Source organism: Gorilla gorilla, chromosome 21, assembly GCF_029281585.2.
Source record: "Gorilla gorilla gorilla isolate KB3781 chromosome 21, NHGRI_mGorGor1-v2.1_pri, whole genome shotgun sequence".
In the NCBI taxonomy this organism is placed as follows: domain Eukaryota; kingdom Metazoa; phylum Chordata; class Mammalia; order Primates; family Hominidae; genus Gorilla; species Gorilla gorilla.
The window spans coordinates 60,765,947-60,837,504 of record NC_073245.2 but is presented as its reverse complement, the minus strand read 5'-3'; the positions used below and the strand labels follow the sequence as shown (position 1 = coordinate 60,837,504).

Sequence of the window (71,558 nt, the reverse complement as noted above, 5' to 3'; positions counted from 1 at the left end):
GGAGAGGCACTCTGCTTTTTAGAGTTTCCAGTTCTTCTGCTCTGTTTTTTCCCCATCTTTGTGGTTTTATCTACTTTTGGTCTTTGATGATGGTGATGTACAGAAGGGTTTTTGGTGTAGATGTCCTTTCTGTTTGTTAGTTTTCCTTCTAACAGACAGGACCCTCAGCTGCAGGTCTGTTGGAGTTGGCTAGAGGTCCACTCCAGACCCTGTTTGCCTGGGTATCAGCAGCAGTGGCTGCAGAACAGTGGTGGCTGTAGGACAGCGGATCTTGGTGAACCGCAAATGCTGCTGCCTGATCATTCCTCTGGAAGTTTTGTCTCAGAGGAGTACCCGGCCGTGTGAGGTGTCAGTCTGCCCCTACTGGGGGTGCCTCCCAGTTAGGCTGCTCGGGGGTCAGGGGTCAGGGACCCACTTGAGGAGGCAGTCTGCCCATTCTCAGATCTCCAGCTGCGTGCTGGGAGAACCACTACTCTCTTCAAAGCTGTCAGACAGGGACATTTAAGTCTGTAGAGGTTACTGCTGTCTTTTTGTTTGTCTGTGCCCTGCCCCCAGAGGTGGAGCCTACAGAGGCAGGCAGGCCTCCTTGAGCTGTGGTGGGCTCCACCCAGTTCGAGCTTCCCGGCTGCTTTGTTTACCTAATCAAGCCTGGGCAATGGCAGGCACCCCTCCCCGAGCCTCGCTGCCGCCTTGCAGTTTGATCTCAGACTGCTATGTTAGCAATCAGCGAGACTCTGGGGGCGTAGGACCCTCCGAGCCAGGGGCAGGATATAATCTCCTGGTGCGCCGTTTTTTAAGCCCATTGGAAAAGCGCAGTATTAGGGTGGGAGTGACCTGATTTTCCAGGTGCCGTCTGTCACCCCTTTCTTTGACTAGGAAAGGGAACTCCCTGACCCCTTGCGCTTCCCAAGTGAGGCAATGCCTCGCCCTGCTTCGGCTCGCGCACGGTGCGCTGCACCCACTGTCCTGCACCCACTGTCTGGCACTCCCTAGTGAGATGAACCCGGTACCTCAGATGGAAATGCAGAAATCACCCATCTTCTGTGTCACTCACGCTGGGAGCTGTAGACTGGAGCTGTTCCTATTCAGCCATCTTGGCTCCACCCCTCTGTAATATGTTTTGTAGTTTCCTATGAGTCTATACTTGCTTTAAAATGGAAAGTTAAAAAATTCCAATGAAATATGGCCACTTCTCTAATTGGCTCAAGTCCAGCTGCTCCCTGTTCAGAGGCAGAAAATGTGAGAAGCGGTAGCGAGGTGTGGTGGAAGGAAGGCAATTTTATTGATCCAGTGCAAGCAGCTGGAAGACGGCCAGGCTTCTGCTTCAAAGAAGTCATCTCTGCCTTTTGGGCTGAATGAGGAGTTTAAGAAGGAAAACTTGGGCCCGTCGCGGTGGCTCATATCTGTAATCCCAACACTTTGGGAGGCCGAGGTGGGTGGATCACCTGAGGTCAGGAGTTTGAGACCAGCCTGGCCAACACGGTGAACCCCCTTCTCTACTAAAAAATACAAAAATTAGCTGGGCATAGTGGCACGTGCCTGTAATCTCAGCTACTCAGGAGGCTGAAGCAGGAGAATTGCTTGAACCTGGGAGGCAGATGTTGCAGTGAGCTAAGATTGCACCATTGCACTCCAGCCTGGGCAACAGAGCGAGACTCTGTCTCAAAAAAAAAAAAAAATACTTAGTGCAGGAAGCCTGCAGGGGTGGAGCAGGAGTGGAGCAGGGGTGGAGCAGGAGGGTGCGGGGCTGTGGGTTTTGTCCTGATGGTCATCTCGAACAATCACCCATCCCGAGATCTGATTTGTGCCGCCCTGGCTCCTGCCTGGTAGTGGTGGGCTAACGGTTCATAACTCCGCCTAAGCGGGATGATTCTACAGCTTGGTCTCTCTGCCCAGTTTGTTTCGAAATGAGCCCCTGGAATTTCTTAGCAAGCACACAGTTAGATAAGTGAGCCCTGTGCCTGGGAGCGCCTGGTGGGAAAGGGATACCAGAGCATTTCAAAGAATGTTTCAAGGCTGAAAACAAGAAAGGAAAAAAGTTTCCAAATGCATTTTGAGGCTGGGATACTCAGTTACAGCCCCATTCCTCAAGCATACCCTTTCCTTTCCCAGGTTCTTGTCCCTCTGTGTGAGTTTACACCACCTGGGAAAACCTCACCACTGCCTTCTATGCTTTCCCACCAAAGGGTAACCGTGTGGTTCAAAGCATGGATCTTGCATAGGGTCAACAACAGTTCCTCTTAGCCTGGGATCTTCACAGGTTTCCAGGTTGTGGGACTGTACGTTTTCAAACAGAGACGGTCCTAGACAAACCAGGGGGAGTTGGGCACCCTAGCTTTTGATCAGTCAGGGTGGACCTGGGTTTAAGTCTTTTTTTTTTTTTTTGATACAGAGTTTCGCTTTTGTTGCCCAGGCTGGAGTGCAATGGCGCGATCTCAGTTCACTGCAACCTCCACCTCCAGGTTCATGTGATTCTCCTGCCTCAGCCTCCCGAGTAGCTGGAATTACAGGCATGTGCCACCACATGCCTAGCTAATTTTGTATTTTTAGCAGAGACGGGGTTTTTTCATGTTGATCAGGCTGGTGTCGAACTCCCAACCTCAGTTGATCCACCCGCCTTGGCCTCCCAAAGTGCTGGGATTACGGGCGTGAGCCACTGCACCCAGCTGGATTTAAGTCTTTACTCTGCAACTCGAGAACTGTGTGACCTTGGGAAAAACACTAGACCCCTCTGTTCTGCAGTGCTGTCATCTGTAAAATGGAATTAGTCCAGGACCGTCCCTCAAGCGCTGTCTGAGGATTCAATGAAACCACACACGTGAACAGCTGACACATGGCCTGGAAACTGCACATTAAATCAGAAGCCTTCATTGTCACTCTGCTACACGGCTGTCCCTCTCCCCACCAGGGAGTCCCCTCAAGGCCCCAGGCTCTGCTGATCTCCTGGCACAGAGTCTCCGAGCTACACCTCCATCATAGTTAAGACAATGAACATACGCCCTGACAGTGAATAGCGCATATTGATTACACAAGTGGCCCCAGTGCGATAACACGTGTACACATAGCACTTTGCAATACGACTCTCTCTGGCCCATAAATTTGACCTACAGCTTACACATGAGCTGCAAGCAGACATCAAACATTTTGTAAATGTACGTTTGTTTGCCCTCTTGGAATTTAGAACAAGGCCTGGGACTCATGTCACTTTCTGCTGGGTGATTCAGTTCTCGGCAGACACATCTGTTGTCCCCACTTGGATCTGTGTTTCTGGAATTTGGCATTTACTCCAGTCTCCAACCAACCCTGACCCTGACAAGGTGTTTTCCATCTGCTCAGGACTCGAGGGGATTCACCCATTTGATGGATATTTATAGAGCACCCACTCTGTGCCAAGCAAGGTCTTGGGCCCTGGAAATAGGGCAGTAAGCAACATAGATCCAAGTCACGGTCCTCATAGAACTTAACAGTTTAATGACAAAAAAAGGAAGGCAGGAAAGAAGGAAGGAAGGAAGGAGGAAGGAAGGAGTAAGGAGGGAAGGAAGAAGGAAGGAAGGAAAGAGTAAGGAAAGAATGAGGAAGAAGGAAGAAGAAGGAAGGAAGGAGGAAAGAAAGAAAGGAGGAAGGAAGGGGACATAGAAGAAGGAAGGGGAAGCAGAAGGAAGGAAGCAGGAAAAAAGGAAGAAGGAAGTGGTACTGTTTGACCCCCATTGTTCATCTGAGACAACCTAAACCCAGAGAAGTTAAGGTCTTTGGTCAAAGTCACCCAGCTAGGAAGTGGTGGAGCTGGCCATTGAACCCAGCTTTATCTGTCTCCAAAACCTCTTCTAGGTCTGAAGTGAATGAATGAAAAAATGCAAGCAGAGAGCCCAAGAAAGCCCTTTGGAGCCCCCAGGGAAGAGGAGTCTCCTCTGTTTCTCCACTGTACGATTCTCGAGAGTCATTCAGAATCACAGATAAGAAACATGGCCCTCCTTCGGCAAACCTACTCCATAGTCATCATTGCTCCTGAACCAGTGCTTGTCTGGGCCCTGATGGTTGATATCCTCACAGAGGGGTTCTGTTTAAACCTCTTCTGCTCCAGACCTTCCCTCAGCTCCCACCTCACTCAGAGCAAAAGCCAGAGTCCAGCCGTAGCCTCCAGCCCCTGGCCTCCACCTCATCTCCCCTCCCCTACTCCCTCTGCCCCAGCCACGGTGGCCTCCTCCAGGCTCCTCAAACACAACAGGCATGGGCTAGTCCCAGGGCCTTTGCACCTGCTTTTCCCTCTGCCTGGAGCACTCTTCCCCCAGACACCTGCACAGAGTCCTTCCTCTCCCCAAAGTCTTCACTTGTGTGTCACCTCCTCTGTGAAGCCCACCCTGACCACCTGGCTTCTAAGTACAGCCTTGCCTCCCTTCCCTTCTTCATTTTCCTCATAGTGCTTTTCATTATTTGGCATCTTTTTTGTCTTCTTTACCCAGCTGGCAGTTTTTGTACACTTCTCCCACCATCTGGACCAGGATATAACTCCATGAAACAGGGTTTTTGTCCATCTTATTTGTTGCCATATCCCCAGGGCCTTGAATGTGGCTGGAACACAAAAGGTGTTTACCAGGTGTCTGTGGATTGAAGGGATGTGAAGGGAATACATAGCAACCAAGGACAGTGACATTCGCCTGGGTGGGGGAGTCACGTTTGAATCAAGGCAAGAAAGATAAAACTGAGCAGCCAGGAAAAGATGTGGCAAACAGCACGTGCAAAGGGCCCAGGGCAGGAATGAGCGAGGCAACGTGAAGGAACAGCAAGGAGGCCCACGTGGCTGCAATGGAGGGAGCCAGGGGAGAGGCTGGGAGGTCGGCAGAAGCCAGGCCACGTGGGTCCCTGAGTGCCTTGATGAGGAGTTTAGATTTTATTCTAACAGCAATGGTTTCAGCACTGAAGGGTGACATGATTTGATTTGTATTTTAAAAGCTCAGTCTGGCTAGGCGTGGTGGCTGGTATCTATAATCCCAGCACTTTGGGAGGCTGAGGTGGGAGGATCACTTGAGGTCAGGAGTTTGAGACCAGCATGGCCAACATAGCAAAACCCCATCTCTACTAAAAATAACAAACATTAGTCAGGCGTGGTGGCAGGCATCTGTAGTCCCAGCTACTTGGGAGGCTGAGCCAGGAGAATTGCATGAACCCAGGAGGCAGAGGTTGCAGTGAAATGAGATTGCACCACTATACTCCAGCCTGGGCAACAGAGCAAGACTCTGTCTCAAAAATACATACATACATACATACATACATGAATGAAGATTAAAAAAAATAAAAGCTCAATCTGACTGCAGTGTACATTGCATGAAGGTGGGTGTGGGTTGAAGGGGGCCAGAGTGGAAGCCTGGAGAGAGAGAGGTGCTGTTATCATTACCCAGGGGGGCCATGATGGATGATGGGGCTCCGCTCAGGGAGGCAGTGGCGGTAGAGAAACGTGGGCTGACTCAGGACACACGTTGACAAGAAAGACTTTGCATTGGAGCTTGCTGTGGGGAGTCTATGTTGAAATTTGAGAACAGTGAAGCATGGCTTTGCCTGGTAAGTCTCTTGATTCCAGGGACCTTGTGGGAGGGAGAGGGGACAAAATGCAATCCCGATACTGCGCCCAAAGCCTCGCTTCCTTCAGGAGGCTCCGGGGGTCCCTCCCAGGCTTCCCTCCTGGGCTTCCTGTCTCTGAGATCATTCTTCATTGCGAGTTTGCACAAAGCTCATTTTTGCTAATTGATATAAATGACTTGCTTTTCGCTTCTGCACATCAGTGCTGTGCACTTTCATATTAATTGGGTTGGAGGGGAAAATTAAGTGCTCCAATTTGCCATCTTTCAAGATGACAAAATAGGAAGGGAGAAAATCACTCAGCTGAGAGAGAGGAGCTGTGAGTGCTGAAACTTTCTTTGAGGAGGGGGCAGAGGCGCACTGGGGAGGGGAACAGACTCCTGTGGGGAGCAGCCCTGGGCAGAGGAAGGAGGTGATGAAGTCGGAGGCTGCCAGCATCCCCAGCAGCCCTTCATATGCCTCAAGTGTTTAAAAAGGACACGGTGCTTTTCAAGGGCAGGGTCTAATTTAGCTACATGGCTGTCCTGCAGGGTGTTGTTATCTCACTTCTTGGGTCAGACAAGGATCCTGTGGTCGTTAATGACAGAAACTCAACCCCAGCCAATTTAGGCAAAAACAGAATGGATGGGATCATAGCACTGAAACTCCCGGGCCAGCCTGGTGGCTCATGCCTGTAATCCCAGCACTTTGGGAGGCTGAGGCAGGCAGATTATGAGGTTAGGAGTTGAAGACCAGCCTGACCAATATGGTGAAACCCTGTCTCTACTAAAAATACAAAATTTAGCCAGGTGTGATGGTGGGCACCTGTAATCCCAGCTACTCGGGAGGCTGAAGCAGGATAATTGCTTGAGCCCAGGAGGCGGAGGTTGCAGTGAGCTGAGATCGTGCCACTACACTCCAGCCTGGGTGACAGAGCAAGACTCTGTCTCAAAAAATAAGAAAAAAAAAAAATCCCAGGAATGGTTCCAGCCTGGGGTAGGGCTGGATCCAGGGACCCAGTTAGTTTCTCCCAGCCACGCAGTGGTGCTCCCGCCTCTTCCCTCGCTGGTGGGGGGATGCTACCTACAAGCACAGCAACCCTAGAAGAAAGACCTTCTCTTCCTGGTGGCCCCTGAGGACTTCACAGGATTCACCTGATTTAACATCCCTGCATGTGCCAACCTGGCCCCATGTCCGTCCCTGATTCAAACACTGCAGTCAAGGTGATGGGATTTGCTCATGGTCAGGGCTATCCCTGGGTGCCTTGGTGTGAGTTAGAAAAAGGCTGCCCCTTCCTCTCAGGAGAAACAGTTCTGTGCCAGGACACAAGGCTTGGTGGGAAGGGTTTCAGTTCCTTGTGTGGGGGGACAGCTGCCCAGCTGTACCCAGTGGCCTCAAATATGCCAATTGCCAGGGCTAGATCTTGTCCTTGCATGGAGCTGGGTGTGGGGTTCACCCATCCGCAGCACATGAACTGAGAGTAAAGGACGGAGGCTTCCCAAGGGGCAATCAGGGCACTGGGCCCAGAAGACAGAGCTCATTTATTCATTTCCCATTTAGAAAATGCTCGTTATGAACAGGGGAGAAAGTGGACCAAGGTCCCTGCCCTCATGGCACTGAGAGCCTAGTTTGGGGACATAAACAAAAAAATCAATGAGTGTATTACTTATATAATAATAGTGACTGACAGAGCCATGGAGAAAAAGAGAGCAGGAGGGGAGGATGGGGTATGCAGTGTGGATGGGGTGGCTGGGGACGGCCTCACTAACAAGGTGACATTTGAGTAAAAATGGGAGGAAGTGAGTAACGTGGATGTCTTAGGGTAGAGAATTCCTGTAAGATGGAAGGAAGTGCAAAGGCCCTGAGGTGAAAGCTGACAGGGCAGTGGGGTGAGACCAGTGGATTAAGGCCTCATGTGCCATTGTGAGGACTTTGGCTTTTTTTTTTTGAGACGGAGTTTCACTCTTGTCACCCAGGCTGGAGTGCAATGGCATAATCTTGGCCCACTGAAACCTCTGCCTCCCGGGTTCAAGCGACTCTCCTACCTCAGCCTCCTGAGTAGCTTGGATTACAGGCCTGCACCATGATGCCTGGCTAATATTTTGTATTATTAGTAGAGATGGGATTAGTATGTTGGCCAGGCTGGTCTCGAACTCCTGACCTCAGGTGATCCACCCACCTCAGCCTCCCAAAGTGCTGGGATTACAAGCGTGAGCCACTGTGCCTGGTCCCCGACTTTGGCTTTTGTTCTGAGTGAGTTGGGAGCCACTGCAGGGCTTGAGCAGAGGAGGGATAGGATCTGAGTTGGATTCTGGGAGGCCACACCCCTAGAGGGGGTGAACTGCAGGTGCACCAGCCCTACCTTTAGGAGCATCCAGGCCGGGGGAGGGGAGGGGGACGGACATTGGACAAATGACTCATATTCGACTTTTTTTTTTTTTTTTTTTTTTTGAGACAGGGTCTCACTCTGTTGTCCAGGCTGGAGTGCAGTGGCGCAATCATGGCTCACTGAAGCCTTGGCCTCCCAGGCTCAAGCGATCCTCCCACCTCAGCCTCCCATGTAGCTGGGACTGCAGGTCTGCACCACCACACCCTCATATTCCATTTTTTCAAGCATGGTATGTGCTCTGTATACCTCTTCCTTCCTTCATCTGGCTCAAGTCCTGCCCTCTCCAGGGAGCCACTGCCAATTACAGACACATCTGACTGGGGTCAGCTGAGTTCATTGGTCAGACCCTGCATGATCCTTGGGAAGAGGGGCTGAGAGCCCGGCACCGAGGCTCCCCATTGTGACCTGAGCCGGAGGCCATCCTGAAGGTGGGAGAGGGGACTCCGCACAGCCCTGCCCCTCCTGGAGAAACTGCTCAGCAGCCTCTGGTCCCCAGATAGACAGGACACAGCCTTTGTGAAGCAGCAGTTTCTTCCATAGGTCTGCCTGGTCCCATCATTTAGGTGACCCCAAGAATAACCCCCAGCTCTGTTGGTCAAGATTCCTGTGGTTGGCCAGGCGCGGTGGCTCAGGCCTGTAATCCCGGCACTTTGGGAGGCCGAGGCGGGCGGATCACGAGGTCAGGAGATCGAGACCATCCTGGCTAACATGGTGAAACACCGTCTCTACTAAAAATACAAAAAATTAGCCAGGCGCGGTGGCAGGTGCCTGTAATCCCAGCTACTCGGGAGGCTGAGGCAGGAGAATGGCGTGAACCCTTGGGGGTGGAGCCTGCAGTGAGCTGAGATCGCGCCACTGCACTCCAGCCTGGGCGGCAGCGAGACTCCATCTCAAAAAAAAAAAAAAAAAAAGATTCCTCTGGTTGCAAGGGACAGAAGCTCAGTTCAAACAGAAATAAGTGAAACAAGAAAACCTCCCAGCCCATGTAATGAAGTCAGGCGTATTGGACTTCTGACCCAGCTGGTTCCAGGGCTCCAACAATCTGGCCATGAGGCAGTCTGTCTCCATCTCTGGGCTCTGCTGTCCTCTGTGTTGGCTTCACTCCCAAGTAGGTAGTTTCCATGGGGGACCATGACGACCACTACTGGCAGCTCCTGGCTTCCACCCCTCAGCTCAGCAGCCCCGGGGCACAGAGAACGTCTCTTTCCCAAAAAACCTGCAGAAGCCCCAGGGCAGGCTCCCATTGGCCCATTGTGGTCACATGTCTGTGACAACCCACAGAACAGCCCCCAGGAAAGATGTCCACATCAAATACCTGGAACCTGCAGTGCCCACGTATTTGGAAAATAGGTCTTTGCAGATGTGACTAAGGTAAGGATCCTGGGATGAGGAAATGATTCTGGATTATTTTGAGTGGACCCTAAATACTGTCACGGGTCCTTATGAGAGGGAAGAGAAGACAGAGGAGGAGGCAATGTGGCCATGGTGGCAGAGACTGGAGCGACGTGGCCACAAGCCAAGGAATGCCGGCAGCCACCTGAAGCTGGAAAAGGCAAAGAACGAATTCTCCCCCAACACCCTGAGCCTCCAGAGGGAGCCGCAGCCACCCTGACTTCAGGCTTCCAGCCTTAGGGCCATGAGATGTGAATGTCTTTGTTGTGAGCCACCCTGTTTATGGTGACTTGTTACAGTGGCCACAGGAAACAATGTCCCTCCCACTTCCAATCAGAGTCCAGGAGGATGGAGCATTCTGCATGGTCGCCCTGGGGTCACACATACCCCCAGGCCAGTGCTGGGTCAGCCCCACCTGGTCCATACCATGGCTCAGCATGAGGCAGACCAAGTCCACAAGGGAAGGTCAAAGGTGGGCAGGACGGACACATCCAGACAGAAATCACAGATGCCGCCGTGGCTTCTTCTCCCAGAGCAGGAAACCGAGTCTGAGAGGTGGGAGGCGCCTCTCCAGGGTCACGGAGCTCAAACTGGCCAGGAAAACTTTCAGCCCAGGGCTTCACGCCCAGCTCCAGTCCAGGGTGTCTCCAATCTTCCACCTGTAACACCCTGAGAAGTTCCCGGGAGGCGCTGGGTCATGAGTGAGGCCTGTCTTGGGGCCATACCCCTTGTCTCAGTAAGAGGAAACCTCATATGTGTCCCCTAAAAGCAATCTGTGCAATAAGGAGCAGCCCAGGAGGCCCTTCTCTCCACATCCCTCATTCTCCAAGGGCAGCTGACACCCGTTAGTGCTCCATCCCCCGGTTTGGAAAAAACAAATGTGCAGCGTGGAATGCAACTCACTGAGCAGGCTGCTCTCCTCCCAGAGAGCTTGGCTTCCCTCTGTTCTCTGCCAGGGCCCCGAGGTTCCCCTCTATCATGCTGGGGTGCAAATTCACACATCCCCACCAATGTGCCTGTGCACATGCCCAAGCACCCACCCATGGGGACACTGGTAGATGCACACGTGTGAGCACAAACCTGCATGTGTGTGCAAAGCCTGTCTACAACACATGCCTGTACCTACACACACGTACACTCCACCATGTATGCACACACGCAGAACCTTTCCCGCCATCTCACACACAGGTGCACACCCCCTGAAACAGTTGAATGCAAATGCCCCACTGTCTACACAGACCCCACAGACATGGGCCACATCACTCATTCTGAGACCAGACAGCCTGGGTCCAACCCCCAGCTTCACCACTTCTGAACCTGTGATTTGGGTCACGTGGTTTAACCCTTGTGAGCCTCAGTTTCCTCAAACCTAAGAAACAATCTCAGATAAAGCCGTCATGGGGGTTGCGTGAGTTAATGCATGGAAAGTGCTTAGAAGAATGGCTGGCAAGCAACAGGCATGAGATAAATGTGAGCCCCAAGCACACAGCCCCAGTGCACGTCCACACGCTCCCACATACGCACACGTGGGCACCCACATGCATGCACCTGCGTGGATACCTGGCCCAGGCACCACACATGGAGATGAACATTCACATGTGTACAAACAGGCCAAGCCCCCAGAGATCATGCTGTGCTGCGCCACACCTGTGTATAGTACTCAAGCATCAGCATCCCCACCCAGTCACAGAATGTATATACAGCTGTGCACACACAAATGTGCGTCCATGTGTATATGCCCCCCACCCCGCACACACATCCCTCCTCTTCTCAGCAGGGCCAACTGTTCTGTCCCCACTGTCTCGGCCCCAACATGGTGCCCTACAGACCTGGGCCTCATCCGGAGCTCCAGGCAGAGGGAGGTGGCTGCCCCTGGTTAAGCTCCATGGACCTTTCTTGGATTCTTTTTGTGGAATCACAGAATTATGGAACATTTGTGCTGGAAGGGCCTTAACCTGATCAGGTCTCAAATTGTAAAGATGGGGAGACTGAGGCCCAGGAAGGGGCACCCCCTTGTCCATAGTCACCCATGGAGCAAGGGCCCAGACCAGGAGCCAGTGCACAGAACCCACCTGGCAGCCACTGGACCAGGTCCACAGCAGGGAGAGGGGCATGGGTGATGCTGGGAGGGTGGCAGGGTGGGAAGCCGGGGCATTATGCTGAGATGGCTGCACCACAGGGCCAGAGTGAGAGCCCCAAGGGGGCCTCAAACCCAGACCCAGGAGCCTGGATGAGAGCAGGGCTTCCCCAGGGCTGGGGTAGGGTGAAGGCGTCTGTATATATTCAACCAATGTTCACCAGAGGCACAAGGTAATTCAATGGGGAAAAGAAAGTCTTTTCAACAAATGGTTCAGAAGTAAATGAATATTCAAAAAGGGTAAAAAATGAACTTCAACCTCTAACTCATACCATACAAAAATTAACTTTAAATAGATTGCAGACTTAAACATAGAAGCTGAAACTCTAAAACTTCTAGAAGGGAACACAAGCATTCCTTAGATAGGACGTAAATAGCACTAGCCATCAAAAAAGATGAATTGGGTTGCATCAAAATTAAAAACTGCTGCTTTTTCTTTTATTTATTTAAACATATGTTCGACAAAAGACTTGCAGTGCAGAGGCTGGCAGAGCTGAGTTTCTCTTCCCAAGGCCGTGCTCATGCCGGGCGGTGGATCCTCTCCTGCACATGCAGCGCTTGCTGGCTTCCGCATCATCTTCTTCCTTGGCGGCTTCAGGCCTGGGGTCCTAACGGCTTCCCTTCCCTCTAATGCTAGTCCTGGGGGCCTTCACCATCTCTTTGGGGTCCTTTAACCTGCTATCTCCTTGTAAACACTCCCTCCATTTTACACTCCTCAGTTTCCCTCTGCAGATCTGCCATCTGCCTCCTGCTGGGATCCTGCCTGGGACAGAACTGTCGCAGCTGCAGATATGAAGTTTTTCTGGAGGCTCAAACACAGATATGTCAGCAGAATAAAGTTCAACTTCCTACACTGTGGGGGCAAGAGCAAGGGTCAAGGGGAAAGGGTTACCCTTGGAAGCACTGGTTTTCAGACCTTGGGCCTCCCTCCCTCCCTCCCTCCTCCCCTCTGCTCCCTCCCTCCCTCCTTCCCTCCCTCCCTCCCTCCCTTCCTTCTTTCCTTCCTTCCTTCCTTCCTTCTTTCCTCCTTCCCTCCCTCCCTTGTTCCTTCCCTTCCTCTATTTCTCTTTCTTTCTTTCTTCTAGGGTTTTGCTCTGTCACCCCGGCTGAAGTGCAGTGGCAAGATCATAGCTCACTACAGCCTTGAACTCCTGGGCTCAAGTGATCCTCTCACCTCAACCTCCTGAGTAGCTGGAACTATAGGTACGTGACACCATGCCTGGCTAATTTATTTTTAATTTTTTTTGCAGAGAGGGGGGTCTCACCATGTTGCCCAGGCTGGTTTTGAACTCCTGGGCTCAAGTGATCCTCCCACCTTGGCCTCCCAAAGTGCTGGGATTCCAGGCATGAGCCACCATGCCCGGCCCTCCTCTGCCTTTTTGTTCTATTCAGGTCCTCAAGGGATTGGAGGATGCCTACCAGTACTGCAGAGGCCCATCCATTTTTCTCAGTGTGCAGATTCAAATGCTCATCCTTCTGAGAAGCACCCTCACAGACACCCCCAGAAATCATGTTAGACATCTGGGCATCCCTTGGTCCAGTCAAGTTGACACATAAAATCAACCATCACAGTCAGTGTCACACTAAAGCTTGCAACCCAGCTTAGTTGCATTAAATAAAGCAATATAGACAGTGAATGGCAAGTACTAGATGATTAACGTTGGCTCCTCCCCTTTTCCTGTCTTCTGCTTGGAGCCTTAGTTGTATCACCTGTCAAATGGGGCACTAGTCTTTGCCCTACAGTAGCTAGAGGTTACTTGTAACTACAAGTGGTGGGAGGCCCAACTTGCTGAAAGGGAACTTATTGGCTCATATAAAGCTCAGCTCAATCCTGATGCTGACACTGTTTTCTGGACTCTCGTATTATCTCCACGGTGGCTATACTCTAAGGCAGATTTCCCCCTAGGAGCAACAGGGACAATCCCTCAGCAGCTCTGGATTAATATGCCAGCTCAGCCACCCCAGCAGATGGCAGGCATCTCTTTCCCAACAGAGATGAAAAGTCCTTGGTCCAGCTGCTTTTGGAGTGACTTGGTTCACGTGCACAACCCTGAGAGCCAATCACCACAGCCAGGGAAATGGGATGCTCTGATTGGTCAGATCTTGATCCCATGATAACCTGGGTCCACTATTGACCCCTCCCCACTCCCAGGAGTCACCACTGCCACCAGTAGGTTGCTTAGCAACCAGCCCCTGCCTCGTTTCTGTCATCTAGGACTGGAAACGCCCTGCCAAGTTCCAAATATTGAATTTTAGGGTTGATTATCTGACTTCAGCCATGGCAGCTCCCTGGAGGAGAGGACGGCCAGAGTGATTAAAACAGAGACTGTGAAGTTCAACAAACTATGGTTCAAATTCTGGCTGTTTCATTTATGCACTGGGTTGAATTTCTTAACTCTTCGTGACTCAGTTTCCTTGTCTATGAAATGGGGTTAGTAATACTATGCACCACATGGAGTTGTAAAGATTAAATAACATGCTTTAAACAGATGGCTTAGGGCCGGGCATGGTGGCTCATGCCTGTAATCCCAGCACTTTGGGAGACTGAGGTGGGTGGATCACCTGAGGTTAGAAGTTCGAGACCAGCCTGACCAACATGGTGAAACCCCATCTCTACTAAAAATACAAAAATTAGCCAGGTGTAATGGCACATGCCTGTAATCCCAGGTACTGGGGAGGCTGAGGCAGGAGAATCACTTGAACCCGGGAGGCGGTGGTTGCACAGAGCCAAGATCATGCCCTGGACTCCAGCCTAGGTGACAAAGTGAGTGAGACTCAGTCTTAAAAAAAAAAAAAAAAAAAGGGAAGAAAATATGGCTTAGAACCACACTTCACCTTCTGGGGGAGCCATGTGAGCTCACTAAAAGTGAGCTAAAAATCAGAAACTGGCTGGAGGAGGCAGCAGTCACACCAACTAGCCAGAGCCACCTCACCATCTCCATTCTACCCCTCCATCTCCCAGGGAGCAGTCTGCAGCCACGGGATATTGCAGTTCATGTTATTTCTACACCAAAAGCCCTTTGATGTCTTGATCAAGTACAGTGCCTGGCACGTAGAAGGTGCAAATATTTGTTGAATGCGTGAATCCAGACCAGTCCAAGCAGAATCAATCCTTTGCCCGCTCTTCTCAAACCAGGATGAGGCAGTTGGTGATGACAACCTGTCTTCAAACCAGGATGAGGCAGTTGGTGATGAGAACTTGTCTTCTCTGGGTCTGCAGATTCTGCCTTAGAAGCAAAAGGAGCAAAGCCTGGCAGTCTACCCGACCTGCCAGACTCTTCTCCGAGAATGCAGGGGAAGCTGTCACCTTGTGCATAATTCACCTGCTGTAGTCAGCAGCCCTGAATGCTGTGTTGGCAAAAAGCAAGCAGACTGTGGAATGGTGCCTTTTTCTTTTTCTTTTTCTTTTTTTTTTTTTGAGATGGAGTCTCACTCTGTTGCCAGGCTGGAGTGCAGTGGCACGATCTCGGCTCACTGTAACCTCTGTCTCCTGAGTTCAGGCAATTCTCCTGCCTCAGCCTCCCAAGTAGCTGGGACTACAGGCACCTGCCACCATGCCCAGCTAATTTTTGTATTTTTAGTAGGGACAGGGTTTCACCATGTTGGCCAGGCTGGTCTCCATCTCCTGACCTCATGATCTGCCTGCCTCGGCCTCCCAAAGTGCTGGGATTACACACGTGAGCCACTGTGCCTGGCCGGAATGGTGTCTTATTTTTGCCAGGCATAAAACCACTGTCTTGAGTGCTTGTGTTTCCATGGCACTAACTTCAGAGGCGATTCGCTGGTGGGAGCTCGTGTCTGTAGCTCCCTTACACATCTACTTGTTGGGTGCATTCACCCCTGTCCAAATAAGCCATTGAAGATTTATATCAACTCACTATTAAAGTACAATTTTAACAATTCTTTTCAATGACAGCAGCATCTGTGCATTAGCGGCATTACATGTTAAGTCTCCCCTTGGGGACAGTAACCTGCTTCATTAAAACAGCCATAATAAAGAGGTTCTATAAATCAGCATCTTTTACACAAAAACAGGATCTATGCTCCTTCGGCAACTCAGCCCTAATGCAGACAGACAGCTCAGATGGGAGGTAAGAACCTGGGAGATATTGCTGTGAAGGGCAAAAGAAGCCAGTTTTAAATATTTTAAGCGAAGCTGGGCCAGCCAACCAAAACTTGTTTTCTCCAGATTAACCCCGGGGACATGTGGAGAAAAACAGATCCAATTTCTTTCCATGACTAAACCTTCCCACCCGCTCTGGGCCAGGGGTAAGGTCACCCTGACACCTCTTTCTGTGACTCTGATGGGCTGGAAGATCCTCTGCTCGCCTTGACCAAAGGAAATTAAATACCCGGGCCCAAACCACCCAGCTTGGCAGGAACTCCCCGTTTCTCAATGTCTTCCATTTGCACACCCCCTCATGAGTGCTGCTTAGGCCATCTCCGGGCACGCCCTGTACGACTATGGATTATTTCTCTTGAAATGGACTCGCTTTTCTAAATTCAACCTCAGCCCATGGAATTATGGCTGAGTCATCATGGATCTCATATCCTTGTTTTCTATTTTTTTAAAAAATAAGGTTGGTGCTAAAGTCATTGCTGTTTTTGTCGTTACCTTCAGTGGCAAAAACCATAATTACTTTTGCACCAACCTAGTAATATATATTGAAATAAATACAGAATGTAAAAGAGGGCCTTTATCACATGGCATGTAATATTATCTCACCTGCTCTAGCGTCACTGCTTGCGGCCACTCATTTTTGGAAATGATGAGTTCACTCAGCATTGCAAAGGACCAGGTCCAAACCACCACTGTTTTGGGGGGACTTGGCATTTCCCAGATACTTTGAAGGTTTAGACCTAATTTGCCAGTCTGGAGACTTCTACTCAAGAGAAGTCTGAGTAGCAGATGCCCACAGCACCCTCTCCAGACCTATTCCTGGGACACCTGACTCGGGTGACACAGGAGCACAGGGTGTGACAGATGACTAACATGGCTATGTTTTTAAATGATAGATATAGCCAGAGTACGTGAGGTCGGGAACTCTTTGGGAAGGTAGAGGGAGGGAGGGTGAGACAGGGAGAAGAATGAAGCTGGAGTCAGTCAAGCCAGGATCTTGACTTGTCTGTATCTCACCATTGTCATCTCTTGCCTGGGCTAGTGTCCAAGTCTCCTAGTTGGGTTCCTGGCTCCGCCTCCGGCCACCGCCTTGTGTTCTCCATTCAGCAGCCAGGGTGGGCCTTTCATCCTATTAGGTCAGCTCATCAGATTCCATCACTCAGAGTCCTCTAGGGACCCACCCTCTCATGCAGAATAAAAGCCAAAATATTCCTCATGGCCTGCAAGGCCCTCCATGGCCTGACCCCTCATCCTCTCTTCAACCTCCGCCCCTGCCACTCCCCACCTCACTCCCCTGCTGCAGCCACATGGGCCTCTGTGCTGCTCCCCAACCCCCTTGAGAACCCTCCTGCCTCAGGGCCTTTGCACTTGCGGGTCCCTCTGCCAAGGCTGCTCTTCCCCAGATATCTGCCTGGCTCGTCCTCTCACTCCAGGCTCTGCAGATGTCACCTCGTCCGAGAGGCCCTCTCTGGAGTCACCCTCTAGAGAGCACCCTGTTGCTCTTTGCCTTGGCCCCAAAACCCATGTGTGTTTGTGTGTGTGTGTGTGTGTGTGTGTGTTTGTGTATTCTTAGAGGACACACATCACGTTGAATAGGATACTGGCCTGGGGTGATGAGTGTGAAAACTGGGAAATGAGGAACTACTTTCCTTCATGTTCTTTGAGTTTTAAAAATGACAGTTTATTATTTATGTAATAAAGATCACTTGGGGGGTTGTAGAAAGAAGAAAAGCACCTGGAAACCCCAGGCCAAGGTGTGCCCTTTGCAATTCCTTGGTCCACATTCCTAACTATATGGAAATTGGATCCAAGAGGGAACATGTCTGTCTTGTCTCAGGTTTGAAAATTGTCCAGAAGCAGAGTCAAGCGGGGAACTGAGCTGGGAGCCTCATATGGTCTTTGTCCTGTTCTCCTGAGGGACTCCTGCTTCCCCTGGGGGCTCTGGGAGTTGTAGACACACCCTTGCCTGTGGCTGAGTTAGTTGGCACCCCCAGGAATGGGCTCACAGCGCAGCCCTGTGCTTCAGCAATCACTCTTCTTCCCAGATGTCACAGAGATGTTGCAAAATCATGAGACGGTAGGCAGATGGCTGTTTTTCGGACACCTGAGCTAGACAATTTGCTCCCCAAGTCAGAGACCACACTCATCAGGGTGCCCCAGTGCCTGGCTGAGCCCTGGCACCTAAAGAGGCTCATCAAAGGTCGTCTGAATTGAATTAAGCCAGTAACACCCTGGCAGGACCCACAACTGCCATGGCCTCCTCGACCAAAGGAAACCACACAAACAAGGTCTCAGCTTCTAGACTTTTCTCTTCTTTCTTAGTCTCCTGGTGACAAAAGCCTAAAGGTCTTTGAACATCACCCAAACAGATTTTCCTAATGGATTTGAAACTTTGATGACACTTTCGAGCACTTTCTGATCAGTAAGCTCACAAAACCAGTTCCGCTGAGCTTTTGATACTTCCAAGAGGCAGCTCAGGGAGGAGTGACTACTTCACGTAGGGAAAGGAAAAGCCATTCTCAGTAAAAACCTGCACACTCAACCCCCAAAATAGGAAACAGAATGAGCCCCTCATCTTGCGTGTCCAGCTTCATCCTCCTAACCGGACCCTAATGAGAATGGACGGCTGTTCTCTGCCCTGGAACTGGATGGAATGCTGGGATTATCTCAGTGGAGAAGTCTCTGGCTCTGAGGACTGTCAGAACTCCTGCATGGATGAGCAGAAAATAGCAAATGATAAATTTTTCAGGAGGCCGCCTGCTTGCTGGCTGAAGCTGGCTATGAGATAGTGTGTCGGACTTCAGGGGATGAGCCTTGTTGACCTGGGTCTATTTAGAGGTTCAGAAGACGCATTCTCCCTCCCCACCCCTCACCTCCTGGAAGGAGTTTGGCCACCTTCCAAGGCCAGTTCAACTGTTGGGCAGGGGGCCCCGGCTCATTTGTAGAAAGGAGGACTTTCGGGCAAAGATGTGAGAGTGGAGGGCTGCCAGGTGGAAGCTGACAGACTCCACAGAACATGAGGGACCCTAAGACTGCTGTCTCCACTCCCTAGAGAGTTTATCTTCAGAAATACTTGCTCAAGGAGGCAGAGATGAATATATAAAGACATTCCCAGTCACACTGTGTATTACAATGAAAAATAAACTTTCAAATTGGAACAATTCAGTGTCCTCTACCTGAAGACTGGTTCAGTAGTGCAGTGATTAAAAAACGTGGCTCTATGGCTGGGCATGGTGGCTCACACCTGTAATCCCAGAACTTTGGGAGGCCAAGATGGGAGGATCACTGGAACCCAGGAGTTCAAGATCAGCCTGGGCAACATAGGGAGACCCTCGTCTCTACAAAAAATATAAAAATTGAACAATGAGAACACTTGGACACAGGGCGGGGAACATCACACACCCAGGGCCTGTTGTGGGGTGGGGGGAGGGATAACATTAAGAGAAACAGCTAATGTAAATGACCAGTTAATGGGTGCAGCACACCAACATGGTACATGTATACCTATGTAACAAACCTGCATGTTGTGCACATGTACCCTAGAACTTAAAGTATAATAATAAAAAAAAAATTAGCTGGGTGTGGTGGCACTCTCCTGTAGTCCCAGCTACTTGGGAAGCTGAGGTGGGAGGATTGCTCGAGCTCAGGAGGTTGAGGCTCAAGAGGTTGAGGCTGCAGTGAGCTGTGATCACGCTACTGCACTCAAGCTTGGGTGACCGAGTGAGACCTTGTCTTAAAAAAAAAATTAAAAATAAGTAAATAAAAACATGGCACTAGGTTTAAATATTGGCTTTACTGCTTTCTGGCTGTGTGACCTGGAGCAAGTTTCTTAATCTTTCTGTGCCCTAGTTGTTCCACCTTTATAATGGTGAGAAAAAATATACGTCTATGTTGAGGCTTCCATGGTTTCCTTTGTGCTGCTCTCCTGTGTCCCCATCAGACTTTCTTATGCCAGGATATTTTCTTGGTTTTCATCAAGAGTCACTGACACAAAGTTATAATCTGAGCTTAATATTAAGCTTATTTGAATCACAGATCTTGTAGCAAATGTTTATCGCTCCCAGGAGAGAAGAGCTGGGGCTCAATCATCAACCTAGTGACTCAGCTTAAAATGCAGGTGTTGTCCTTCCTCTTCTCTTTGCCTCAACCCCACCTCCAGTCCCCCAGATACATACAGGGTCTGACGGCATTTCACCATCTGCACTATGCACTCCAGTCCAAGCATCACCAGCTCCTGCCTGACAATTACAGTGGCTTCGCTTCCACCCAGAGAGGGTGGTCTCTCTGCTTCCACCCTCACCCTTGACAATCTGTTCTCCACACTCAGCCAGAAGGATGGTGTTAGAATACATGTCTGGTCATGTCCCTTCCCCATCTAAGCCCCCTAACCCATTTTCATTTTATGGGAATGTAATCCAAGCTCCTCACCATGGCCTTGGACAGTCTCCCCAGTTTGTCCATCTAAAGTAGCCCCCCTACCACCCTTGCTGTCTGGCCCATTGCCTCCCTTTGTTCTCTTCTTATAATTTATTTCTCTTTGAAATGACTGCATGTATTCATTTGCTAACATCATCACCTCCACTTCCTGAGAGAAGGAATTGTGTCTGTCTTCATTACTGTAGCCGTAGGCTGTAGAATAGTGCCCGACATAGGGAGTACTCAAAAGATATTGGGTGGAAACATGATTTGGTCTGACCCTTTCTTCGTCTTTAGGCTTTGGGGGAAACCCTTTTCCTTGTGAATCCAACTCGAATCCCATTCTGTGTCTATGTGTGTCGTCTTGCACCAGGAACCCTAGGCTAGGCATGGCGACTCTGGGCAGACGCAGCTTGTGATGTGAGTGGAAGAAGCTGGATTCTCTGAGTCTTGTGCCTCTGTTTCCTCATTTGTCAAAAACAAATACAAAAATGGGTCTAAAAGAAGGCCTTTCCTTCAAAGGCCTTTCTGGCTCTGGGGTCTCTGATGTGAAGTTAAGGGGGTCTGGGAGCTGCAGCCTGTGTCTGGGGCCCTGAAGCAGGTGGGCTTTCCAGGAAGAGGGGTGCTGTGGACTCTGTCCTCGGTGCCTTGGCGCTCATGCTGGTCCCTTGAGAGTGCTCCCAGGCAGTAATGATCCCTCTGCAGGTTTCTCTGGGGTCAGCTGGGTTTCTGCTCTGTGGGCAGCAGCTGGTACAGCAAGTGCAAAGGCCCTGGGGTCAGGTGGGATTTTAACTGGCTTCCCCAGGGTGTTGGGTGGAGAAATGTGATTGGCACAGACAGTCATCAGCCCTTATCCACCAGGGGATACATTCCAGGACTCCCAGTGGACCCTGAAACCACAGCTAATACAGAACCTGACTGAACACGTTTCTGTTCATGTCTCCCATCCACAAATGTAATGGTTTTTTCCATCTTAACTAAGCACTTGTGCACTGTGGCCATATCTTTTGCAGTTTGAGGTGCAGCAGCAAAACTAGCATGAGTTTTTTTCTCCTTCCCAATTTCTAGGATAGAAGATTTATTCTTACTGAAGATCTTAGTAACCTCAGCATACAATTTTTATTTCTTTTATTAATTTAAAAACTTTCATCTCTTAAGGCTTAAAGGAAGCCCTTTATGGCTTCCCTTTGGCATATCCAAATGGTTGGCATCACTACTGTTGTGTTTGTTTTGCCAAGGTCTGTGAGAAGACACAGGACAAAAAGAAGGAGCCCATTGGTGTGACCATGAAATGTGCAAATGAGGACTGAAGGGTTTCCATGCCGTAAACAGGGTCAGGTCAACTAGGATATCAGAGACACTCTCAGCTCGCCCACTGTCAACCTTTTACTTAAAAGGAATTAAAAAAACAAAAGGACTGTGTGTCACTTTCCCCAATATTTTATTTTAAATGTTTTTAAACAAAAAATTTTACAGTGAACACCTTATACTCACCACCTAGACTCCACCATTAATATTTTGCTATTCTTGCTTTATAATATATCTATTTGTTTCATGTCCTTTCAATGATTTCTTCAGCATCTGGGGAGAACCGTAGCCCCAGGACAGAAGAAGACAGCGTTATCTTCAGACACTGGTCCATCCATGGCTCCATTTGATGGACTGATTCACTCCTGTTTCCCTCCAGCTGCTGTCCACAGAGCAGAAACCCCAGCTGACCCCGGAGAAACCCACAGAGGGATCATTACTGCCTGGGAGTGCTCTCAAGGCACCAGCACCAGTGCCAGGGCAATGAGCACAGAGTCCACAGCGCCCCTCTTCCTGGCTTTATCCCACCTGCTTCAGCCCGCCGTGGATAAGGGCTGATGACTGTCTGTGCCAATCACGTCTCTCCACCCAACACCCAGGGGAAGCCAGTTAAAATCCCTCCTGACCTCAGGGCCTTTGCACTTGCTGTGCTCTGTGCCTGGATGGCTATTTCACCAGATGTCTTTGTGGCTTCCTCCCTCAGCTACCTCAGCTCTCTCTTCAAATGTCACCTTCTCAGTAAGGCCCTCCTTGCCTGCTCCATTTGAAATTGCAGCCTCTTACGATTCCTGCCCGTTCTCTGTCCTCCTTGCCAACACCCACCACTATCTGACATGACACATATTTTGCATGTGCTTATTTATCTTACTTCACTAGAATGTCTGTTTCAGGAGCATTGTATGATTGTATGGGCTTCGTTCATGGCTGTATCCCATCACTGAAGCAATGTCTGGCATACCAGTAGATGCTTGAATACATTTATTTGAAAAAATGCTTTCCCTCTGTTTTAAAGTACATTGGATTGATGGAAAATTCGAGGTATAATAAGTCAGGAAAGGACTGCCACTCAAAAGAGGGTTTGTTACAGGTCCCGACAGGAGGTGACACACCATACCATGGGGACCACCCAGGGAAGCGCTGGGGTTGGCAGAGGCAGAAGGAGAGGGAGTGAATGTGGGAAAGAGCCTTGATTGTGGCTTTGGAGGGACGAAATGAGGAAGGCGAGGTAAGCAGGTTTTGGGATTGGCTAGTTAGTTTCAATAATTTCAGGGGGCCCTGGGGCATAGGGACTGCCCCTAGCTGTCTGGCACCTGGCCCTGGCGTGACTAGGGAATGGAATAGGAGGGTCCAGTAAAGGAGGGGGTTGGAGCATTGGCTCTGGGTTGGTTGGTTTGTATTTGAAAAGCATGCTTTATCAAGAACTGGCTAACCCTCAGAAAGGCAGGTCAGGGTCAGCATGGTCCCAGATACCAAAGTGTCAGAATACAGAAAATAAAACACGTGGTTAGTGCACCCTCCTCCTAGTTATAGCCTTTTGCCTGGATAAGGGAGGTAACGCCTTCTCCCTTATCCACCTTACATGTTTGGCTGTAGGATGGAGCATGTGACCCAGGCTAAGCCAGTCAGCACATCCCATTTCTCTAGCCAGCGATTGGCTCAGAGACAAACATGTGACCCAGGTCTGGCCAATAAGAGAGAGGAACTCAGGCTCCTCTAAGGATAAACGGATGGGTTAATTAGAGGGTGGGCTGGAGGCTAAACCAAGTGTAATCATCCTAGTTCCCTTTGTCAATTATTGGTATATGGGTGGATGTATTAAATATTACTAGGGCCAGATGAAGCACAGGATGCCTAGTTACATTCACCTTCCAGAAAAACAATGAATAATTGTTTAGCATAAACTTGTCCCAATTTAAATTTAGTACGTTTATTTGCTGAATATGGCAACCACATATATAACCCACCCCTGGCAAAAAGACAAAGTGATGTCTGTTGTGTGGGTGGAGAGGCTGAGTTCCATGAAAGTTCCTGCTGAAGAGAGAGACAGCAAAGTGTCCTGCCATTTCTTCCTACCCTGTGGGCGGATATGATGTCTGGAACTCTGCAGCCATCTTGAGACTGTGAGGCATTAAGGTTGAAGACATGATAAGGATGGTGGAACACAAGGATGGAAAGATTCTGGCTCCTAATTCCACCATAGTGAGAGGTGACAGCATGCTGGCAGCCCTGCAGCCCTTGCTTGCTCTCGGTACCTCCTGGGCCTTGGCGCCCACTCTGGCCGCACTTGAGGAGCCCTTCAGCCCGCCTCTGCACCGTGGGAGCCCCTTTCTGGGCTGGCCAAGGCCGAAGCCGGCTCCCTCAGCTTGCAGGGAGGTGTGGAGGGAGAGGCGCAGGTGGGAACCGGGGCTGCGCACGGTGCTTGCCGGCCAGCGTGAGTTCTGGGTGGGCGTGGGCTCAGGGGGCCCACACTCGGAGCGGCTGGCCGGCCCGCAAGCCCCGGGCAGTGAGGTGCTTACCACCTGGGCCAGCAGCTGCTGTGCTAGACTTCTTGCCGGGCCTTAGCTGCCTCCCTGCGGGGCAGGGCTCGGGACCCGCAGCCCGCCATGCCTGCGCCTCCCCCAGGCCGTGGGCTCCTGCGCGGCCCCAGCCTCCCAGACGAGTGCTGCCCCCTGCTCCACGGCGCCCAGTCCCATCGACCACCCAAGCGCTGAGGAGTGTGGGTGCACAGCATGGGACAGGCAGGCAGCTCCACCTGCGGCCCCAGTATGGGATCCGCTGGGTGAAGCCAACTGGGCTCCTGAGTCTGGTGGGGACTTGGAGAACCTTTATGTCTAGCTAAGGGATTGTAAATACACCAATCAGCACTCTGTATCTAGCTCAAGGTTTGTAAACACACCAATCAGCACCCTGTGTCTAGCTCAGGGTTTGTGAATGCACCAATTGACGCTCTGTTTCTAGCTACTCTGCTGGGGACTTGGAGAACCTCTGTGTGGACACTCTGTATCTAGCTAATCTAGTGGGAACGTGGAGAACTTTTAAGTCTAGCTCAGGGATTGTAAATGCACCAATCAGCACCCTGTCAAAATGGACCAATCAGCTCTCTGTAAAACAGACCAATCGGCTCTCTGTAAAATGGACCAATCAGCAGGATGTGGGCGGGGCCAGATAAGAGAATAAAAGCAGGCTGCCGGAAGTAGCAGTGGCAACTCATTTGGTTTGCCTTGCTGTTCTGTGGGAGGTTTGTTCTCTTGCTCTTTGCAATAACTGTTGCTGCTGCTTACTTTTTGGGTCCACACTGCTTTTACGAGCTGTAACACTCACCACGAAGGTCTGCAGCTTCACTTCTGAAGTCAGCAAAACCACGAACCCAACGGGAGAGAACGAACAACTCCAGACGCACCGCCTTAAGAGCTGTAACACTCACCGAGAGGGTCCGCGGCTTCATTCTTGAAGTCAGTGAGACCAAGAACCCACCAATTCCGGACACGATAGTGCTGCCAAACCAGCCTGGAGAACGCGGCCTTCAGGACTTCTGGTACCGTGCGGTAAGGAAAAGTCTCTATTGCTTAAGTCAGTGGTTCTTGCCTTAGCTGCGCACTAGAAGCACCTGGGGGGATTTAAAATTTGCCAATTCCCAGACCACACCCCATACCAATTAAATTGGAATTCTGGAGGATTCCAATTAAGTTGGAAGCTCCCTGGTAGTTGCAGTGTACACCCCTCTGCTACTCAAAGCATAGTTCCTGGATGAGAAGCATGGACTTGATTTAGGAGCTTATTATAGATGCCATTCCATGCCTAATGAATTAGAAGCTGCTGTTTAACAAGGAACCCAGGTGATTTGTATGCACACGAAAGTTTCAGAAGCACTGACTAAGCAACTGTTAATTTACTCTACTCCTTGCAGCTGAACAAATCCTGATTCACATTCAAATAGTCAGCACTCCAAGGCACTAAGAATCCCAGCCCATCAAGGGTTCCCTTTTTCAGAAAGAGCCAGATGATCTGCATTCAGAAGCGTGGTGTCTCCTGGCTACTGTCCATCTCTACAGCAGGTCACACACAATTTTTTGGATCATCTGATTTTCACCAGAGCATGAATCTCTTCTGGACTTCTGTGTGTAAACAGTTTTCTCAAACTTTTAGCCAAAAAGCTTCTGTCCTCCAGCCCCTGGGGTGGGTCACGTCACTCCTGAGGCCCTGAATGGGAGCCAGTGAGAAAGGCTGTTGGCAACTTTCTTCCCTTAACACGCTTGGCTTCCACTTGGTCAGACACTTCTTGGGTAGTGGTTATGGTCCCCAGGGATGGACCTGTCCATCAATCCACACAAGAAAGCTGCGCAAAACGATCCTGAGGTTGGGATAGAAATTATCTAAGTCTCCAGCAGGGCCCAGGTGTACAAAACTGGGGGCTAGATTTTTCATAAGATGAAGCTATGGGTCAGAGGCCAGGACCACTGGGCAACGCAGCCTCAAAGTCATAAGATGTGGGTTTCAAAATCATAAGCGAGCATGAAGAACTCCAGATGAAGCAGTCTCTGGGTGGAGAGGATTCCCTGCTTCTGAGGGAGACGATGTCTAAGAACTGGTAGTCTCTATTATGGGACAGGATGGGCCGGGAATATTCCCCATCCAGCCTAAATCAAGAGACTAGAACCATCCTTGTGATGCAGGTCTCAACACTTCACCAATTCCAGAACAGTGGAGAGAAAAATCATCCCTCTATCAAAGGGGAATGAGCTCCAAATGCCAGCGGTGTTCTCTGTATGATTGTATTGCCTTTATAAATACATTAACCAGGTGTTCAAGATCATTGCATAGGAGCCATATTCTGGGCAACAGACACACGTAGGTTCATGTGGACACACGGGAGTGCACGCACACCCAGGGGCATATTGTCACTCTCCAACCCAGCGTTTTATAGTCAACTCATCACTCAACTGGTAAGTTTGGAAATTTAGCATGTTATTAATGCTTCAGGAGAAGTAATATATTTAAAAAACCCAAAAAAACAAGCCAGCAAGTATCACCAAAGCCTGAACCTCACACCCACCTTCTAAGCCATGGTGTGTACTTAAACTTGGCCCAGGGAAGGAAGGGCCTTCATGAACAAATGTCCTATGTGCCACCAGCGTAGCCCAGCACCATTACTCTTTGAGTTGCTTATGAGGACACTAAAGTTGCTTATGAGGACACCTTGTGGGCTGCCTTGAGTTTTCTCTCCTCCATGATGCTGCACAAGCAAGAGGCCAGGGGTCTTCAGTCTGTCCTCTCCACCCCGTTTCTATATTTAATGAATGACTTTTTTTTTTTGGATACAGAGTCTCATTCTGTCACCCAGGCTGGAGTGCAGTGGCACGATCTCTGCTCATTGTAACCTCTGCCTCCTGGCAGCTGGGATTACAGGTGCCCGCCACAGTGCCCTGCTAATTTTCGTATTTTTAGTAGAGAGAGGGTTTCACCATGTCCAGGCTGGTCTTGAACTTCTGATCTCAAGTGATCTGCCCACCTTGGCCCCTCAAGTTCTGAGATTACAGGCATGAGCCACTGTGCCCAGCCATTAATGACTTTAAGTTAATTAGAACCGTCTGGTGGCTCTGTAACAGGAGGTGGAGATGCAGTAAGAAATCCCCTTCACAGTTTGCTACAAGGTGAACAAATCTGGGGGTGTCCTCTAGGGAAAGTCTGTCTCCCTGCTCTCTGTCTCCACTGAGAACCTGCTTTAGAGCAGCCTCCTCTTCCCTTCCCCAGTGACAGGGAGCCTGGTGGGAAAGAGACGGGTGACAAGAGGGGCGAGAGGGCAGTGTTCCAACACACACATGAGCAAATACCCAGATTCAAACATACACCTAAGTTTATGGAAAAATTAATGCTCAAAGACGTAAAGGGGCTTGCTCAAGGTCACGAGGCTGGCAAGTGGGGTTTGAACCAGGTGGAACTGTATCCTGACGTGGAACGCATACCCTTTCCACCGCGCTGGTGCTTTTTTTTTTTTTTTGAGACGGAGTTTTGCTCTTGTTGCCCAGTCTGGAGTGTAGTGGCGTGATCTCGGCTCACTGCAACCTCCGGCTCCTGGGTTCAAGCGATTCTCCTGCCTCAGCCTCCAGAATAGCTGGAATTACAGGCATGCACCACCACACCCAGCTAATTTTTGTATATGTAGAGATGGACTTTCACCATGTTGGCCAGGCTAGTCTCGAACTCCTAACCTCAGGTGATCCACCCACCTCGGCCTCCTAAATACAGGCATAAGCCACCATGCCCAACTGCACCAGTGATTTTCTAATTGGGCCCTTAGAGTCCAAGAAGGTGCCATCAGGGTCTAGGGGCTGGGGCAGGGAGGCCCAGGGGTAGGACCTGCCTTTTAGCTGCTTTTTATGTTGAGTCCTAGATAAGATGTGTGAGAGTGTGTCTGTGTGTGTGTGTGTGTGTGTGTGTGTGTGTTGCCAAATAAAATACAGGATTCTTGGTTAAATCTGAATTTTTGATAAATTAATTTTTTAGTATAACCATGTCCTATGTGATATTTGGTGCATACTTACATAAAAAATTATTCTTTGCTTTTCTGAAATACATTTTTTTGTGTGCTGAATCTGGTGAATCTGGTTGTGTGTATGTAGAGAGGAAAAATAGTTTTGGAAGCCACTGTGTCACCGCATATTGCCTTCCCTCGGGCCTTGAATTTTTGAGGCCTCTCTTCCCCACACTGGGCCCTGCCTGTAATTTTCTACTCTATCCCTTTCCTGCCATCAAGGAAACACCATGAAGGGGACGTGGCAAATTGAATTTAGCATAGAAGAGGGGGCTGTGGCTGGGTTGGTGGTATCACTTGTTTACTTGGGTTTTCTTTCCATTGTCACTGTTCAAAGGTCAGGTATGGTGATGTCTGCATTTTGCCCCTTCTCCTTTAGGGGAGAGGGGACGAATCTTGTTTGTGACTGTGTGTGTGTGTATATGTGTGTGTGTGTGTGTGTGTGTATGCATGTGTGTGTTTGCCTGTGAGTCCCGCTGTAAGTCTGTGCGTGTGTATGCATGTGTGTGTGCCTGTGAGTGCCTGTGTGTGCGTGTGTGTGTGTATGCATGTGTGTTTGCCTGTGAGTGCCTCTGTAAGTGTGCATGTGTGCATGTGTGTTCATTGTAGGCAGGTGCTGTAGGTCAGGTGTTTTAGGCTGATCTTAACTTATCAGCTCAGACACCCATGAGCTCAGAGGGTCTGCAAAGCTCCTTCAGCCACGTTTCTTCCCCATAATTCCCAGCAAACTACCTGGTCCTCTGGGTTCAAGGCCTCAGCCTGTTTTCCAGGTCCTTCCATGCAGGTGGGGACTGTTGGCAGCATTCTGGAGCTCGGTGTCTGCCTGGGAGACTTAGGGGCCTCAGGGTCTCAGATGTCCCTGGCGTGGGAAATCTCTCAGCCATGACTCAGCCGGGCCTGGGTGGGGCTCAGCAGAATCCTTGGGGCCCCCACAGCCTCCTGATGCTCCAGCCCCTGCTGCCTCCATCTACAGTGTCTGGCACAGTCTTTCCCCTCCCATGTCTCTCGCCCCTCATGACATCTCTCACTGGTATCATCCTGGATGGACAATTGGGCCTTTCAAGCTCTCCATGCCACCCCGACTCTTCCCAAACCCCCTTGAGGGGATCTTTCTTTTGATGTGTATAAGTCATGCTATTCCTTCTATGGCTTTCTTGGCAGCATTTTGTGAAGAATGCCTGACTTATGTTTAATGACAGAGAGAGAGAGAATTGCTGTTGCTTTGTGTGTCCTTCCATTGAGAGGCTGAAGTATAATCCGAACAGTTTGTCTGAGCATGTTCTGGCTGAGTTTGGATCGGAGCTTGGAGCAGATGGGATTTTATGAGGGTTGTAAAAGTCAAGCTTTTAATGTGTCTCAACCAAATCAATGTGTAAAGGAGAAATGTTAAAAGTAGGGAAATGACTGGGGTCTGGAGCACAAGGACACTAAACTGGGGCACAGGTGGCTTTAATAGCTCACGAAATTTGGCTCAAACTCTTCCACGGGAGCAGAAGAGGCTGCAGAGTCACCCTCATGGGGTTGGGATAAAGGTCTAAGCTCCTGAGTGGGGACAGTTGTGCATGGGGCTTTATAACAAAATTTAGCATCATCCATATAATACACTCTTGTGGTTAATTCTGCCTGAGTTTTCATTTAAACCCAGGCTGTCTCATTGGTAGAACGCAATTACATTAGAGAAAAACTGTTTCTGTGTCTTGAGATATTATGATTATGAAAAATAGCAACATAAACAACTATTAAGTCAGAAGAAATTTAATTGTATTTTATGCCGCCTCTCTGGGCTGGCGCGCCGGCATAGACATGATTCACATCAACAAAGCATGGCTAATTTTTGCAGCACAGTACACATTTTCTCCCTTAATTACAAATAATTGTGTAGTGTAGTTTATACTAATGCCCAAGGCCTCAAAGTGCACATTCAGGAATAAAGGGTTAGTTTGGGGGTGGATTCTAAACAGGTGTAACTGGTCTCCTGGGGTGGCATGCGTTTAACCTTGGAAAGCAATGAGGTTTAATCAGAATTCTTACCAGTGAAACACAGCAGGGCTGCCTCCAATTAGGAGGAAAATTTGCAGAGAGAAGTGACAGTTTGTCTAGCTGCTTAACCATCCACCCATAGTTCTTTTTTGGATAAGCAGGCAAGGAAGATTAAACATGTAGATTTCACTGTGTGATGAAACTGAGGCACACAGGCCTTGGTTAAGCAGCATTAATACACATGTAAGTGAATATTAAAATACTAAAATAAGGTGTCCCCAGGCAGCACAGCTCCAGGTCTCTGCGGAAAAGGTAGAGCTCATGGATCTTTGGTGGACAAAAGTTCTTGAAAGGGGAAAACAGGATCTATTTGACTATAAATGCAATTCAGTTTAGGGTTCTCTCTAAGATAGCACACCTGGTTTTGCAATCCCCGTCCAGAAAAATCACTTACGAGCTGATATATTATGGTGGTGATTTAATAAAAGAGCAGTACAGCCCCAAGGCCAATGTTCTAACTAACCTGGGCTCTGCCTCCACTGGCTGGCCCCTCCTTCCTCCTTAGCTGACCTCCCTGGGCCTCAGTTTCCTCATCTTAAGAATGGGGTTACTATCAAGGACACTGCAAGCTGTCATGTGGATTAAGATTAATGAAGGTAAAATGCATACTCTTTGTCTGGTTTAGGGTGGTGCACAATGAGTATTCATGGAATCAGAAACGTGCTGTCATATGAGGCCCTGGGATGTTCTTCCATTGCCTGCAAAACTTGACTATGAAAATCCAGGGCAGTGGGTCCTCATGAATCCAATTTCCACCATCGGCCCTCTAAAGGGTTCCCCTGTGGATAAAACAGATTTTATAGTCTGTTTGCAGCTGCATTCACTGAGATTCATAAAGAATCATAAGCTAGGCTATAGGAGTTATCAGCTGGTGTTGTCTGTTTAGACGACTAGTGAATTAAGGGCTTTTTTCTTTGACTTCGACAGGGACCATACTCCAGTGGGCCATTAACAGATGCTATTTGGGACTGACGGCCACAGGCTGTCTGTCTCAGCAGCGAGGAACCCCTCAAATAGGCACTGTTCTTGGATTACTCACAGGCTGAGTTCTGACCCTGCAGTGTCACTGCAGAGCAGGCAGCCAACCTTCCCTGGAGGAAGGGGAGGGAAAGGGAAGATATCTGAGCTGCTTTGCAGGGGATCTGCTGCCGTAATGGAGCCCAGGAAGCAGATGGCTGCTTTGTGTTTTGGAGGCTATCTGCATGGGCTCCAGGAAGGTATTTTGACCAAGGTGACCGGAGTGTGCAGCAGCCTTGGACATCTTTGGTGAGATCCTCATTTTTTCATTCATTTGACAAATGTGTGTTAGGTTGTTAAGCCCTGAGACAGCAAACATTGGGATATAGAGCAAACACTGGGGGTATAGAGTCTGACCCTGTTCTAGGGTTGCCAGATCAAACACAGGACACCCAGTTAAGTGTGAATTTCAGATAAACAAGAAATAGTATTTTAGTATAAATACAAGTACAGGCCAGGCGCAGTGGCTCACACTTGTAATCCTAGCACTTTGGGAAGCAGAGATGGGCAGATTGCCTGAGCTCAGGAGTTTGAGACCAGCCTGGGCAACACGGTGAAACCCCGTCTCTACTAAAATACAAAAAATTAGCCGGGCATGGTGGCGGGTGCCTGTAATCCCGGCTGCTCGGGAGGCTGAGGCAGGAGAATCACTTGAACCCAGGAGGTGGAATTTGCAGCGAGCCAAGATCGTGCCATGCACTCCAGCCTGGATGACAGAGCGAGATTCCGTCTCCCCCACCAAAAAAATATGAATACACCTCTTGGTAAACCTGGCACCCCTATCCTGCTCCCAAGGGATTAGGTCAGAGTTTCTTAACCTCAGCACTGTTGACATTTGCAATCAGATCATTCTTCATTGTGGGGCTGTCATGTGCATTGTAGAATGCTTGACAGCGTCTCTGGCCTCTCTCTACCCACTAGATGCCAGTAGAAACATCCCCCACGATATGACTCCAAATATATCTCCAAATATTGCCACATGTTCCTATGAAATACAGTCGCCCTTGGCTGAGAACTGGGTTAAGCCTGGTAGGCTACCCCAAGTAAGCATACAAAGAGTTTGTGGCAGCAACTACTAGTTGCTTACCCAATATCTAGTCTCTCTTGTTAATAGAATTCTGCTTTTTTTTTTTTTCAGAGCACATGATGAACTTTCAAAAACTTAGTGAGATTCACACTGCCAAGGAATGGCTGTTGCCACTCCCCTAAGGAAGTGTCTCCCAAAACCTGGGGAACAAGAGGGCTCAGAGGAGAAGGAGCCAAAATGGGCAGAGTGCTAGCCACAAGTCTGGAGGCTCTGATGAGGCAGGTGTTGCAATCTTGCAGAAAGGAGCTTTCTTTGTGACTTGTCCAGTCTGTGTCCCTCATGTTCTATTGTCAGAATCTTGATACAAAGAAGCAATTTGGAGGGAGTGGGTTAATCTCTCAGGACCTGGGAACCTGGAAGAGAGCTCAGAGCAGAATGTTATACTCTCCTCTCAGGCAGGAACCTGTCCCTCATGGGGGAGGAACCAACACTCTGCAGTCCCAGAGTGAGCCTATGATCAATTCTGGCCAATGAGATGTAAAAGGAAGTGTTCTGGGCTTTGCAGGAATCATTGTTCTCTTCATTAAATCCAGAGGTCTTGAGCATCTGGAGGCCCCTGACTTCTGTGCCCTTCATCCTGCTTAGACATTGTCCCGTGAGGTGCTGATGCTGGAGTTATGGCGGCCATACTATGATTGTGGGCAGAGACGTTACCAACCTGAAGGGCTGAGCAAAAGGAGGGAGAGTCTGAGTGGCTGAATCAGCCCCAAGACCTCTTGTTAAGTCAGCAGGAAATGTCCTCACAGTATTGTTACTTACAGTCAGAGAGTCCCCCAAGGATCCAGGTTTATGTGGTCAATAATAATGTGAGTTCAGCTGTATTAGCTTTCTGTGGCTGCTGTAACTAATTGCTACAAACTTAGTGGTCTAAAAGAACACATATTCACACTCTTACAGCTCTGGAGGTCAGAAGTCAGAAATGAGTTTTACGGGGCTCACATCGAGGTGTCAGCAGTGGCTCCTCTTGGATCTCCATGGAGAATGTGCTCCTTATCTCTTCCAGCTTCCAGGGGCTGCCTTCCTTGGCTTCATTGCTCCAATCTCTGCTTCTCTCACCACATCGTCTTCTCCTCTAACAGAACCTAACCCCTTGTGATTACGTTGAACCCACCTGGATTATCCTGAATCCGGGATAATCTCCCCAGCTCAAGATGTTTAATTTAATCACATCTGCAGAGCCCCCTTCTAGCAAGTAAGGTAACATCTTGGCAAGTTCTGGGGATTAGGATGTGGACATCTTTGGAGGGTCGTTACTGAGCCCTCCACAATGACAATTGACATGTTCCAGGGATTAGGATGTGGAGACCTTTGGAGGGTCGTTACTGAGCCCACCACACTGACGATACTGTGCTGCTAGGCCACTGAGACCGTGAACCTTGTTAGATCTCTTTCCTGTTCTATGCCTTTGTTTCCTGGTCTGTAATTAAAGATTCTCTTCCTTCCTTTACCATCTCCAGGCTGGTGGTCTCTATAGCTCATGCCTCTCCTCTGAGTTCCAGAACCCCGTACCTACCTGGCTTCCTGGAATCTCCACCAGGATGTTTCAAAGGCACCCAAAACTAAGCGCATCTAAGAATGAAGCCAGGATTTCCCACCCCGGTCCTTTGCCTGCTCCTCTCCTATGCTTGTCTTCTCAGACAATGGTACCTTCACCTGTCTGCTTGCTGATTCCCACCATACGGTCCATTACCCAGGCCTGTGGATTTCACCTCCCATGTATCTCCCAGATCTGGTCCCTCCATCTGCACCACCACTACCCTTGTCTAAGCTGCCATCATCTCCTGCCTGAGTCTTTGCAATGACCTCCTCATCAGCGTTATGTGTCCTTGCTGACATTGCTCAAGTTCCTTCTCTACAGCAGCAGCCAGAGTGATCGTCTCTAATTGCAAATCTGATCAACTCCATTCCTGTTCATTTTTTCAGTAATCGATGCCATATGAAAATATTTCATAAACAGCAGCTTCCCCTCCCAGTGGAAATCTCTAGGCAGCCCCTTCCTGAGCTGACTCTACTCCTGGTTCTCACAGTCAAGACGCCTCCAGGATTTTTCTGGACTAAATCTCATGGTCTGAGGTCTGTCATAGGGCATAGGGAGAAAAGCTGGGGAGACCTCTCAGCCTGTTTGTGAAAAAGTGCTCTTTTTGAGGACAGTAAGATTATGACCAGTTTCCTAATCCCACTCTCTGTAAAAGATGTGCTTTTCTAGACTTCACAAGGTAGATTTGAAAGTTCTGATCTCAGGAAAAAGCAGTGGATCAGACCAAGAACCTCCCCAGAAGAGGGAGGTCACGTAGGGCTCCTGGCTCCCCGTATCTTATCATTAGAGGCGGCGCAGTCCCTAGGATGGGTTGCCGCCCATGGTGCCAGGTAACTTAGTTTGGGCCCCCCAGAAGCAGACCCTGAGATAAGAAATTTTTAAAATGGAGGTGAAATTCACAAAACCTAAAATTAACCTTTTTTTAATTTTTTTTTTTTTTTTTTTTTGAGACAGAATCTCTTCTGCCCAGGCTGGAGTGCAGTGGTGCCATCTCGGCTCACTGCAGCCTCCGCCTCCTGGGTTCAAGCCATTCTCCTGCCTCGGCTTGCTGAGTAGCTGAGATTACAGGCATGCACCACCACAGCTGGTTAATTTTTGTATTTTTAATAGAGATGGGGTTTTGCCATGTTGGCCAGGCTGGTCCTGAACTCCTAACCTCAAGTGATCTGCCCACCTCGGCCTCCCAAAGTGCTGGCATTACAGGTGTGAGCCACCTTTCCTGGCCTAAAATTAACCATTTAAAGTGAACAAAATGGCATTTAGTACATTCACAATGTTGTACAACAACAACCTCTATCTAGTTTCAAAATATTTTGTATCACCTATAACCATGAAACCCAAACCTGTTGCTCCCATTTCCCATCCTCCAGCCCCTGAGCTGCATTCTGTCTCTATGGATTTACCTATTCTGAACCTTTTGCATGAATGGGATCATGTGACCTTTTATGTGTGGCTCCTTTCAAGGACTTAGCATCGTGTTTTCAAGGTTCATCCATGTTGCAGTATGGATCAGAACCCCATTCATTTTTAGGGCTGAATAACATTTCATCCCGTGGATAGATCACAGTTTGGTTCTCCGTTCATCTGCTGATGGACGCCTGGGCTGTTTCTACTTTTTGGTTATTGTGAGTAATGCTGCTGTGAACATGTGTATACATGTATTTGTTTGAGTTCCCGAGACAAGGATTTGAGTGCAAATTATTCCTTTACCAGAAGTTGGGAAAGAGGGGAAATGCAACAGAAAGCAAAGAACCAAGAGGTTGCGAGAGGGTGCGTTACTAAGTGGGCTACTGTAGAGGGCCGTGGGAGCTTCATCCTACGGAGAAGAGCTGCAGACAGCATGAGCCACAGGGCAGAGTTGCCCCGCCTGCAGGTCCGGAGGCCTGGGTTATTTATGCTCCAACTCTCAGGACTCATTGGTTGGAAGTTGGTGGTGGTGATATGGTGGGTTTTTTTTATTCCCTGTGATTTCCAGCTTGCCGTGTGTGTGTGTGTGTATGTGTGCATATGTTTGTGTGTATGTGTGTGTGTGTGCATGCATGTGTGTACTGGAAGAATGGCCACCTTGTGTTCTGGAAGAAGCCCTCAAGCAAGAGATGCAGACATCAGCAGACATAAGGGGGGCCTGAGCCCAGTGAAGTGTTTGAGGATGTGGGTAGGGCAGAAGGTCTTCCACGATCGAGGATGACACAGAACATCACTCCAGCAATCACACAAACACTCACTGTGTAACGCGGAGACACATCGTGAGGAAGGTGGCCCTTCAAACCCCCCTTTCTTTTAACTCTCCTTCCTTAAGGGAAGTCTCAAGTTCACACACTATGTCTTTAACATTTCTCCAAAACGCGATCTTTCTTTTTAACAGGCCTCTGGCTCAGGGCCTTCAGAAGAAAATAGCGCCTAGCAGGAATTCATAACATTATTTTATTTTCTAGTTTATATTCCAATTAAGTAGATAAGAGTTACTGTTAAAATAAGCATATATATAATTATAAATAATAACTTGATCTTTAAAGTGTTTAATGCCATCACAGGCTGTGCTCTGTGATCAGGTGGCAGGCGCTGCCTAAATCAAGGGGACAGAGTCCACGCTCTGCTGAGGCGTCGGTGAGTCCTGGCAGTGCGGGAACTGGGTATTCGGGCAGGGATGGGGGCTTGGAGGAGGCCCAGTGTGGAGCTTGCAATGTTGGCTGGGATTCAGAGCCTCGGTTTAGAGCTTTGGTTGCACGCACCCCAGAGGCTTCATGTGTGTGAGTCTGTGTGAGTGTGTATGTGTGTAAGTGTGTGTTTTTGACTATGTTCATGTGTGAGGGTGTGTAACTATACATTTGAATGAGTGTGAGTATATGAGTGTGTGAGTCTGTACGTGTGTGAATGTGCATGTGTGTGAGCCTGTGTGTGTGATTGTGTGTGTGAGTGTATGTGTGTGTGTGGGAGACAGGGTGTCTGGAGGAGGTGGGCAGTGGCATATGGAAGCAGAGAGAGCAAGGTCATCTCTGAGACGAAATGGCATCCAAGTGGCCCCGTGAGTCTGAGATGTGGCCTGGGGGTTACCATGGACGGGAGGGAAGCAGGAGGGTCAGGATGACTCACGCTCTGGTCTGTGTCACTAAAAGCATCACTTACATCAGACATTGGCCTAAGCGCTATACGTGTGTTCTCCATATTTTTATTTAACAAATACTTATATTGCGCTTGCTGTGTGGAGGCACTGCTCTGGTTGTTTTCCAAAACAAAACAAAGCATTGAAAGAAACCAGTGAAACATCACAATCAGTTCTCACAACTGCCTTGTGCCAGAGGTGCTGCCATTATTTCCATCTGCAAAGGGGTCGGGGGAGCCTCAGCCTGCGGGTGGAGGGGCGGGTGGGGTGGAACTGGCATCTGCCTCCAGGGCTGGGCTCCTCCCATTGGTGATGCCTGGGTTTCATTGTGCTGGTAAAAGCCACAGGTCAATTACGCTTATTACCAGTTCTATAGCTGGAGAAACTGAGGCACACAGGGGTGAGCAATTTGCTCAGCTTGAAAGTGGCAGAGCCAGGACCTAGCCCAGGCCACGGCTCAGGGCCCACACTGTAACCATCTTGCTGGGGCCCCACAGTAATTAGCTCTTTGAAGAAAGGTGAGTCACTGACCTTGGCTGTGCCTCAGCTTCTTTGTTTGCCAAGTGGGGCTCTGCTGCCCCTGTTTCTGCCCTGCTGACTTGCAAGAAGGGTGAGAGAATGGAATTGGGTAAAGATTCCCAGAATCTTCCATCGAGAAAGTGCTCTGCGGTGGGAGAAAGCTGGTCTTGCCGACTCTGCCTGCAACGCTCTCAGTGCCAGTCATGTCCCTCCTCTGCCTGCAGGTTCCTCACTAGAGCGGGGGTGGCCTGAGATGAGCCCTCAGGATTCACCAAGCCCTACACCCTAATTGTCTAGCTCTGTCCTAATGGATAGGGGAGCTGCCTGGGGTGACTGTCCAGGAACTGGGTTGCTGGAGATGGGCAGATCTGAAGGTCTGAGGCTCGTTCTAGGAGAGCATGTTCACCGAGGCCAAGCTTGATGACTGGCTTCTGCGATGGTTCCCATGGCCAGAAAATTGCAAAAAGGTCCTCTGTGCTGAGAAGAAAAACACAAATGCAACCTTAGCTCTTACCCTGAAGGGACACTGGACAAGGAGTCCAGCCCCTGGGTTCAGATACCCTGGGCCAGGCAGCTTCTGTCTGTCTCCCTGAGTTCTCCATGGAGGCAACACTTTGAGAAGAGTGTACCGTTCATTCATTCATCTGCTCTTTACAGAGCAGCTCCTACGTGCCAGGCATGCTCTAGGCACCAGCGATGTAGCTGTGGATGAAACAGACCAGGGCCGTTTTCCGGGAGCTGATGTTCCAGGGGAGTTCGGGGGCAGTGAACAATAGGCACAGCCTGCCCCACCACAGATACAGTCACATAGACATACATGTGCATGCATACACATATGCCACACAAACATGTACATACATTTATGAGTATGTGCTATTCTAGGTAGTAATAGATGCCATAAAAAACAAGCAATAAAGCAGGGCTTTTCAATCAAGTGTCTGGGGCCTACTTTCGATCATGGGGGCGTGGAAGTCCTCTCTGAAGTGTGCCATTTGAGCACAGGCTTGGAGGAATCAAAGGAGTCTTTCAGGTGCACATCTGGGGGAAGCATGCTCCAGTTGGAGGGAACAGCTGGTGCAGAGGCCCTCCATGTGGTAGGAGTGTGCCTGGCATGTTCTAGAATGAACAAGAATGCCTGTGTGGCCACTGTAGTGGAGTGAGCAAGGGGGAGGATGGTATGAGTTATGTGGGGCCTTGAATGTTGTGATCCTGGGGTGACCAACCCTCCTGGTTTGCCTGGACTGAAGTTTGCCAGGACACAGGACTTTGAGTGATACAACTGGGGCAGTCTTCAGAAAGCTGGGACAAGTCGTTCACTCTACACGATACAGAATTTTGGATTGTGTTCTGATGAGATGGGACATGACCAGGGGTTTTGGACAGAGGATTTGGTAGTGACTACCTCTGGCTGTGTGTGAAGAATGAACTGCGTGGAGAACAGGAGTGGAGTTGGGGAGATGAGAGAGGAGGCACTGCCACAGTCTGGTGTGAGGTGATGGATGCCTGGGCTGTGGTATTCACGGTGGAGGTGAAAGAGGTGGCTAGACCACTGGAAAGGCTGAGTTGCCGTTTACTATTGAGGTAGGAGACAGGACTCGACTCCAGAGGCAGGGCTCAGACAGCAGATCAAATTGGGGACTAGCTGAAACAGGGCCAGGGCAGAAGTAGCTTTCTATCAGACACACCCACCAGTGTGCCATGTCAACTTAACCGTTGTCATGATAACACCTGAGAGTTACTGCCCCTTTCCATGGCAATGACTCGGTGATCCAAAGGTTACTACGCCTTCCCCCAAAATTTCTGCATAAACTACCCCTTAACTTGTGTGCAATTAAAAGTGGGTATGAATGTGATTGCAAAACTGTCCTGAGCTGCTACTCTCTGCCTATGGGGTAGCCCCGCTCTGCAGAAGCAGTCACAGAGCTGTAATACTTCAGCTGTAACACTGCTGCTACAATAAAGCTGTTTTCTTCTACCTCTGGCTTGCCCTTGAATTCTTTCCTGGGCAAAGCCAAGAACCCTCCCAGGCTAAGCTCCGCTTTGGAGCTTGCCTGGCCTACATCACTATGGTAAGTAAGACGGTGGGAGGGGTAGGCTTTGGGGGAGATGAGATTTCAGAAACGTGCAGTGGTGTGCCACGGTCCCAAGCTGGATGTTGGGGGTTCCTGCTCTTGGTTTCCACAGCCTCCGTAAGATCAGGTCCACTCTGATCTTACAGCACGACCACCACTCCCCTTCCTGAAATCCTATTCGGAGGTCACCCAAGGGAGTTTGTATTTCCTCTTTGCAAGGCCCAGCCTGCGTCGTATCCTGGAGGTCAAGGTTTATTTGTGATAAGGATGGGTGGCCCTCACAGTTCATGGGGGGATGAATTGTTGAAAATCTCACTGGTGGCCCTGAGTCCCATTTTGGACCTATTTTGGAGAGTTATCTTGGTAACCACCTGTCCAGATGTGTTTGTTGGAATTTCTACATCTGTTAAAGAGAGTGTGAACTTTAAAGAGGGACATCATTCGCTGGAAGAAAGTTGCTGAGTCTTCAGATGCTGTTGACTGGGGAAAAAGAGGGATAGGGCGTTTATGGACATGCAGTTTATTACAACAAAACATCTTAACATTCATCTCTACTGACATAAAAATACTTCCATACAGTCTGAAAGAGCAGTTGAAGTAACAGTAATGTGTTTCTTTACATACATCTGAAGAGGAGATACCTGGCTTCTAAATTATTCATTCATTTGTGCCATGACATCTACAAAGCCCCTATTAAGTGTAAGGCCCTGGGCTCAGGAGGAGAGAAATGACTTAGATCTTATTCTCCTTGGGCCCATGGCTCATGGGGGCGATACGACATAAATGGCACACACGATACAGTGGGTTAGTCTGGTGAGAAAAGTCCCTGAGGCTCCGAGAAGGGGGGGATTGCTGGTTGCTGGGGGGATTGCTGGTTGCTGGGGGGATCAGAGAAGGATTTTTGGAAAAGATGCTGTGTCGATTAGCTTGCTTGTTGCCTGCAAGTAACTGAAACCTCTAATGACTCTGACTAACATGGTAAGGGAACTTGTTATCTCCCAGTTCAAAGACCAGCCAGGAGCTGGACCTCTGGGGAGGTTGATTCAGCAGCTTTACGATGTCCGCAGAGATCCAGGGTTAATTGGCCTCCGCTTTGCTGCTCACTCTATTGGCTATGTTCTGAGGTTGGTTCACCTTCTCGTCACAAGACCGCTGCCACCAGCGTCTGAGGCCACATGGCAGTATGTGCAGGCCCACTGGGTAAAGACAGGAGAAAAACTCCCTCAAAGCATGCACTACAAGTCCTTTCCTTTAGTGTATTTGGCCTGTTTTGGCATACCTGCCCCCAGCCCTGTGCAAATACCAATCAGCAGGGGCATATGCTGTATGCGAACAGGCTCAGACTGAACAGAATCACCCTGGAGTGGAGGATCCTAGGCCACAGGGGTTGCATGGGAAGAGGTGAACCCCTTGACAACACTGAAGTTATCTTAGGAAAGGAGAATGTGAGCTTGTCTCCCCTTTTTGCCCTGTAAGGATGTAGCAAGAAGGTGCCATAAGTGAGCCAGGAAGCAGGCCCACACCAGACATTGAATTTGCTGGTGCCTCGATCTTGGGCTTCCCAGCCTCTAGAGCTGTGGGACATAAATTTTTGTTGTTTAAGCCACCTGGTCAATAATATTTTGTTATAGCAGCCCAAACTGATTTAAGACTCTGTCTTAGTCCATTTATGCTGCTATAAAGGAATACCTGAAGCTGGGTAATTTATAAAGAGGTTTGTTTGTCTCATGGTTCTACAGGCTATACAGGAAGCATGGTGCCAGCGTCTGCTTTTGGTGAGGCCTCAGGCTGCTTGCACTCATGGCATGGGAAGGGAGCTGGTGTATGCAGATCACGTGGTGAGAGAGGAGAGGGGTGCCAGGCTTTTTTAACTAGTCATTTCTCACAGGAACTCATAGACTAAGAAGCCATTACTATGGGTAGGGTATGAAGCTCTTCATGAGGGAGCTGCCCCATGACCCAAACACCTCCCTTTAGGCCCCAACTCCAACTTTGGGGATCCCACTTCAACGTGGGACTTGGAGGGGTCCAATATCCAAATTCTTATCACACACCCTCCCAGGAATCACCTTTCCAATGTCTCTCTCTTGTTGGGGTGGAGGCCAGGGACTCTTGCAGATGTTTGCACACTCGCTTTGAAGCTGTAGAACTGCAGCCATGATTGAGAGCTCTGGAAAAGTCTGTTCACTGTCCTGTTATGCTGGATTCACTGTCTCAGAAGAGGACTGTTTCCTGGAAAGAGGCACTTGGAGCAATATTGGTATCTGGGGCTGTCGCTGAGGCCCCTCTTCCATCACAGAGCACCGTCAGTGGTCAGTGGTGTGGGCCTGGTCCTGGCCGGGGGTCCTGGAAGTGGCTCCGCTGTCCTGCAGCCATGGGCCCAGGGAGCATTGATTCTGCCCAGTCTGGCTCTGTTCATCTGTGAGCTGGATTCCAATAGCATTGTTGAGTTCAGGTGAGGATTAAGTAAGTTCACACACCCGGAGAGCTCAGAACTGCACTCCCCGGTCTGCAGTAAGCACTGTGTGTGTCAGCCCATTGTCGTCTGCTGGTGCCAGTCAGGGTCCCAGATGAGTTGGGTCAAGAGGCAGCCCAGAATCAGGGCTTTGAGCTTAGGAAGTGAGATTTCTGTAGGAACGCTTTGATATTTAGCCTGTAATGGGCAGCTTTGCTTCTAATCACTCTTGAGAGACAAGCCATCAAACATTGGTTATCCCTAAACTGAGAGCAGAAAGGGCTGAGGGGAGGAATGGTGGCCCTGGCTCCCCCTGCCATGCACCCACTCTGCCAGCTGGTAACAGATAAGCAGATGGATGGAGGACATTCCAAAGTCAAGGCTCAGGGCTGCTGCCTTTTCTCCTTCTGCTTCTTAATTTAAAAGAATTTATCCCAGAGTCTTCGTTACTACAGATTCCCTGACACTCTGCTGTGGGCTAATTTTTGAATAAAGCATCATGTTTTTTGAGTGCTTTTCTCCTCTGGGTATCCTCTTTTATCTTGAAGCCAGGAAGAAACATATGCTCTCGCTCATTTTTAAACCTTTCCGTCTTCCCTTCATTTTCTGGCTAAACGTCTGGATTTGTGTTTATCTTTCTCTTTCAGGGATGGTGGGTGCTTAAGTTCTGCAGGTTGTGAAGCAGGCTGTAAACACAGGTGACATTATTATTACAACCCCCCATGCTGCCGAGGGGGCGCTGCTCCTGCCCGCAGTCCCAGGCCACTTTGATTCATCATGTGCCCCACAAATGTCACTGAGTACCTACTGGGTCCTGGGCGCTGGGTGCTGGGGATGCAGCAGTGGCCAGCACTGCCAGCATCCCTTTCCTCTTGGGACTTACATTCCAGGAGGGGAGAGTGACCTAACGGATGGGAGGGGGTGGCTGATGTTGGACTGGGGTGTCGGGAGGGCTTTTGAGGTGGTGCCACTTGATCTTCGTAACGAGGAGGAGCCAGTTGAGGGTGGGCATATTCAGGGACGGTCACTCTTGATAGAAGGACCTAAGGTGGGACAAGCTGAGGTGGAGAGTAGGACACTGCAGTGAGGCTGGAGTGACCAAGGGCGGCAAGTGTGAGGGGAGCCTGGGCAGAGATGGGAACTGAGAGGAGGCAGGACCTGATCAGTCTGTCCTGTGATGGGGGCACTGGAGGGTTGTGGTCAGAGAGGTGCCTGGAGCTGATTCAGCATGAGAAGGATTCCTCTAACTGCTGTGTGGGGAAGGGGATGCTCATGAGCAGGAAGGGAGGCCAGGGCAAGGCTGGGCAGCCATCCAGGGTTAGCAGATGCTGGAAGGTGGAATGGGAAGCACATGTTCTGTAGAGCGTAGAGTGCCACCTTCTGAGGGACGATGGGCCAGCACCTGCTCTGGGCTCAGGGACATCCGTGGCTGCTGATTGTGGTAAAGATGGGGGATAACCTCAGAGCTCCTTTCCCTGGCTGTGTTTCTGCAGGGAAAGGTCGGATGAAGGGAATGGAATTGATGCCAGCATGAAAAACACATGATGCTGTAGGGCCAGGAATGAAGAATGAAGGTCATGAGAATGTTATCAGATGCCATATAATACTCAATATAAAACCAATCAGTAATAATCAGAAGTAATCAATATAAAGCCAATAATCAATATAAAACATCAGTAATAATCAATATTAAGCCAATAACCAACATGAAATTCAATGCAAGCAAATGAGGGTGATGATGCCTAACATTTTAAACCCTCGCCTCCCATAGGCAGATGGTGCACTGAGCACTTTGCTGATATTGTTTGCCTTAAGTTGTCCAATAATCCTATGTAACAGGAACTATCATTATCCTCAGTTTACAGATGAGGACACTCAGGCACAGAGAGGTTAAGTAACCTGCCCAAGGTCACACAGCTAGTAAACAGTGGACTGGGATTTGAACCCAGAGAATCTGCCTCCAGAGGCTGTGCTTTAGAAAGCTCAGGGTTCTAACCTGTTCACATCCGTGGAAAACTGTTTGTGAAAATGTTCTCACTGTGTTACTGTGAGTTGAATTTCTTTGCGTTCCAACATCTAGCTTCTGAAACGACAAAATGCAAATAGCTTCTCCCAGGTGTTTCCTCTCTTCAGATGCCATCTTCCCCTCAGTGACCTCCCACTCTCTTATTCTAGACTCCAGTCCCTGACCCCACCAGGAAAAGGCAGAGGCACCTGATTTCCCCACACCTGTGGAGCTGCAGGGGGTGTCTGGGCCTCCAACTCCAGTGGGGAATGATGTTCAACTTCCTGTTATGCTGGGATCCACCTGCGGGTGAGAATGAGGGGCTTGGAGCCTTGACCCTGGATGGAGACATGTCTTCCCTTTCACAGGAGATCATAAAACCAGAGCTGACAGCAAAGATGGTCCTTCCTGAGGGTAGATATTAGTCGAATTCAAGCAAACATCCCGTGCTGTGGAGACGGATCCGTCCCAGCTGGGCTGGAGCAGCCTTCTGAGGCCATCACCTGACTGGCCCACCAGAGGTCAATGTCAGTGATATGAGAAACTCCACAGCAATTCTGCCCGTGAGTGATAAAGATAGAAACACCATTTCCAGGAGCAGGCAATTGAATATTCATGCCAGGTGAACTTTGCATTTGGTGACTTTGTGCAGCATCCTGCTGTGTGAACTTTTGTGTGTTGTGGGTGTGATGTCTACACAGCATGTCTGTCTCCACAGCAGGGTACCCCCTTCTGACCATATAGAACCCAGCAGCAGCCTCAATACTCAGCTTGCAGGGAAACGGCCCTCTTTGAAACTCTGAGGAATTTATAACTGGGGGAGCCCTCTTCTGACCCTCCATTTAGGGTGTCATCGATTCTAGGTCGGACCCTTCTAAAGCCTGAGTGCTGGCTGTGACCTTCCTCCTGTGGGCTCATTCACAGGTGATGCCCCAGGGGTTATTGCACATAGGGGCAGGGGCCAGTTTCTCTGGTCTGGGGCATCTCTGCAGGGGTAGGAGGAGCCAGTCTGAGGGGATGCAGGGGCTTCTGGCACCATGGACCCCTCTCAAGCTGCAGCCAACGTCAAGTTTCCTGGGGCAGGAAGACGGCTGTTCCTCCCACCCTTGGCCCATTTCTTAGCACTGGTGGACTCTGGCCTCCCTGGGAAGGGGGTGTTGTCCTTTGCACAGGATCACGGGAGTAGGCAGAGGAAATGTTGTGTTTGGAAGTTCAGGAGTGGGTGGAGGGATGAGCCTGGCTGGTGAGTAGCAGGGGTAGTCCCACCTGGCCTGGCCACCTGCTCCACGGCCCTCCTTTCTTTGCTTCCCGAGTAGAGCCTGGATGTTAAAAATGGCATTTCCCAAAATTTCACGCAACTTGGGTCTGTATGTGAATTTGGCTCTGCCAACTGGATCCTCTTATCTAGATATGGAAGGTGGAAGTGAGGTGAGGCTTCCCCTGCTGTCTGGCTTGCTTGGACCCTGTGGTCATGTCCCCAGAATGAGGGGGAATATCAGGGCTGAGGGTGCTGGTTTGAACCTTCGAAGGGCACAAGAGAGAAACTGAGCAGCAGATGTGGCCAGGTGGGAAAGCCAACACCTCCTGGACCTGGAAGGCTGTGAACTGGAGACCCAGGGACAAGGATGGGAGGGTCCCATGGAAGTCCCCAACTCTTGTCATCCTTTCCTTGTTCGTTTGTGATATGGTTTGGCTATGTCCCCACCCGAGTCTTATCTTGAATTGTAACTCCCACAATTCCTATGTGTTCTGGGAGGAACCTGGTGGGAGGTGACTGAATTATGGGGCAGGTCTTTCCTGCACTCTTCCTGTGATAGTGAATGGGTTTCATGAGCTTTGACGGTTTTAAAAATGGAAGTTTCCCTGCACAAGCTCTCTCTCTTTGCCTGCTGCCATCCATGTAAGATGTGACTTGCTCCTCCTTGCCCTCTGCCATGATCGTGAGGCCTCCCCAGCCACGTGGAACTGTAAGTCCATGAAACCCTTTTTCTTGTTTAAATTACCCAGTCTAGGGTATGTCTTTATCAGCAGAGCGAAAATGGACATATACAATTTGTTCTTGAGAAAGGAACATCAGACTCTCCCTAATGAGAATTCAAGCTCCAAGAGGGAGGGGTTTTTCTTTACTGTGTGTCTCTAGTGCCTAGGTCAGTTCCTGACTCCATATATGTTGAAATATTATTTTAATAAATGAGGGCAGCGACCTTATCTGTCACTTTAACCCAGAACTTAGCAGAGTGCCTGGTGCATAGTAGGACTCAATAAATATTTGTAGAATAAATGAATGAACAAATGACAACTCTCAATCCTTCCCCATACCTGCCTCCTCTCCTGTCTTCGGGACCTTCTCCTCCCCATCTCATTCCAACATCCCTGTTTTCGGGCTTTCTTGGGTGGATTGGGGGGCCCCATTGCACTCCCTCAGTGCCTGTTTTAACAGTCTCCCTCCTGCCGTGATGACGAATGTCTGTCAGCCCTGGAAGCTGAGGCTGCTGCCTCCACTGCGAGGCTGAGCCTGGAAGACGCTTCCTCCCACAGTTAGCTCCGCTCTGTTGTGCCCCTGGGGTTGCAGCACTTCCTCTGCCTGGCCCTTCACATCGGTCACACTCCTGGAAACAAGTTCCCAGACAGACAGATGCTGTCCCCAAGAGTCTAGGATTCAGTTGTCTCCTTGTACCCATGCTGAAAACAGCATTATTTCCCCCAACTCGGCTGCACCTGCAGAGACTAGAATAAGACAGCATATTTTTAGCAGGTAACAGACTGTACATGGAGGCTATAATTAGCATTTCATTCAAAGGTGGGAGTTTCCCATCCAATGCAAGAGTGACTGACCATGAGATCCTCTCACTGCAGCCTCTGTCTCAGATGTCTTGTGTGGGAAGAAGCCAGCAGCACCCAGGAAAGGTGTGGGGCCTTTGTGGATATTGCTCCCTTCACTGCTTATGCCTTTCCCCTCTGGCCTGTCCAGAGCCTTGGTCCTGCCCAGACCCCAGTGCTGTCCTCCTCTGGGGATGACCTGGCCAGGCTATGTGATGAAGATGTCCTGCCAGGTTGGTGTGAAGCTTGTGGGTCCTCTGTCCTGCACTCAAAGTTGCCCCATGGGGGACATGGACAGGGTGGGGGTTACCCAGCTATGGCAGAGACTGCTGGATGACCTCAGCATTCCTCCTGGTAGCAGGGAGCCTGGCTGCCTGGAATAAAGACTACATTTTCCAGGCCTCCTTGTGACAAAAACATGGCCAAATGGGGTGTGAGCATTATCTCTCTTTCTCTTTGCTTTGGCTGGGAGAGAACAGAGGTGGGCAATCCAGGCATGGCAGGGTGTAAGGTGGAAGTACTCTCAGTGTCTTTGTCTGTACAACGGGTGAGATGGAGCAGGGACCCCTTTTAGAGGTCTGCCAGGCTCCCCCCCCCACCCCCGCAACCCCCACCCACATAAAGGAAAAAATTTGAGTCCCTTCAAGGGAGATTCCAAGCACCTAACTAGTTCTGCAGCCAACAATTAGGGAAGTAAATGAATAACCTGCTGTATTAGTCCATTCTTGCACTGCTGTAGAGAAATACCTGAGACTGGGCAATTTATAAAGAAAAGAGGTTTAGTTGGTTCATGCTTCCACAGACTGTACAGGAAGCATGGCAGCATCTGCTTCTGGGGAGGCCTTAGGGGGCTCACAATCATGGCGGAAGGCAAAGGGGGAGCCCGCACTTCACATGGTTGAGCAGGAGAAAGAGAAGGGGGAGTGGGTGCTACACATTTTTAAACAACCGGATTTCACGGGCTCTCACTATGACGAGCAGCACCAAGAGGATGCTGCTAACCCATCCATGAGAAACCACTCCCATGATCCAGTCGCCTCCCTCCAGGCCTCACCTCCAACATCGGGGATTACAATTCCACATGAGATTTGGACAGGGACACAGATCCAAACCATATCACCTGCTAAGCAAGAAGGTAATAACTTAAAAGCCACCCAAGTAAGCCAGAGTCACAAGATGTTAGGTTCCTGTGTTAGGGTTCCCTAGAGGGAAAGAACTAATAGGATCAATGTATATACGAAAGGGAATTTATTAATGAGTATTGACTCACACGATCACAAGGTGAAGTCCCACAATAGGTCATCTGCAAGCTGAGGAGCAAGGAAGCCAGTCCAAGTCCCAAAACCTCAAAAGCAGGGAAGCCAACATTGCAGACTTCGGTCTGTGGCTGAAGGCCCTAGAGCCATTGGCAAACTCTTGGTGTGAGTCCAAGAGTGCAAAAGCTGAAGAACTTGGAGTCTGATGTTTGAGTGCAGGAAGCATCCAGCAGAAAGATGAAGGCTGGAAGACTCAGCAAGCCTAGTCGGTCCATGTTCTTCTGCCTGCTTACATTCTAGCTGCACTGGCAGCTGATTAGATGGTACCCAGCCAGATTGAGGGTGGGTCTGCCTTTCCGAGTCCACTGACTCAAATGTTAATCTCCTTTGGCAACACCCTCACAGACACACCCAGAAACAATACTTTGTATCCTTTAATCCAATCAAGTTGACACTCAACCATCCCAGTTCCCTATAGAAAGTAAAAGAGAACATCTTGACCCATGTCCTTGAGTGAGTTGTTTTTCAGGAGCTAGGACCCCACCAGATGGAAAATGCTGACTGTTTTCATGCAGACCTCAGATAAAGGGGAACTGGGACTGAACCTGACTTCCATTTTTGTTCTAAATCTCTTCCTGAGGGGCCTGTAGAGAGTCACACCTATAGGCCAAACCTTAACATTCCTTTCAGCTGACCCTAAGTATTTTAGACAAACCTTGTTTTTTTAATCAATTGCAAATCAAAGAATCTCTGAATCCACCTGTGACCTTCAAGCCCCCAATTCAAAATATCCTGCCTTTTTAAAGGCAGACCAATGTGTGACATCCATGTATTGGTTTATGATTTTGCCTGCAACTTCTCCTTTCCTGAAACTTACCCCTGCCTTTAAAAACCCTTCCTTATAAGCCCCTAGGAAGTTTGCATCTCAAGCATCAGCTGCCTGATTCTCCTTGCTGGTGCCCTACCTTAAAGCCTTCTTTCTCTTGCTACAAACCTCAGTGTCAGTGCTTGGCTTTGCTGCACCAGGTGAGCAGACCCAGCTTTGGTTCAGTAACATTGGGAGGGTAATTGTACCTACCTTCTCTGGTGTCTATAAATTGGGAATTGTTCATTTGCTGAACGATGGAAAACCCAACCCCACAGTCTGAGGGAAAAAAAGGATTTATTGTTGCAGATAACTGGAGGGTTCCAGAAAGGGACTGCCTCAGGCATGACTCAGGAAGAAGTGGGGACCAAAGGGAGGAATTTGGTAACAAGGTAAATATTTACCCCAAACCCAAGTTCCAAATAATAGTCTTTGGCTTTTGTGGCATATCCAGGTGAAATGATGGTAACACTGACAAATACGGGCGTAATCTCAACACAAGCTCAAGGAAAAAGCAGATTCGTGGAGAGATGAACAGCTGAGGTCAGAACCCCTGTGTTCATGGAATGCAGGACACATCCCCTGTCTGTGTATCTATGGCCTGAGGGTCCTGACTGGCTTACCTGTTCCTGTTATTTTCACAAAAATTTGTTCAGGTCACCAACAATTCCGGCTTGAAAGGACCACAGAATCTCATCATAACCCGGGTGTTAGAATCCCAAATGTAGACTGTCCAAATGTCCATAGCTATCCTCAAGATTTCCGCAGCATGAAGCTGACATTTTTTCCTGCTCCTCCCAGCTCTCATTTCTGGCCTCTGCTGAGCTCTTACTCTCCACAATGTTTCTTGTAGCTGCCTGTCTTGTTTCTGCAGGAGTCCATTCATTTTGGGAAAAAAAATAGCTCAGAGAAATCTGAGCTATGTTAGGTACGCAGAAGGTATCAGGTCCAGGGAGACATGAGTATGAAACTTCAGTCACTCCTCTGGCCCCATGCCCAGGAGCAAGAGTTTAAAGGCGTTTTAGTCATGACTAGCTGCCTTCCCGATTATCTTGATGTTCCTGGAGTTTGTGATACAAAGAACAATGTGTAACCAGTCAATGGTCTATGTTATTTTAATGCAAATTCTTGGTGAACAACTTAGAAAGTGCCTCTTCTTTTTTCCTTAAAAACCCACTTGTAACTCTGGCTAATTATCGTGCATGTTCAGGGCAAATTGGATCTATGCTTCCGGGTGGTCATCCTCAAGCTTCGAGCTCAAACACTATAGTCGTAATTTCTGAATCTCGTTATTTAAGGTTGACACATCCAAGCATGGCGTGGGCTCCTCATTGTATTTTTTTGTTTTTGTTTCCTTAGAGTCAGGGTCTTGCCGTCACCCAGGCTGGAGTGCAGTGGTGCAATCATAGCTCGCTGCAGCCTCGAACTCCTGGGCTCAAGCGATCCTCTCACTTCAGCCTCCTGAGTAGCTGAGACTACAGGTGTGTGCCACCATGCCCTGCTAATTTTTTAAAAAATTTTTTTGTAGAGACAGATTCTCACTATGTTGCCCAGACTGGTGTAAACCAAAAAATAAAATTCTGAGGCCCTCCACCAAGTGAATGGATCCCTCTCAGCAAAGCGCATTCCAAAGTAAACCTGGAACAAGAGTGCAGGGCACGATAGGAATGGGTTGTGCCTTCCTCTTGTTGGAAGTGAGGCACAGCTGACCAGCATTAACATTAAGGCAGAGACCTAAAGGCTGACAAATGACTCTTTGTAGCATTGTGACACATCACAAAATGACAGCAGGCTCTGAAAGAAATCCAAGTATTTTACCCTAAAATATATTTATTGGACCTATTTTGAAATGGCCCTGCAAAGCTGTCTCTTGTGGGAAAAATCTACATTCTGTAGAGAATCTCTGTCCCTTTCCAGGCCTAGTTCCTGACCTGGGAGAGAATTAACTAAGAGTCTAAAAAAGAGACCTTTTTAGGCCTGATTAGAGCTCTGAAGGCTGCTCCTGGAGGCTTCATCTGTATGATAAAACCTTGGTCTCCATAACCCCTTATCTTAACCCAGACACTCCCTTCTATTGATTCCAGGACTTTAGGTAATAAGTTAGCACTTTCAACCAATTGCCAATCAGAAAATCTTTGAATCCACCTATGACCTGGAAGCCCCACCCCTCGCCCCCTTCGAGTTGTCCCACCTTTCCTGACCAAACCAATATATATCTTACCTGTATTGATTGATGTCTTATGTCTCCCTTAAACATATAAAACCAAGCTATAGCCCAACACCTTGGGCACATGTTCTGGGATCTCCTGGGGCTGTGTCATGAGCCCCTAATATGTTCACTCATATTTGGCTCAGAATAAATCTCTTCAAATATTTTACAGAGTTTCAGTCTTTTTGTTGGCACTGCTCTTGAACTCCTGGCCTCAAGCAATCATCCCACCTTGGCCTCTTGAAGCTCTACAGGCATGAGCCACCACTCCTGGCCTTTCCTTGTTATTAGTCTTCTCAAATTCCATGTTCCTGGCAGCTGTGATGGACAGATTTTACTGGTGACGTTGGAGCAACACAGGTGGGTAATTTTATCTGTGCCCTGGTCCCTTGGCCACTTCTGCCACCTCCAGCATCTGGATGTGTTGCTTAGCAACCCCATCCCTTTCTCCCTCCTGCCTTTGACCTCAACTTCACATCCCTACTCAAGTCTGAATGATTCTTCTCGGGGCAACTCTCATCTCAGCTGGTGATAAATGGATCTTCTCACCTCCTGCCCTGGTAATACTCAAGGTGGCCACTTACTGGCTGTCTACCTTGCGGCAGGCACAGACCTATGCCTTGCACGCAGTATCTCACCGGTCTGCACAAGAGCCTCATGTGGGGCCTGTTTTCCCATTTTACAGATGAGGGAGCCTAGGATCCTCCACAAGAAGGGACTCAATGGTCTATAGGGGAGTTGGGGTTCACCTTGTGCTGTCTCACCCTGGGGTCCAAGCTCCTAACCAGGGTTCCCTATTTACTCAATTTAAATCATTCACCTGCCACTGTCTCCACTTTCCCTAGGATGATCCTTTGCTCCTGGGGTGGCCAAATATTTTCTGGCAAGTGCCAGAGAGTGAATATTTTGGGCTTTGTGGGACACATGGCCTCTGTTGCAAGTGCCCTGCTTTGCCGTCATAATGCCAGGCAGCCATAGCCAGAGACGATTTATACACAGATCAGCACTGCGGTGTCCCGGGAAAACTTGATTTACAAAAACAGGCAGTTGGCCTCAGGGCTGTAGTTTGCTGATCTCTGATAGCTTTCTTTAAATAAACCCATTTTTTTTTTTTTTCACTAAAAAACTTTCATTTGAAAGAAACACTTAAATCATCCAGAGTAAATGTGAAACCGGCATCTCTTGCTGGGAAGGAAGGTTAACTGTAAAAATAAAAACAATAAACTTAAGCAGAGGTGCCACATTCTGCAGTAAGCCTGGGGGCTTTTCTTTCTTTGTTGGAAAGGATGAAAAGCTGGGCTTGGAGAGGTGGGAGAGGCACATCAGCACCAAATCAAGATGTTTTCTTTGAGGTAATTGGAAGAACCAAGAGAGACTGTATAGGATGTAATATTACCGAGTGCCATGTTTTTGTGCAAAGATTTCACACTCTGGGATTCGTGAAGCTCTGAGTAGGAGAAGAGAACAGGCAGTGGTGTTGGAATGTATTGTGCTCACCCTGGAGTGGGGATTTGGGGACATCTGTGCAGGCAGTGAGGACGTAGGATTCACAGGACAAAGGATGGGCAATGCGGCCTTGGTCCTGGCTCCCTGACAGCTCTTAAGGGGCTGCTGTGGTTCCTGCAAAGCCTGGGACCTGGAAGTGTGAGGTAGGAGGCGGGACTCAACTCCAGAGGTGGGGCTCAGACACTGGACCAAAATCCGTGCTTGCTAAAACAGAGCTTGGGTGGAAGCAGCTTTTCATCAGACATGCCCACCAGTGTGCCATGTCAGTTTACCATTGCCATGGCAACACCCGGGAGTTACTGCCCCTTTCCATGGCAATGACGTAAATACCCAAAAGTTACTCTCCTTTCCCTAGAAATTTCTGCATGAAACAGTCTTTAATCTGAATGTTTTTAAAAGTAGGTATAAGGCCGGGCATGGTGGCTCACACCTGTAATCACAGCCCTTTGGGAGGCCGAGGGAGGTGGATCACTTGAGGCCAGGACTCCAAGACTAGCCTGGCCAACATGGCAAAACCCCATCTCTACTAAAAATATAAAAATTAGCTGAGTGTGGTGGTGCACACCTGTAATCCCAGCTACTCAGGTGGCTGAGGCAGGAATCACTTGAACCCAGGAGGCAGAGGTTGCAGTGAGCTGAGATGGCCTACTGAACTGCAGCCTGGGCAACAGAGCGAGACACTGTCTCAAACAAAAACAAAAGTGGGTATAAATATGACTGCAAAACTGCTCTGAGCTGCTCCTCTCTGCCTATGCGGTAGCCCTGCTCTGCAGGAGCGATCACAGAGCAGTAATACTGGCTCTCTAATAAAGCTGTTTTCTTCTGCCTCTGGTTTGCCCTTGAATTCTTTCTTGCACAAAGCCAAGAACCCTCCTGAACTAAGCCCCACTGTGGGGCTTACCTGCCCTGCATGAGGTAAGTATCAACTATGGCTCAAAAGGCAGGTCAAAGGAGGCTTTTCAAGTATATTTGTGTCACAGAAACTCCCACTGTAACATCAAAAAATGAATGATTTTTTCAATTCCCTTTATTAGGGTTTCTTTCCCTGCCCCCCTCATTTCTCCACTTCTTTCTCTTCTCTCCGTAGGTATATAGTTATACTCCCCCCTCACACATTCATTTTGTGTATGTTCAAAAATATTTTGGTTATCTTTTATTTCTGATAACTGCTTTTTCATCCTCCTGCATGAGCAGCCAAGAAAAGAATTAATTTAGACTTTCTGCAATGTCAGGGCCTCTCATTCAATTACTCTTCTTGTCTCTTGGAAGCTCTGGTAACTTAGTTTAATGACCTCTCACACCTTACATCCTTAAAAAATGCCCCATGTGTCTCCTGGCTCGGGCAGTCTTAATTCTGTTGGCAGCTTTAGGTTTCCTTATCATTACCCGCACTCCAGGACCTCATCCCCACCCTGTCCCCGTCTTCACCCAGAGCTTCCCATCTCCCCACCTCCCTTATCGCCAATTTCTGTCTGCACTTCATCCACGACATTCCCATGTTTTCTGCTCTTACTAGAAACATTATTTTACCCAGCACTGCATTTTTAAACTGAAAGAAGATGGTGATTATTATGCCCTTATCGAAATCCATTACTTGAGAAGCTCGAGGTGAGGTTTGGGGAGGACTGTGGACTTCCGTGCAGTTGGAGCAACAGATATACAGCCGTTTAATTCCCTAAGTCAGGTGCCGAGGGAAGGGACGTTATCTCCTTAGTATGGGCGCTCGATTAACTGTGACGGAGATAAGAATTACACACATCCCCACAGCAGGCTGGTAAATAAAATTGAAGGAAGGGGTTTAAATCCCTTCACATCAAGCTGGAAGAAGCTCTATATGAACAATTCCATGTGATTAAGCCTTGGGAACATTGCCTCTGCAAATCCCCAAGGGCTCTTTCTTATGTACATTTCCATTTTGTTTCCATAAGACTTTGGCTCCCAGGTGTCTGAGACTGCGGGAAAGTTAACCAGCAACAGCGTTGGGGCTAGGGAAGGGCAAAGCTCTCGGAGACCTTGAGAGAGAAGCTTGGAAGTCCCCACCTTCATTCGAGCCTCTGGCTCAGGCTGGGAGAGAAGATGGAGTCGGTTCTGGAAGGTTCGGTGGTGAAAGAGGATGACGGGACATTTACAGATCGTCATAGGAAGGTGGTAAGTGCTCTACCATGGCTCAGCATGCTGTGTGCCAGGGTTACACCCTGAGGAACAGGAGTGCTCATGGAGGGCTGGATGTTATTCTTTCATCCAAAAAGTATCTCTTGAGCCTCTACCATGAGCCAAACATTGGGATGCAACAGGGAAGAAATCAGACAACCTCCCTGCCCTCAGGGAGCTTACACTCCTGGGGAGGAGGTAGACAAAAAGCACAATTCATAATATATTTTGTTGATTTGGAAATACACCATTTGTTGTCACATTTTGATATTTAAAATTGGAGTGCATCTTAATAGTGTCATTGTGTTGCAGTTTGTCAGTGTTTTTCCTTTCTCAGCAGTGTGTAAAATAATGGTGCATCTTATAGTTGCTGGCATCTTAGATTTGATGACATTCTCCAGTACTTCAGGTCATAATAATGACTATGAAAGGAAACAAATAGCCAGGTGTACCTGTCAGAGAACAAATGGCAGGACACAAATGGCTCAATCACCAAGGTGTGGTTGAAGAGTTTACCTGTAGAAATCGAAGGGGCAGGAGTACGGTTTTGTTATGTGGATATGCCACATAGTGCTGAAGCTTGGGCTTTTAGTGTCATCATCGCTCCACTAATGTACATTGTACCCATTAAGGAATTTCTCATCCCTCACCCTGCTGTAGCCCTCCCACCCTTTGGAGTCTCCAATGTCTATTATTCCACACTCTATATCCACATGCACACATGATTTAGGTCCCACTTACAAGTGAGAACATGCAGTTTTGACTTTCTGAGTTATTTAACTTAAGGTAAATGGCCTCTAGTTCCATCCATGTTGCTGCAAAAGACATAATTTCGTTCATTTTTTTTTTTTTTTTGAGATGGAGTCTCACCCTGTCACCCAAGCTGGAGTGCAGTGGTGCTATCTCAGCTCACTGCAACCTCTGCCTCCCAGGTTCAAGCAATTCTTCTGCCTCAGCCTCCTGAGTAACTGGGATTACAGGTGTGTGCCACCATGCCTGGCTAATTTTTTGTATCTTTAGTAGAGACGGAGTTTCACCATGTTGGCCAGGCTGGTCTCAAACTCCTGACCTTGTGATCTGCCCACCTCGGCCTCCCAAAGTGCTGGGATTACAGGTGTCAGCCACCGCGCCTGGCCAACTTCATTCTTTTTTATGGCAGAATAGTATTCCTATTCTATTGAATGCTACTCCTATTCATAGAATGTAGTATTCCTACCCTATATTCTATTCTGTGAATATATATGTATGTATATTTTTTACATTTAGGAATACTATGGCAGAAAGTATATATGCCACATTTTCTTTATCCAATCATCTGTTGATGGATGCTTGGGTTAATTTCATATCATTGCTATTGTGAATATTGCTGAGGTAATATTGCTGAGGTAAGCATACAAGTACAAGTATCCTTGACACAGTGATTTCTTTTCCTGTGGGTAGACATCTAGCAGTGGGATAGCTGGATTGAATACATCTCCATACTGTTTTTCATGGAGGCTGCAGTAATTTACATTCCCACCAACAGTGGAGAAGTGTTCCGTATTCTCCACATCCTCACCAACATCTGTTATTTCCTGATTTTTTAGTAGCCATTCTGACTGGTGTAACATGGTGTCTTGCTGTGGTTTGAATTTGCATTTCTCTGATGATTGGTATGTTGGGCATTGTTTCATATGCTTACTGGCCTTTTGTATGTCTTCTTTTGAAACTGTGAAGACAGTTTAAGGAAGAGATGGCTGACAGGTGGGACAGGGTTACAAGAACCCATGGGGGTGGTGCTGCACCCGGGAGCAAGCCCTGGCTGCCTGAGGCCTGAAGGGTGGGAGGATGGGGCAGCATTCTTAAAAAGGGGTTGAGCTGAAACCTTAGAAAAAGGACACCTAAGCGCAGCCGTGGGTATCAGGTGATGTGGCCACTGCAGGAGCTGCCGTCCAGCAGTGTGGGAGCACGGGAAATCGACATCTTGCCGTAACTACTTCCTGCTGTCTCTCGTTAGCCAAATTCCCGGTGAGGCCAGAGGCCAGGGAGCCTGGCTGAGGCAGTCCCTTGGGGTCAGCCCTCAGGGGCACAAGGCAGGGTTGAGGGGGCTGGACGTGGACCTGCAAACAGAAGTAAGCAGCACACAGCTTAGCGAATCGACCAGGCGGTGACCAGTAGTTCTATTCTGGTTTGCACGGGACTGAGGGCTTTCTTGGAATGCGAGCTTCGCTGCTGAAACTGGGAAAGTCCTGGGTAAATTGGGGTGACTCTCACCCTAGTAGACAGTTGCAGGGGAAGCCAGGAGAGGCCACTCTGCAAAGTCTCAGCTGAGCTAAGACGTGGGCCATGGGAATGTCTAGGGGAGAGTGTTCCAAAGAGGGCAGGACCTGAGTGGGCTGAGCATGGAGTGCAGGAAAGTCACTGAGGAGCCTGTGGGCCTGGGTGGAGTGGGCAGAGGGAAGCGAGGCCGGGGATGAGGTCCAAGAGTTAGGAAGATTCTAGACCGTGTGCAAGACCTCGTGCCATGGTGAGGAGTGTTGATTTGACTCAAGCATGATGGAGCTGCTCAAAATGACGATTTTGAGCAGAGGAAGGATGTGATTCAATGGGTTTAATAGGAGCCCTGTGGCTGTCATGGAAGAAATGGCCCATAGAGGGTGAGAAGGAGGCGGGGGCAGTGAGGAGGCTCCGGAATATTCCAGGCAAGAGATGAGAGCGGCCTGGTGGTCCCGGGTAGGACGGTGGAGGTGGGGAGAAGTGGTGGGAGTCAGAACTGATTTCGAAAGTAGAGCTGGCAGGATCTTCTGATCAGTTGGAAATTATGTGAGGGAGAAAGGAGTCAAGAGCAAATCCAAGGTCACTTCGCACCGTTCCTATGGATATGCTCCAATCATGGGACTTATGAGCTGTGATAAATTTATAATTAAGAGTATGTTGGCGGATGCCACAAGCTTCCAGGCCTTCTCTAGAATGTTCTCACAGTGGAAAACAAAGCTTGAGCGAGACCCATACTCATGATGTTCACCCCGCAACCCATGAAATGCATGCTGCAATAGCCCACATATACCAGTGGAGTCATCCCGTGGTTGTGTATGTGCTGGGAGGTGACCAAGCTGTTTGCTACAAACCCAAAGACATTGTTGTCAGGAGAAATAGAAGTTCAGACAGAAAGATGGGGCCTATGGAGCCAAATGAGCCCAAGCAGGGTGTCTGGCACCCCGTCTAGAGAGGGAGGAGACTTGTGGTCCCCCAGTCCCCAGCTGGGTGAGGTGACCCACCCAGACCCTGCTGCGGTGGGTCAGTTCAGGAGGAGGCAGGGCCGCAGGTGAGCCTGCCCAGGGTAGCAGGTGCCATGCAGCCCTTAGAAGAAAGGTCAGGGAGGTCTCCCAGGAGGAGCTGACATGTGAGCCAGGCTGGGCAGAGAAGGTGGGAGAGTGAGGAAGGGGGTCCCAGGAGGAGAGAGGAAGACCAGGACATGAAAAGGTGCAGCCGACAAGGCCAGAGGGACATGATCTGGGACACGATCCAGGATGATGGGACCATCTAGATCCATTTATATCTATTAGGGCCCTTTGGCTGCAAGAGGCAGCTGTATAATTCAATCCAAACAGGAATGTAGTGGCTGCCTCTGTGGAGTTCTCAGACACAGGAGGGGCTGGGGACCAGGATTAAAGAGGACAAGTCCAGGGTCTTACCAGGAGGTCTCAGTAGCAGGAACTGGGAGGCATCTTATGTAGGCCCCACCCTGGTATCCATGACCTGACTGATCTTTGCCTTTGAGGGAGAGGAACCCACATAGCCATGGCAGCCTCATGATGTTACAGACGAGGAGCTGGAGTCCAAGGTCATGCAGCATGTCCACTGTCACACAGCCAGCAGGTACAGAGGGAGGGTGCCTATCCCAGCCCACAGGCTCCCAGCCTCAGATTTTCCTACTACAACGGACCTCTCAACCCCAGACATTCCCGAGCTACCTTCGTGACTTTTGTCATTTGCATATGCTGCCTCCAATATTATGAAAACTTTTTTTTTTAAAAAAATCAGTTTACTTATCAATTTATCTTAGGCAATAGTGTCAGTGAAATCATGTATTGGACGAGCTACTTTTTTGTTTTCTAATACTCACCAAATTGTTTTATACAATTAAAACAGACAGTGGGACAATGGTCATCTATGAAGAGCCCTGATCATCTTTGTGGGGACCTTTCCACAGTTTGGGAAACTGTGTAATATAACTTAGCAGCTTTTCTGTTGGAGGATGAAGTAGATGGGTTATGTTCAAACATCTTTTTAGCCCCCAAACTCTCACTGTTAAGGAGAATCTCACATTGAGCTCTAATTTGCAAAACCAAGAAAAGGGGAGCTTTTGGGCTTGGAATGGAAGTTGGGGGGAAGGGAATCCAGCCCACCCATCTTTCCCCTGGCCACATGGAAGATTTCACAGCACCTCCTTGGAATCTAAGAAAGATCCTGGTTTGAAGATGTTGGTGCTGAGTACAGTACATGCTCTAGTGGCTGTAGGGCCAGGAAGGGGCATGAGTGAGTTGGGCCTGTGCTGAGGAAAACAGACTCCAGCCCAAGGTATACGTGTGTGCTGAGCACGGTGGGTGGGCACCTCCATCCCACAGGCTCCCTGGGCTGCAGAGGTGGGAAAGCTAAAACCTGCCTTTCCCAGGCTCCTCTGGGCATGGAGTGGGGTGAGGTCATGTGCTGCTGCTGATGCAGAGACTCATGCATGTGCTAACAGTTGGGGCATTAGCATGACAGAAGGTTCTGAAAGCGTGTCCTAGATTTCTGGCAGCCTTGAAATGCACTCTCATCCCAGATTCCAGGATTCCAGGGCGAGTGCTACCGAGATGTTCCCAGCAAACTGCTGAAACTGGAGTTGTTTTATGTCAGTAACAACTAAGTGTGACCATGACTGAGGAGCGGGGACTGGCTGGCTTCCTTTCCTCCTCCGGGCTGAGGGGTAAGTCTTAAGTGAGTTAGCAAATTTCAGGGTCAGGACAACTTGAACTCTGCAGATGGTGGGACAGGGTGTCGGTGACCCATTTCTCTCCTCAGAAAGGACCTCTGGGGGCAAGGATGTCCCCTCTGCACAGTTCCCAGGGTGCCTGGGTGGATTAACTGGGCAGCGAGATCACAGAGCAACCCCGCCACAAATTGCTCCAACGAGGAGGCAGGACTTTTCCTCCCTGCCCTTTTCAAACTTGCTGTGGTGGATTCCTTTTTTTAGTTTGGGGAAGATTCTTGATTTCGTTGTTTGTGGCACTCAGCAACAAATCTCAGAGTTGCAGCTAAAGTGAGCTCTTTCCCCACGCTGCATCTTCCGCTCTGGTATTCATCATGTTTAATCATTCGCTTACTTCGGACCGCCACAGGCATTGGGAGGGCAGCATATCATGAACTTGGGACAGTTTTTATTCTTTAAAGGCTCAGGGAGGGAACCTTGTAGGAAGGGACAGGGCTGGGGTGAGACTGTCTCAGAGTCATGGCTGGAGATGGGCTGGAGCAAGTGAAGCATCAACAAAGGCCACAGAATGACCAATAAAGGGAAGTGACAGCAAAACCCTCCTGGGACCTCAAAGCCTGACCCTGTTTGCCAAGAAAATCTCTCATGGAAAAGGAGAGACTTAACGCCAAAAAGAAAAGAAACAGCTGAAGGGTTCTCTGCCAAAGGAATGTCAAAGACTTTAATTCGAGATGAAATGTGCTCTTTGTGTACAATTAATTTTCCTCCCAAATGAAGGGTTTTGTCTATTACTTGAGTATTTCAATAGCAGCCGTGTGATTACGGTAGCATGTGCCTCTTCAGTTTGCAAAGCGGCTGTTTGTGTTGACGTGTTGGAAAAGCACACATTGCTTGGGTTACTTCCTGGGTCTAAGAAGGAAAAAACAATCAATGAAAACACCTCCAAATAGAGACTTGGCTCCCGCGTGGATGATGTCATCTGGAAAATGTGAGCAGGACCGTTCCCCAAGAAGGAAGGGGCTGCAGGAATTCTGCTCTGGCTTTTGGGAGCTGTGGTTAGGAGGACGGAGACTACACCTACAAACTGTGGGCAGCAGGGTCCTAACTCAAATGCCTCGAGAGGCCAGGTGGGACATGTGTATGAGGGAAGCCTGTTGAGTGTATTTTTTCCAACACAAATATATTTGTTTGCATAGTAAATACCCGGGGAATTCATTTTCACAAAGAAATATATGCTACTACATTTCTTGAAACACATAGCTCTCCATCTATTTATTTTTATAATAGAGAGGTGGGTAGAAAGATTTGTTTTCATGAATGGAAATAAAGGCCAGCAGCCTGAGAGGTAGTAAGTAGTGATGACTCTCGCCTTCTCTGTTGAGGGACAGCAGGTGGTGAGCACTGTGGCAAGTCTAGGCTCACTGGCCAGTGCAATGAGGTGGCTGTGACATCCTCAGGCCATGAGTCACCCAGTAAAAAGGGCATCCAGTTTGCTGTGTCTTTGATTTTTCAGAGGAATATGGAAATCTATATTTTAATATAAAATATTCTTTTTTTTTTTTTTTGAGACAAGGTCTCACTCTCACCCAGGCTGGAGTGATGTGATGTGATCACCGCTCACTGCAGCCTTGACCTTCCAGGCTCAAGCGATCCTCCCACCTCAGCATCCCGAGTAGCAGCTGGGACTACAGAAACACGCCACGATTCCCAGATCATTTTTAATTTTTTTTTTGTAGAGACAGCATCTCACCATGTTGCCCAGGCTGGTCTCAAACTCCTGGACTCAAGTGTTCCTCCTGCCTTGGCCTCCCAAATTATTGAGATTATGGCATGAGCCACTGCACCTGGCCTCATTTTTAAATGTTGAAAACAAACTGTACAGACCCGAGTGCTGTGGGCTGATCACATCCTCTAGCCAGATGTGGCCTGTGGTCCTTCACTTTGTGTTTGGGATAGACCATTAATATGCAAATTGTAGGAAACATGCTTCTAATTTTGGTGAGTAATTCATTCCATCTGTTTAGGACTCATTTTTTCCACCCACAAAATCAGCTCCTTCTATTTCTGGCCCAGTTTATGTTTAACGGCTCTAAAACCTGCATATTTATCCTCAATTGAGTTTGATTGTGTAGAAAATACCCAGAGAAACCCAGTCTCCACAGACCAGATCAGAATATCCATAGGTCATCACTTGGTGTCTCTGGGCTCTGGATCCATTGGGATTTAGCTTTGGCTACTGTGGTAGAGACAGTGACTTATACAAGCTGGAAGTGCATTTCTCACTCATGTCAACAGCTGAGCTGGTGTGCCAGTTCCAGTTTGTGAAGTTTTGACGGACCCCGTTTTCCTCTGTCTTTTTGCTCTGCTATCCCTAGGCCATTGGCTTCCTTCACTTGGTCCAGATGCCCCACCCCTGTCTGCATTTCGGCCAGTGAGAAGAGAGAAAAGAGCTGGGCACACCCTTTCCTCCTTGGGCACAACTTGGCAGGGGTGCCACTCCTGCACTCACATTCCACTGGGCAGCACTTACTCACCTGACCACACATTGCTGCAAGAAAGGCTGGAAACGGCCGTCCTTCTTCTGGGCTGCCATGCACCAGCTAAACTGCTAATTAACAGGGATTCTATTACTAAGGGAAAGCTGTACAGATAATGGGGGACACCCAGTCATTGTAAGCACATAAGGTGGACAATTCCAAGTAAAGCACACAAACAAAATTCCAAGATCTCAACTGGGATTCTCAATTAGCTTTCAGTTTCACTCCTGACAGATAGAATATTTTTTTAACCTCTTTAACCAGTTTTGAAGTAAAATGGCTTTTTCAACTAATGCCACAATATCAAGTTACGAACCTCAATAACTTCTGTTTTTCTTTTGTAAAGACAGGGTCTCACCATGTTGCCCAGGCTGGTCTCGAACTCCCGGGCTCAAGTGATCCTCTCACCTTCGCTATGGAGGGAGGATCTTTTGGCTAAATTTGTGCATCAATTGAACTATGGTTTGCTTCATATTTTGTTCTAAATCATTCCAGTGTTTTGTCCAAATGAATTTAAGAGGGAATTTTGCCAAATGATAAGATACGACATCAAAATTTGGGGGCCACAGCTAGCGGTGCAGAGGGAAAGAATTATATCTTTAAAGGTAATGTAATATAACAAAAAAGAAAAGTAAAAAATCAGTGACCTAAGATTCTACCTCAAGACACTAGAAAAAAAAGTAAACCAGAAGTATGTAGAATTAATACGTAGATATGTACAATTAATACGTCGATACGTATCTATGAAATATGTAGGTAAAGAGAAGAGCAGAAGTAAATGAAATAGTACATGAAAGGCAATAGATAAGATTAACAAAGATAAAAGTTAGCTCCTTAAAGAGATCACCAGAATTGACAGACCCATAACTAACATTTTTCTACATCTTGATTTTATCACTTAAGTCCTTGTTGATATACCTTCAAGACATCTTATATGGCTCTAAATTAAAGTTGTTCTTTACAATAGCTGTGGAAATTCCATTGGGTGACTATACATGCAAAATGCTCAGCCATTCTTATAACGGGAATGTGTTTTGTTTCCAGTTCTGGGAAGCTATAAACAACACTTGCAGTAAACATCTGTGCATTTTAGGATAAGGTTTGGGTACTTTTATTTTTACAGTTTGCATTTCTAGCAGTTCAAGAGCAGAGATATGCTTTTCTGTGAATTATCTCTTTATAGCCATCACCTCCTTTTCTTGTCAATTTGTAAGAATTTGTATATTACAGAAGTTAGCTCCTTGTCTAGTATTCACTTACAAATACAGGTTTATATAGCTTATTTAATCATTTTTGTACAAAATTTTCAAATTTTTTTATTTTCGGTTTTTTAAATATCAAGATTATCCATCTTGGTTTGTAAAGTCTTATCAACCTCCCTAGATTATAATTGTAAAATCTTAGATTTTCTTGCAATTTTTTTTTTTTATATAGAAGGGATAAAGCTATAGAGAGCCCTCCTGTCCATGGTCATGACCTTTCCAGGACAGCTCACTCCTGGTGGCTGGGGGAGTCAGGGAATAAAAGCCTGGTAATTTGGGCCCAACATGGGTTGACTCCTACAAGCAATATTTGTTTCAGAACCTCTGCAAGTTTGTGGAGGCCACGTCAGGCCTGCCTTGAAGATCAACTTCTCCCCTGCCCAGCCTGCCTTTCCCCACCAAGTACCTTTCACAAGTGTTGGTCCTTAGAAGTATTTTGAACTGAAAACTCCATCTCAGTCTCTGCTTCTGGAGACCCCAGCCCGGGGCAAGAGCAATGGGTTGGTGTGGGGCTATGGTGGGGGATCCATGTAGTCCAGCTCCAACAGCACAGGTCCTCATCTGGTTCCTAGTTTGCATCACAAGTCTATGTATTCCACAGATGGGGGGTCCAAGATTGAAAAGGATCATGTGACATATTTTGGGGATTTTGACCTGATTTGACTTTTATTTTTATTTTTAAATGTTTACTTCTCTGTCCAGCCCAGACTTTTAGCTGATGTCGAGGTTCATGCATTCAGCTGTGGTTGGGCTCTCTCCAACTCAAATAGTCATGCGTTTTCCTCTCCACCTCCTCAGTTCAACCCCCCCCACCCCACCTCCGTGATGGTGGCTATTCCTGCCCAGGTGCTCAGGCCGACATGGCCAGCTCCTCTCCTCTCCTGGCACCCACCCTCTGACCGCTCAGCACCTCCATCCCTCTGCTATCCACATGGACTGATTCCTGCACTCCGCCCACCTGCCTGCTCCTGCCTGGCTGCTCTCGAGGGATGATCACACCATGGGCTTCCCTGGTCTCCCTGCCTAGCCTCCACCACAGTCTATTCTATTCAATGATTCAGATTAGCCATGCCCTGCACCGAGCCCAGGTCTGCAGCCTCACTCTGTCAGCCACAGCCTTTCCCTGGTCAACAGGGCCCTGAGCCTCTGGTGCCTTCCACCTGCTGGTCTCTTTCCTGCTTCTCTCCTGTGTCCCCTTGCTCTGGTCACATGGCCTCTTGGTCTTCCTAGGACAGGCCAGGAGCTCCCCACCTCGGGATCTTACCCTTAGTCCTGGCCGCCCTGGGATGCTCCTCTCCGGGACATCCACCCGCTGAGCCCTCACCGCCTGGGCAGCTGCTGCAAGGCCCCCTTCTTGGGGGGCTCCTCAGATGTCCATGAGCAATCACAGCCCCCCCCCACCACCCCCTCCCTTCCCAGCTTTGTCTTTTTCCAGTGCACTTCCCACTGTCTGACATAGTTTGCGTGTCACACATGGCTTTCGGTTGGATTCTTCTGGAAGCTGACTGAGAGTGGGCATGACTCAGTTCACCTGAAGTCCCCAGGAAGCTTGGGCAAGACGGTGGGGAGGGAGATGGGAAGGAAAAAATGCCCTTTCTGGTGGGGTAAGTAGCAGGTGCCCACGGTGGGCTGCTGGTGCTCAGCTGCACTGGAGACCTCATGGAGACGCTTAGGAGCAGCGTCAGAGTACTGCACTGGAGAGGCGGGGAAGCCAGGTCTGCTCCCCGCCAGCTTCTGTTCACCCAGGGCAGCTTCCCAGGACTCCACTCCCAGGCCACACAGGCTCCTGCAGCCTGAGGAGGACCCGCAGGAGAGCAGGGGCAGCAAGAAGCCATCGCAGGGCAAAGACTGTGAGGCCTGCGGGACCCGGGCGGCACCACCAGCTTCTGCTTTGTGCACTGTCTTGGGCTGTCACCTGCTTGTCCTCTGTCCCTCTGTGGGTCGTGAGCTCCCTGAAGCCAGGGGTCTTTGTTTTGTTCTTTGCTGTGGCCAGAGACTACAATCGTGCCTGGTGCACAGTCAGCCCTGCTTAAATATGCACTGAGTGAGTGACACCTCCTGGGTCCACCTCTGCAGGCTTCTGAAGTGAATATTTGGCATCTCTAAAGAACCCAGATCCCAGGCAAAGTCACCCCTGATTTGGCTGATGCAGACTCCACCTCCTGCTGCTTCTGGGCTGACTCTGAAGCATGTTGCTACTGTTTGCAGCCAAGTTGGCTTTTCCAACAGCAGCAGCAATGGAGAGGGGCTCAGACTACTGATAAAAGCTCCCTTTACACCAAGTGCTTTTCCAATGCTTCTACAGCTGCCTTTTGATGTTGCAGTCACGAATCCTGATGGCAGAGTGACGATAATGGTCCCTATTTCATCCAATGTCTCACTTGATAGGACGACCAAGAGTCCACAGATCGTTCCTGAGTGCACCTCTAACAACAGATTTTTTTCTAAACGGTTCCACCTGGTTTGATCAGGAAGAAGAAACAACAGATACGTGTATTTTCATTTCTTCCTTCAGTGGAGGAGTCACAGTTGTTTTGGAAGCTGTCCAAGTGCCAGAGACTCCGGACACAGATTCCTGAGCATCCTTCCCATCCTTGAAGGCAAATCATCCATCTCTGTATCTCTTAACTCCAGCACAGGTCTGGACAGGGGGCAGAGCTCAAAGCAAGGAGTGTCTGTGGGCCAGTGTCTGTGGACCACCCGGGTGAAGTGAGACGAGCCCGTGTCGCTGGCCTGCAGAAGGGCCACAGTCTGCCCGAGTCTGCTGCTTCCCTGGGGAGGTGCAGGCCGAACGCTGTGGCCAGGATTGCTACAGAGGGAGGCTCTGCCCAGCTCATTACAGCCGGAGTGAGGCTTGAGATGTCTGTTCACTGCTCGTGTTGAGCTTGAGCACTTGGTTAAAGTGCTGGCCATCAGATTTCTCTATTGCAAAGGATCGTTTTTCCCTTGTGTAATTGCCAAGCAACATATGCGGTGATGCTTTGGGACCTTATGGATATCCTGTTCTTCAAAATCTGTCCCCCAATGGTTTTGGCATCCACAGATGGTCCTCAAATGAGTCAATTGTAACATTTTCAAATTCCGTCATTCTTCATATATATCAGCTGCTGTTATTCTGTAAAGAATTCTTCCTGGCTCCAATCAGCTTTTTTTAGTATCACTATGAACTCATAGATCCTTTTTTAAAAAATTCAGTGTGTTCATTCTTGCTCCCATATATTTTTGATGCTCAAATACTTCTACATTTGTCCATTGAAAGTCCTCTGACTATAGCTTCTGTTTCCTTTTGACCAATTTCCATCATCTTTTGAGCACTTCTTGGCTTTCTGGTACAATACAACTGGCTGGAATCTTCAAAGAAGTCAACATCCCAAGAGATGAAATGATGGACTCGCTGTTCGACATTGCAGGGAATGAAAGAATCATGTCAAGCCATGCAGTGTGGTCCTAGATTGGATGCTAAATTGAAAATAAAAGCTCTCACTTTGGGCTGTATTTTAGATTATATCACTGCATCAACATGAAATGTTTGGGTGTGAAAATAGCATTGAGATTATGTAAGAAATTATTTTTTTCTTTAGGAGATATACACTGAAGTGTTTAGGGGTGAAATATCATGACCCCTGCACCATACTTTCAAATAGTTTTGCCAGAAAAGGAAACACACACGCACAATTGTGCACACACATGCATGCACACACATGCATGCACACACACACAGTCATATGCACACACACAATTTTCTTTAAATAATGCTCGTGGAGATAGGTGACCCACACACATGGTGTTATCAGTTGATGAAGCTATTTGAAGGGTATGTGATCACTGTACTACTCTGTACATTTCTGAATAGTTGACATTTTTTAAAGCTAAGAAATTGGGAAAAAAATGAAAAAAAAATCAGAAGGGACAGATATCGTGGTCAGGACTGTGGGCAGCTGGGCTTAGCCTGCCCTGAGAAAGCTCATCCTTTTACTGCAATTAATGCTATTGTTACCAGATGGAAAGTCCTGACTGAGTTGTCCAGGTTCTTGGCACACTGAACAAAGAATTGAACAAAATGCACAGACAAAGCAACAGAAAAAGCAACGAAAGAAAGTGCAGATTTACTGACATGAAAGTACACAGAGTGGGAGTGGGCTCAAGCAAGTTGCTCACAGAGCCCCAATTACAATGTTCTTTAGGGATTTTTATTAAGCTAAAAGAATTCGGTAACACCTCTAGGTGCTCTTTTAGAGGCCTCTGATTGGATACACCCTATGAAGGATTGGTCCATGACCAATCAGAGGCTGAAGTGGAACCTTCTGTCTCATTATTGCAGAAGTGAGGGTGTGGACTGTGTGCTGCCTAATCTTGCCTAAAATTGGCTGCACCTGCTGTTCTTTATGTCTTAACCTTTGGTTACCCCAATTCCCTATTCTCCTGCCTCACTATGACATGGGTAACTGGCCAATGTTTTTGAACTTCCAAAGGCTAAAATCTAGACAGCTTTGAAGAAAAGTCTCTTTTATACCACAGAAAGAGATAATGCAGAAAACAGAGAGGAGGACAGACTGGAGGCAGGTAGCTGCTGATAGAATGTCTGAGCCAGGCACTGTGCTAGGTACTTCGTGCTACATTGTCGATCTATTTCCAATGGTGTCCTTTAAGAAACAAGGAAGGCAAGTCTCATTGAAGTCACAAACCTGCCCCAGTAAAAAAATTGCTCATCTCAGATAATGACTTCCAGTAAAGAAATATGATTAAACCAGTTCACCAAAGATTGGCCAAAAGCTACCTGAATGTAAAGATTTTAGAAGTCCTGGCCAGGGTTTATCTGCTTGTAAAAGGAAGCTTTGTAGCAGGAAGGGTTTTATCCCCTGAGCTGAAACATGGGTAGGGATAGCCTGGCCCTCTCGCCTAAGCTGAACCTTGGCCCATTGGGCAGGCCTTGGAAAGCAGGTGCTGTCTCCTTTGCTTACACAGTTTGTGGGACATGACCCTGGCAGGGCCATTCCCCATCAGGGTGCTCCACTTCTTGCTTCACAGTGAGTACTGGGGACCCCTGGGGGACTTGGGGTGAGCCCTGAGTGGAGGGTGGGGCACAGCCTCCCCACCCCTGGCCAGCCCTTTACAGGGTTCAGAGCTCCACGGGCATAAACTCAGGGGCTTCCACCACAATTTGAAGACGCTCCTGAGGAAGAATCTTAGGCACAGGAATGTTTTGCCCAGTGCTCTGTTACAATGGAGTCAGCGGCTGGGTGTGGAAATTAGGGTGAGTGGGTGGGAATATATTGCCCCTTCCCCAGGTCCAGCTGCCCAGGACACCTGTGGCTGTGAAAGGGAAGGACACTCTTGCAAACTTAAACAGCACCTACAAGGACTCTTTCTGATTGCTCTCCAGTGAGACATGAGTAAATTAGCTAATTAAGGCAGCTCCACTGAATACATTCTACATGCAGGCAATTTGCTGTTTACTTCCCACATGGACAAAAACGAAAATAGGAACTAAATCAACATCTCAGAAAGAAAAAATACCCTTGAATAAATTACAATTAAGTATTTCTTGGTTATTGAAAGTGTGTGAAATGGTTCTCACCCCAAGGTCAAAAAGTTAATAGCCCCCGTCCAAACCAAAGTGTTCATCATTCGTTCAGGAAAGTATTTGTTTAGTGCCTGCGATGTGCCAAGCCTGTGGCTGGGCCTGATGATGAAATGGTGGGGAAGGCAGAGCAAAGGAGGATATTAATCAAATAGTCAAACAGATGAGACGGATCAGAGCCCCTCTGTCCACATTTCCTGGGGTCTGGCATCTCTTGAGATTCTGATAACAACAAGCCAGGAAGGAGGCAGATGCTGTTTGTGCAAAGAAGACAGAGTCTGTAGATGGGACTTGCTGGCAGTTGAAGCTTCACAAGGCTATGCCTCTGATGTGTTTTAGATGCTCTTTTTCTGAGTCCAGGTCATCCTGGAGGGTCCTGTCCTCCCCCTGCTCTCTCACCCTCATGGACATTTCTGGACTAGGGAGGAATGGCTGACAGTCATGACACTGGGGGCAGAAGAGAGAAGGTCTGGGGCGGAGTGGACAGTCCAGGGAGTTGAGGAGTGTCAGTGGAGGAGGGGAGAAAGTGAGGGGGTGAATGGGGAAGAGGGTGGGGCCAGCTTCCTGCCGGCTGAGGGGGGTTTTGTGGTTCTCCCTGACAGCTTGGGAGCAAGATGCTTTCCCATGGATGAGCTTGGGAGGCAAGTGGCCAGAGAACTCCTCTCCCACCCCGTTCCTGTGTCACAGGGAGGATACCACATAGGTCGGGATGTGTTGCTTGAATCTGGGTAAAGTACTGACTGTTCACTGTTGCTTCTTTGTGTGTGTCCCTGGATGGCAAAGGAGAGGCCTATTTTATTGCAAACTGTTGCACTTCTTTCCTGCTCCAATAAGGGCATTCAGCCAGGGTCAAATGTCTGAGATTCCTGGACTAGGCAGCCTCTGATTGCTCCTGATGAAATCATTTCAGCACCTAGGACAGCTCAGTGCTCAGTGCACATCTATGTAACTGCTGAATCCCTGTCTTAGAACAAAGGCCAGTGTGCTGTTAGTGAATGGTGCTGATGCCTAGAAGTGGTTTCAGCACAATGGTTTTGAGGCTCACAATCCAAAGTGGGTGAAGAGAGAAAGAGAAAGCTGGGGTCTTGGACATGGGAGCCACTGGGAAGCGACCCCAAATAGGATAACGGTGGTTTCCATCCAAAAGTCAGGGCTGTGCGTGAGGTATAACTTCAGTGCTGGGCTGATAAACCAGCACTTTAGGGTCAAGAAAAGCCCAGTTTTCCTGGTATAAATACTCCCAACATGGCTGATTTCAAACTACCAGAGGTTTAACATGAATTAACAAAATTTCTGAACATTTCACAGTTGGTTCTCAGAGCTGGGCTGCCTGCACTCCACTGGGTGTGAATGACTGGTCTGGTCCCTACTAGGGGTTTCACAGCGGATGTGGGATGGGTTCACCATGGGGCTGTGGGTGAGCCTGTATATCCCACCATGCAATAGGAAGCATTCCTTGCGTCACCCACAGAGTCCAACAGTGAGGACCTGGAACATGTAGACTGATGAACACTGAAGAAGTGGAACTAGCAGGAATGCGGATCTCCTCAAATCCAGCAGAATATCCCAAAGGGAATAGAGACAGTGCCAGGAGGAAGAGAGGCCCCTGTGGAGGCTCTGAAGCCCCTGGGGGTTTTTGAAAATGACTCTTTTGATCAGGCTGCAAAACTCAAACCTGGGGGAAAGAGGTTGACTGTGGCTACAGTTTTATCAGAAAAAAAATGCAAAAAAATTAGTACTTGATTTATTCTTTGATTACTTAAGAATGGGGGTACATCTGCCACTATAACCCAAATGTTAGACAGGAAATAAAAACTTATTTTCATCACATTTAGCTTTGCTTTTCTAGAGAAGACCCTCATTAGACCTTTTTTGATTGTTTGTTTTGTTTTTTAGAATAAGTGGCAAGTACATGGCTGAGAGCAGGGGCTCTGGTGCAGGGTGACCTAATCCAGTCCTGATGATGCCGATTTCTACACAAGCAACCACCTTTCTGTGCCTCTGTGTTTTCATCTGCAAAATGGGAACGGTGATGTAGTAGTGCCTGTTTTGGAGAGTACATGATTTAATACACATGGAGTATGGGGAACAGCACCTGGCCTAAAGTGAATCCAAGGTAAATGTTTGTTAACTAAATCACAAAGCATTTGTTGTGAAATTTTGGTACTCAATTTAATTGAATTTACCTTGAATGGGCTTTTTAGTTGTATGGGTTGTCCTCAGATAACAATGGCCTTGTTTAATTACACGTGGTCCTGGCTGGGAAGAAAAGACACCACAGTGTGATAAGAGGGGCCTTGGGGGGCCTTGGGGGACCTGACCTGGGCCCTGGGCCTGGGCGAGGAGGTGATGAGGACACAGGAGAATCCCCCCAAGGAGGTGACATTCATCTGAGATCTAACAGGTGACGAGGTTCCTGGAGGTAACTGGGTGAGGATCAGGGTGGGGGTGGGGAACATTCCAGGAGGAAGGGCCAGCACGTGCCAAGACCCTGAGGTTCCTGGAAGCCTGGTCTGTCCAAGGCCAGCGGAGAGACCAGTGTGGCCATGACCGAGTGGACACAGGGGTGAGTGGTGGGAGGTGGGACTGGAAGGGGGCAGGGACCTGTGGGGGTTTGGATGCCATCCTGAGGTCCAAGGGCAGCATCTGTGGTTTGATGGGTCCGATCTTTGTCTTTGGACGTCCCCATGGGAGGGCCTCCTTGTGTAGGGCTGAACCTTTCCTCCCCATTCCCACCA

General features: G+C 48.7%; 1 long non-coding RNA gene across 2 annotated transcripts; it reads left to right on the top strand.

Moving 5' to 3' along the window:
- The first annotated feature begins 24,516 nt into the window (after positions 1-24,516).
- LOC129529151 (uncharacterized) lies at positions 24,517-70,936 on the top strand. 2 transcript variants are annotated; one of them, XR_010132280.1, is made up of 5 exons: positions 24,517-24,860; positions 49,983-50,104; positions 51,005-51,192; positions 54,267-54,486; positions 70,717-70,936. It is a non-coding gene; the product is annotated as an uncharacterized lncRNA (long non-coding RNA). The 2 variants fall into 2 exon arrangements; XR_008674588.2 differs by lacking the exon at positions 70,717-70,936 and having other exon boundaries at positions 24,518-24,860; positions 54,267-60,642.
- The last annotated feature ends 622 nt before the right edge of the window (positions 70,937-71,558 follow it).